This window comes from Tauraco erythrolophus, chromosome 1 (genome assembly GCF_009769465.1).
Source record: "Tauraco erythrolophus isolate bTauEry1 chromosome 1, bTauEry1.pri, whole genome shotgun sequence".
NCBI classification, from domain to species: Eukaryota; Metazoa; Chordata; class Aves; order Musophagiformes; family Musophagidae; genus Tauraco; species Tauraco erythrolophus.
In genome coordinates this window covers 39,437,805-39,509,893 of record NC_141465.1, presented here as the reverse complement: position 1 = coordinate 39,509,893, position 72,089 = coordinate 39,437,805, and the positions used below count along the sequence as shown (strand labels likewise).

At 41.9% G+C, this 72,089-nt stretch overlaps 1 protein-coding gene across 1 annotated transcript; it reads right to left on the bottom strand.

Moving 5' to 3' along the window:
* Nucleotides 1-13,576: 13,576 nt before the first annotated feature.
* On the bottom strand, nt 13,577-56,157 carry MED14 (mediator complex subunit 14). Its single transcript, XM_086618569.1, has 31 exons — nt 55,976-56,157; nt 54,039-54,065; nt 48,152-48,257; nt 47,255-47,428; nt 46,342-46,471; nt 44,483-44,611; nt 44,020-44,127; nt 43,016-43,148; nt 42,308-42,458; nt 35,817-35,928; nt 35,015-35,140; nt 34,057-34,135; nt 32,303-32,462; nt 31,718-31,912; nt 30,975-31,109; nt 30,509-30,585; nt 28,479-28,639; nt 27,372-27,518; nt 27,189-27,280; nt 25,862-26,014; nt 25,369-25,638; nt 23,906-24,061; nt 23,240-23,351; nt 22,360-22,491; nt 21,112-21,294; nt 20,205-20,440; nt 19,340-19,519; nt 19,047-19,154; nt 18,488-18,613; nt 17,681-17,870; nt 13,577-14,160 (listed from the first exon to the last, which is right to left on the bottom strand). The coding sequence occupies exons 1-31, from the start codon at nt 56,155-56,157 to the stop codon at nt 14,087-14,089; spliced, it is 4,344 nt and encodes a 1,447-aa protein (XP_086474695.1). The 3' UTR covers nt 13,577-14,086.
* Between the last annotated feature and the right edge of the window lie 15,932 nt (nt 56,158-72,089).

The following is a 72,089-nucleotide window of genomic DNA, read 5'->3' as shown; positions in this document are numbered from 1 at the left end:
GCTGGAAAATCAACTGGTACATATGGTGCCTGTCTATGACAGGCAGGAGATGGGTCTGCTGAAAGGCTGTCTAAAACCAGGAATTGATAGGCAGTGCTCTGAAACTGTAGATTCTGATAGATGTCTAAAATTATCAGGAATGCTTCTCTAGAATAGGTCAAAAAGACACCCTAAACTGCATCTGTACTCAAGAGTGGTTGCGGACAGCTTTTAAAATATAAATCCCATCCTTAAATAGGGACTTACCTTGCCAGTGTGCTGTTAGAGTTTAAAGAGATTCTTCTGTTGCTGAAGAATAGCTTCACGCTAAAGGACTCTGGCAATCAAATTTAGTAATGCCATCGATGTCACCCAACACTGCAAAAAATACACAGCTAAGTTCTTGGCATGAATACACATCATAAAATATGTAGAATGCTTCATAAGGGAAACAAAATTAATGGTTGCACCAAATGTTTTCATAAAGGCAGTCAAATTCCACTTTAATTATGCTCCAGTGCATGAATTTATGATGACAAATTTACATGCCTTTAATCTAGTGAGCATATGCTTTTCATTAGGCAACAGGGATAGAAGCAGTATGGCTAGGATAAATTTACAGTAATTTAGCTGTTAGCTTATAGCCAGCACTGTAAGGTCACTGACTTGAAAAACTTCAGTGCTGCCTACCTACTTACCTGCTCAACCCCCTTATTTTAAGTACTTCCTTAAAATGTCATGGTCAAAGTGCCCAAGGAATTCATTAAAAAAAGTCTGTTGCAATACCTGTGTAATCAATTACAGCATTTGGAACACAGCAGAGCTAAACGGGAGCCCTAACTACATCCTACGGTAGGTCATCAATCAAAATCTTGACTAATGTACAGCATCAGCTTGGAAAGAAAAAAACCTTCAGGTGAACAGATAGCTCTCAACTCCTAAGAATCTATTTCTGTCACTCTTCATCTCTGCTGCAACAGAAAAAGGAGGAAAAATATACATAAAACCAGCTGTACCAATTATTTTCCATCGACCTATCTCGAATGTTCCAGCTAGTTGACAGAGCCAAGAGGAGGCAGGCAGACTACACTGTCAGTGCTCACCACAGCTGAGCTGCCACCTCCACAGCTGCTGGAGCACCTCTAACTGGGGCAGCCAATCCCCCCGAGAAAGTCATCAGCTTTGCAAACGGGTGAGTTTCAGTATAACCTAAGCCACGTTGGTGAATGTGCAGCTCTTGCCTCTGGAGATCTTCAGGTTATCATATACATCCTTGGGAGCAGAGGGGCTCTGTTTCATGGCTGAATGGGGTCTTATTTCCGAGGGAAATAAGTCAGAGGAGCTCTGGATAACCTGAAAGGAAAACGTGCTAGAAAAAAGAAGGGCAATCAACCGTCAGTCATGCAGAGAAGCACATGGGGTGAGGAGATATAACTGGAAAAAGCAAAAACTAAGATAAGCACTCTTTCTATATTAATTGGTCTTGATCTCTTTTCTGCATGTGCATACACACACACAGAGTTATATTGGTCTTTACAAATGAAATGTTGGAAGAAGAGGCTTGCTACCCCTATTAAAAATATTACTGGAATAAAAGTGGAAATATTTTAAAGGAGAAAAGTATGCTCAATATTTTGTAAGAATGAGGATTTATAAACTCAGAAGGCCAACAGGAATACCTTGAATACATCTACCTAAAAAGATGTCCGGTGAAAACATCTGCAGGAAAACTGTGCCCGTACCACTAACATCCCAAAGGTGATGCTGACTACCAGAAACTAGCTTTGATGTGTATTACTTCTGGAGAAAAACAAAGTAAGTGTGCCAAAAATAAGCACAAGCGAATCAGGAAAATAAGCGTGCTGACACAAATAGCACCGTCGAAGCGTAACAGCCTCAGTGTCAACCTGCAGCGCAGTGGTCACTTTAATTTTGATTTGCCCCCTAACTACTGGTTTTTATCCAAAGGAATGGAAGAGTCAGTAATAAAGGGAATACAGAGGGAGTCATAGGGGCCAGGCACAAAACTGAAAGAAATTCTATCTCCTGCAGGCAGCTGCTGATGCTGCGGGACACATGCCAAGCCTGTGGTCGCCAGCCTCCTCCGTCCTCTTGCCTGACTTTAAGGGAGCCCACCAGAGGCACAAGCTGCCAGCAGCCCCCAACAACCCCCAGCCCACTGCCACTTCCTCACGCTTCCCCGTGACCCTGCTGAGAAGCAACTCATCCAAACTGCAGCAGAAAGCCTCAAATTTTAGAAAGTCATTTCAGGGCAGTGCTCCCTCAAAGTCTGTCTTCTCTGCTGTCTCAGGGCAGAGCTGGAGCCTCCAGTGCTTCTAGTGAGGAGCTAGCTGTTGGACAAAGCGCTGCATCCAGACATCGCTTGGGAAAGCAGCCTCTGACATGTTGCAACAGGAATCATGATCATCGTCATGAGACCAGCTTTCTTGTCTTGAATGGACAGTCTAGATTTACACACCACAACCAACCATTCTGCATTTTAGTTCCTCCTCTGCTCCCTTTTCTTTTTTTTTTTTTTTTTTCTCTGTTATCCCAGAGGTTCCCAGGAGTTCATCTACACAGGAATCACTTTTATTTCTTCTTTCCACTCCTTGTTTGGCCACTTCTACGCCACAGACCTGGTTCTTAACAAATTCCACAGCTGCTGAAATATTCAGATTGTTGGCAGTAGTAAAACAAGTCCCGGTTGCTATCATTTCCGGCACTGTGTAGGAGTCATTGGTTGCTGTAGCCTAAATTAACTATTTGGCAGAAGGGGAAAAAAAAATCTAAAAACCATAAGTCTTTAAATCCTATCGCCTGCCAAATTCCTTTATGAATTTCCCTGTAATGTGCAACGTAACCTTAGCTAGATAATAAATACATTTACTTTTTTTTTTTTTTTTTCCCCCTCCTCAAGTTCTTCTCCAGTCTCTGTTAAAATTTGGTTTTGGTCATGTTTCTACTTTTCAAAGCATTGTAGTCTCTGCCCTCCTTTCCTTCAAGAAGCTCTTTATAATCCGCATCTCTCGTAAGTGCTGGAGTAGCACAAATAGACAAAAATATTCTGATGGAACAAAGTATTACTACACAAAGTGTCTAATTCTCCTGATACCTGATGTGAAACTGTGTTACCTAGTCAGAAATAAACATTTCTGGTCTTAGACTCTCCCATGAACTGCAAAAAACAACGGTGGTTAAAATATTTCAAAAGCACAAACTGCGAATCAGTGTAGGAATCTAGAAAAGACCAAACTATACGAAACACCTGAAGCAGGTTACGGTGATGTCAGGTTATTTGACACCTCCCAGTGCTAAAAACCACTCAGGCTGCGACCGGTCAGCTTCTGGGACTTTTCCATCAGAAGAGTCAGCATTTTACCACACGCTGTTGTGAAAGTGGAGGCTTGCTAAGATGCATGATGTAGTGTGGAAGGTCCAGCTGTTTCTCAGCCCTTCGAAGTCGGACCAACTGCACAACTACACCACTGTGCCGCCGCAAATAATCAAAGGTACTGTTGCATTCTCCCTGCCAGAAGAATCTCAGCTGTCCTTGCCTCATCTTCAGCTGTGTCCCCCAGCACCTGCCCCAGGACAGCCTGAGCCCTCCTCAGCAGCTCCCCTCACGCCTGCATACGCAGGGAAGGTGGGCGCACGGCTGCTGAGGTCACCTGAGCTTCCTGCTTCTGCCATGCTTGTGAAAAAGGACTAAGGTAAAGTAACATTTAATAAACTGCCATCTGATGCTCATGGCCAAGAGAAAATAATTTTCTAAGATGCAGAGTTTTCTGTTACACTAGGGCATTGAAAAAGAAAATCAGTTTGCAGTGTCATTGTGCTGGGTTTATGTGGTGAGGTTTTGGTAGGGGGGGAGGGGCTGCAGAGATAGCCCCTGTAAGGACCTGTGAGAAGCTTCCCCAGCTCCCAAACCAGTTGGACTGGTGGAGCAAAGACCCACTCACAACTGGTGGAAGAGGACCCCACACTGGAGTGGGTGACTGCACCTGAAGGAGTTTGTAGAGGACTGTCTCTGTGGGAGAGGACCCCACACTGCTGGGAGTGACAGTGGAGCTGAGATGCATCTGCAGACTGTGGGAAGGGAGTTCACACTGGAGCAGTGCTTGCATCCTAAGGAGCTGTCACTCTGTGGGGAAAGCCCATGCTGGAGCAATCTGATCGATAAGGATTACATCCTGCTGGAAGAACTCATGTTGGAGAAGTCTGTGGACTGTCCCGTGAGGCGGGGGCCCAATAAAGCAGGGGAAGAGTGTGAGAAGTCCTCCCTCTGAGGAGGAAGGAGTGGCAGAAAGTATGTGACAAACTGACTTGCAACCCCCATTCCCTGTCCCCCTGCGCTGCTGGGGAGGAGGTAGAGCCAGGAAGAAGGGAGGGGTGGGGAAGGTGTTTTCAAAATCTGGCTCTGTTTCTCGTTATCCTCTCAGAAATAACTGTTAATAAATTAAATTCATTTGTCTCCAAGCTGAGTCCGTTTTAGCTGGGACCACGGTTGGTGGGTGATCCCTCCCTGTTCTTATCTCGACCCTCAGGCCTTTTGTTACACTTTTCTCTCCTCCACCTCACCGAGGGGAGGAGAGAGCGAGTGGCGGGTGGTGGCTTAGCTGCCGGCTGGGCTGAACCATGACACTTATAGTCAAGTTGTCCTAGAAAGCAGGGGGGCTGCCAGAGACACCAGCTCTGAGTGAGGAATGCGTTCTTCAACTTCACAAACCTGCTACTCTCACTACCCTGGCAAACTCCCACTATGAGGGCAAACTCCTACTACCAGGGGAATTCCTGGGAGCAGTGATAAGCTTACACAGTGCATGTGTGCTGGGGGGCAGCACTGGACCACATCTCTGTGCTCCATGAGGGTTCCAACAGAGAGACAAGAAAATTTGTGCCATGTCCAACACTGAAACACCAGAAGGATTTTTTGGTGCTGAGAGTACCAGGAAAGCAACTAAGTTTCCCTGTTGGAAACAAAGTTATGAAGAAAATCTGTGAAGTGAAACAAAGGTTCTCAGATTAAACACGATGGAATGCCAGATTTTGGCAATGGAGCACTGATGGTCAGGCTGGGGAGAGATGGAAGAAGGGGATCATGCACAAGGTGGACACTCTTGCTCAAAGAGGACAAGGAGAACAGAAGCAGAAAAGCCCTCCAAAACAAAAATCTTGGGTTAGAAATACTGAAAATATTCCATCTGAAAGGATACTTCTGTGTCCCTACTGAGAGACAGCTGAGCCAGATAGCAACTAACTGTGATATATTAAATGGTTAAAGGGAAAAATAATTATTTTCATTTTCTTATGGATCCAAGTATGTCTGAAGTAACCATGAGGTTAAAAGTACTCATATAAATTGAAAACCTACTACAAATTTTAGAAAAATATGTGGAACACAGAAAGCTAGGTTGGAGGATATTTTTCCCCAGAAAAGTCAACACTTCAATTAGAAGAACATTTCCACTGTCATAATGAGAATGCTGTTTTAAACAACAAGAAGAAAAAATCCAACCAAAAAAACTCCAATTGCTAGAGGTAAAATTAGATCTGTTCTATCAAATCATCTGTGACAATAGCAGAGTGGAGGAGGAGGAAATGCCACATTTGCTAAAAGCTTTATTTTAACTTCTGATCGGTGGTGGAAAACCAAGAGCTGTGCAGGGAGGGGGGCTGGAGGATGCCATTAACCAGATACTAGCAGAGACTTTTGAAAACAGAGTCTTATTTAGAGCAGGAGAATGGGGTTCTGACAGCATGGTTTTTGTAAGTGCATATCCAAAATTAAAGGTCAGAAATTACCAACATGGGCAGCGGGTCACAACTGAACCCCAGCTATTATTTGCTTTTTATTCCTAAGGCTCTCATGTCAGCTTCTGCCCAAAGACTTCAAGGTGCAAGAATGAGATAGAGGTATTACAGAGGAAAAAAAAAAAAAAGACCCAACTTCTCTGTCTGGAACATTATCAAAGCAGTCCAACACAACCAAATTTGGGACAACACTTTGTGGTCCAGCAGGTGAGGTCACCTAAATTAAGAGGAGCGTCTGTGTGTATGTGTATGTTAAGCATCTTCCTGCAGCTGGAAACTAAAGCGTTAAATACATCTTTCTTCCCACCTGGGTTCAAAGCTATATTTTAATTAAAAAAAAAAAAAAAGAAAAAAAGAATTCTTTCACACCATCAAAGCCTGAAAAAGGCTTTGTGCCGTCCTGGGTCCAGACCTGTTCTTGCAGAGAAAGGTCTCCACTGGCGCACTCCCGCGGGTGCCAGCCAGAAGCAGGCTCCTCGGGACACTTCTCGCTCAAGAGGACGACCTGAATTAATTCTCCACGGCTGGCCTGGTCCTGCACTGCTTGCATGATCTTCACTTTGTCCGCTTTAACCTGCGCTCTGCCAATCCCTGAACCTCACTAATCCCGCGTGTTTTAGTGTGTGGGGCACCCTGGCAAAGGTTTGAGATGGGACGGAGGGAGATGCTTCTACTTATTTATTTATTTATCTAAATGCCCGTGCAACCTAAATGGAGAGGAAAATTGAGAGAGTCAAAGAGAACCAGAGTAAGACTTTAATGCCTTTCCTTAGAAATGAAGGTATGAAAAGCACTGAAATAAAACAATGGTACAGGCTGGTCAGCCTCACTTGCTGTTTGTTGTTGTTGATTAGTACAATATGTTGCTGTATTCAGGTTTGCAAAAACACAGTGATGTTCATATTGAAAAAACCACACCCAAATAACAAAACCCAACCCCCAAATCCCAGTACAGTCCTCTCAGCTATCTCCACTGGAATAACAATTTGCATAAAAGATCAATTTTGTAATAATTCCGTTTAAAACATTTTAAGTGTTTAAAATTTTAAATTTCTTAACATTTCCTCATAGTGTTAAATCAAACTATGTAGACATAAATAAGCTGTCAAATAATTACATCTCCTCCAAAACCCAATAATGATAGGTTTGCTTTCCTATTTTTTAAACCCATTTTCTTGTATAAGCTTTGTTAACTTAAGTCTCTGTCCCACATGACATCCTTGTCTCTAAATTGGAGAGACATGGATTTGAAGGATGGGCCACTCAATGGATAAGAAATTGGCTGGATGGTTGCACTCAAGGAGTTGCGGTCGACAGTCGATGTCCAAGTGGAGACCAGTGATGAGTGGTGTTCCTCAAGGGTCGGTACTGGGACCAGTGCTGTTTAATATCTTTGTCAGCAACATGAACAACGGGATCGAGTGCACCCTCAGCAAGTTTGCTCACGACACCAAGCTGTGTGGTGTGGTTGACACGCTGGAGGGGAGGGGTGCCATCCAGAGGGCCCTTGACAGGCTGGAGAGGGGGGCCTGTGAGAACCTCATGAATTTCAACAAGGCCAAGTGCAAGGTCCTGCACGTGTGTCAGGGCAATCCCAAGCACAAGTACAGGCTGGGCAGAGAATGGATTGAGAGCAGCCCTGAGGAAAAGGACTTGAGGGTGTTGGTTGATGAGAAACTCAACATGAGCTGGCAATGTGCCCTTGTAGCCCAGAGAGCCAACTGTATCCTGGGCTGCATCAAAAGAAGCGTGGCCAGCAGGTCGAAGGAAGTAATTCTGCTCCTCTACTCTGCTTTTATGAGACCTGACCCAGAGTTCTGTGTCCAGCTCTTTGGCCCCCAACATAAGAAGGATACGGACCTGTAGGAACAATTCCAGAGGAGGGCCATGAAGATGATCCAAGGGTTGGAGCACCTCTCCTATGAAGACAGGCTGAGAGAGTTGAGATTGTTCAGCCTAGAGAAGAGAAGGCTCCAGGGCGATCTTATTGCAGCCTTCCAGTACTTCAAGGGAGCCTACAGGAAAGCTGGAGGGGGACTTTTTACAAGGGTGTGTAGTGATAGGACAAGGGGCAACGGCTTTAAACTGAAAGAGGGCAGATTTAGATTAGATATAAGGAAGAAATTCTTCACTCAGAGGGTGGTGAGGTACTGGAACAGGTTGCCCAGAGAAGTTGTGGATGTCCCACCCCTGGAAGTGTTCAAGGCCAGGTTGGACGAGTCTTTGAGCTACCTGATCTAGGGAAAGGTGTCCCTGCCCATGGCAGGGAGGTTGGAACTAGATAATCCTTAAGGACTCTTCCAACCCGAAGCATTCTATGATTCTATGAAGTCCTCCAGAGTCATAGTGTGATGGATGCAAAATCTTGACTGTAGGACAAAAAGCTCCAAGAAACTGTAGGATGGGAAAAACGGTTGAGCAAAATAAATTGTCTTTTGGCTAACTGAGAAGCCCTGCTGCTGGCAGAGGCAAGTAAGAAGTGTCTGAGAACACCGTGTAACTGCACCAAGGAGTGAGAGAGCAGCTCACAAATGCCAACAATGGAGGCAAAGGTGAATGCGTGAGGTGTTCTCTGCAAAGTTGGAAAGCTGGACTAGAACAAGAGAGTTGTGAGAAGATGGAGAACATTTCTGATCCCTTTTGGAAAGACTCGAAGTTTGTCACATGGCAACCTAAAAATCTGCCTTTGCTCATTGAGGCCTTCATCAGCAATTATTTTGTTTAAGGTCAAACACAGAATCCTAGAGAGCTATCTGCCTGCCGCTTTCCTAAAGTTAACGTCTCTAAAATGATAAACTGAGTTCAGTGGGCGAGTTGAAGTACCTTCTCAGGCAGTCTCTCCTGCTCTTCCAGATCTCTTGAAGTCTCTCTTTTACTAATTCCTGCTCTCTTTCATTTACTTGCATGACAACCAAGCACCCTCCTATCTCTTCTTCCAATCCCTCTCATAGATTTACCGCCTCCTGCACATGGACAACCCAACCCAATGACTGAAGCTGTTTGAGGCAAGAAGAGCAGAACAGAACAGGCAACTCCAGTCCAACAGAGTCATTCCTGCTCCTTTTCAGTTGCAGGGAGAGTGTCCCAGCACCTGGGCTGGGAAAACAACCATTGGGAAGGAGGGAAGCAGCCAGGGATAGTCCCTCTACCCAGCCCATCGTGGGTCCTCCACAGGATGCTGAACACCCCCGGGCCAGCCTGTGCCACACTCCTCCCTTTGACTCCCTAACTTTAAGATAGGTCTTTGAAAGAGATCTGTGGCTGGGTGAATTTTGTTGTTGTTGTTCTTGGGGGAGAATGAATCAAGATGCTTCTAAAATCATGATTTAACAGCTGCTGCCTGACTGTGGTCCTAACTCTGCTCAAAAGGGACTGGAGCACAGAAACAAAATGGAAAAGGCTATTTTTTTCCTTAGATGCTTATAAATATCACCTCATGCTCACAGCTTTCTGTGGCTGACATAATCTTTGCAGTGCACCACGAAGCTCAGAGCAGTGAGGATCTCCAAGAGCTTCACTCTCAGGGGATACTGAGCAAACTCATGAATTTAGGCAAAAGCACATAATTTTAAGATGGAGCCTGCCAAGTTTATAAACAGCATTTTACAGCGTGCTTGCCTGCAATAGATCTGGATTTGGAGACTCAGGAGGCCACTGCCAGCCCCGTATTTCTCACGAAATGCAAGACAAAACCCCTTATTTACCTTTTTTTATAGCTGTACGAGCAGTCAGACCTCTGGCACCTTCTGCAACACGCACGGTGAATCTTGGGTCTCCCTCCTGAACACCTTCAGCCAGGAGGAAGAAGAAACTCTCATTTCTGCAGAACGTATCAGTTCGTTGAGGCCTCCAGTCCCTCAAGGAGAAGATGAAGAGCAGCAGCAGTGCCACTGCAGGGCCATGACTGCTCTGCGCCCAGCACTGGCACTGCTGCCCACAAATACCTTGCACAATGTAGGGCTGCACAGTACTACATGTTATGAAAGAAAAGAGAAAACAGAATCATAGAATGGTGTCCTAGTTTTAGCTGGGACAGAGTTTTTTTTTTAACAGCTAGAAAAGCTCCATGTTTTGGTTATACTCAGAGGCTCACTCTGAGAAGAACGCTGATAACAAGCTGCCAAGGACTTTTCAGTGTGCCGGAGTGCAGAAGCACGGCAGGATAAGGGGGGAGCATAGATGGGACAAGGGGGACACGATTCCGCTTGTGATTTGTGTGGAACTTAAGACTGAGGGCCAAACTGGCCAATTAGTATTCCATATCATGCAGCGTCATGCCCAGTATAAAAGCGAGGGGCAGCCGGGAAGAAGGGCTTTTGCCGCTTTTGCTCTTTTGCGCTTGCTGTGTTTTTCGCTCTATTGCTTTTCTTTTTTTTTCTTTCCTCTCTCTCTTTCCCAGTACTCCCACTCTCGGAGTACTATCTCTCCCTCTCTGCCCCTCTCTATTTCAGGGCCTCGCGTTCGTCCGGGATTTGCAGTTTTCGGGACGAGACGGGCTTCGCATATGAGGGGGTGGTGAGCACCTACATTGTATTAAATCATCTGTATTAAATCACTCTTATCTCAACTCATGGGTTTCACGTTTATCCTTTAATTCTCTCCCTCATTCCTGGGGGTGGGGGAGGGGGAGTGACCGGCTGTGTGTGGGGGGGGGGGGCAGTTCAACCTAACCCACGACAAATGGTTTGGTTTGGAAGCAACCTTAAAGCTCATCTAGTGCCAACCTCCCTGCCACAGGCAGGGACATCTTCCACTACATCAGGTTGCTCAATGCCTCATCCAACCTGGCCTTGAACACTTCCAGGGATGGAGCATCTACAACCACCGGCAGCTCCCAGCCCTGTGCCAGGCTGGCTCCATTCCCACTTTGTGGAACTGACATTGCAGAGATCTGTGCCGAAAGCCCGGCAGGGCCCAGGCTGGCCTGCAGCCGCCCCCTCCCTCCCTCTGCTGCAAAATCAGCTTCAAAGGATGGCAGTGCTTTTCTCTGTCTCTTTTCAATGCAGCACTTAGGGTTTGCCCGCTGCTTGGCAAGCTTGCCAGCTGCTCTCAAAGCTGTATCCGTCACGGAGGAAACTGCCTCAAAACTGAAGATGCAAAAACAGCCACGCTGCCTGCTCAGGGAGCAGCCCCCACAGCAGCAGGCAGGGCGGCAGGACCCGGAGGGCGGTGGGCAGGTGCTGGGAGGCTGGTCCTGCCCTGTGGGACCCCTGCCCATGGAGCACCGGGCAGGGGGGGGATCTGCTGGTGGCAGCCAGGGGCTCAGCGCTGGGCTTCCCTGCCCAAACACACCACGTTATTGCAATGCAGAGGTGCAAGTGCTTCAAGATGATGTTTCCTAAGGGTAGGGTAGGACCCCTCATTTATTTTTGATTAGCTGCAGGGACCCTGAGAGGGATTAGACACCAGGGAGGTAGAAACATCCTGGGGCATGGCAGGGGAGAGGGAGGACACCCCTCACCTGGACCCGCTCTGCCCCGGGAGCTGCCACCCATGCAGAAGGATGTCAGCAAAACCTTTCCTCACCTCAGACCAGCCTACCAGCACGCCACTTTTTTGCAGTTTTTGACAAACTCCTGCTTTAGCCTCTGCTCTCCAAATAAAGCCTCAGGTGCAGCTGAAACTCTCTTGGCTCTGGCCTCCAAAATGGCCTTTTAAAAACACGTGTGATACTGGGGAATCATAGGAGGAGTAAAACCAGTCCAAGCCTAAATATCACACTTTTTCACCCCTGAGAGCTCTATTTCACACAATGCAAACTAGTTTTCCCCACAGCACTCACTGATGCCAGTTACCCTGGGCTGCGTGGAGCAGCTCTCCAGCAAAGGGTGAGGGGACGGTCCTGTTCTGAGCAGCTCGGCCTCTGGAGATCCCTACAAACTACATTTCTTGGGCAGGAATTCCAGCTATCCAGGCTTAAGCTGCTGTAGCTTTCTGCATCCCCACGCTGCTCTGCACAGCCTCCAACCAACAGAGTACAACCCTTCCTCACTCAGCATCTCTTATCTTTCGGAGCAGCAGCCAGACGTTTCCTGTAAAACCTGTTATCCGGGGTCATTTCCCAAAGTTAATTACCGCTCTGGAAAGACGTGAGGGGCTGGGAGTACATGGGGAGAGCGTCAGGAAACGAAGGGGCAGCATGGCAAAGGAGGCAAAGTCAAGCCTTAAAAACATTCCCCCAAAATTATGATCTACCCATTGAACGCTGAACCATCAGTGGCTGTTGGAGTGTCTCAGGAAAAGCCCTGAATATTTGAAGTCAATGTGATTTAACCCAAATAAGAAACTCTCAATTACATTGCTATTCCAGGGTCACACAGCAGTCGCAGCTTTGTAAATACAGTCTAGAAATTATGTAGGGTTAATACATTTTGATTACACATTAATTTTTTGAAATACATTCTTACCTTAAGAACACCTGAAATTCTGTGAGTACATAGAAAATCTGGGCCATGGGAACAACTACAACCACTTGAGCTAAAACAGCCAGTAAAGCACAACTTCTGAAATGACATCTTCGACAATTTCGTCATAAATCTGATTAAAATGATCCAAGTATTCTCCCAGTAGTCTGCTGTATCTGCTAATTTTTCATACGGAAGATTTTGCTTTAAAATACCCACTAACAAGAGTAACTTTCAATAGACGAAACTCGAGCACGTGCCTAGAGACAAACTACAGCTCTTGAAAGAAAGATAGCTTCTAGTTTTACAAAGCTTTGTTTTGTCCCAGCTACTTATTATCAGAACTTGCTTCCTGCAATTTTTGTAAATGCAGTTAAACATCTGCAGCTTCAAAGGCAACCTGCAGGACACTCAAATGTGTAAGAATAGCAAGTAATTTAAACTTAGTTTCAACCAAAAAACCCACCCCAAATCTCACCTTGATTCGGCTCCTTGTCTGAGTGTTTGCAGGGCTCAAAAAAGCCTCTCCATTTCTATATTAATAAAAGCTTTAACACGATCAATATTTTTTATCTGGAAAGCCACAAAGTCTATTGCTGCCATCTGGGATGGCTTTTTGGATAGTTAAAAAGTTGTCTGTTCCCATTTGACGCTGACTAACGTTGCTACGCCGGATCTGCGGATCAGTTCAGAGACGCTATTTCTCTCTGTACAATTTCTCTCACACTTGTTCCACAGGCAGGTTTATCAGAAACAATCTATGGGCACCACAGGATGGAGTCACTGCAGCATCTTTAGTGAAATAAATAGACAGTCAAATCACCGGTAACAATTAAAATCTACAAATAGTCCCAATGCGGCAGGTGGGTATAACATCTGGCTACCAAAAAACCAGACAGAACACATGAAAAACTAAACTTAAAACTGCACTTGTAAATACACACGGATATTTCTTTGAAAGGAACAAGTGTCACTGGTCAGTAAGAAATGCTTCCTTTCACCAGTAGTGTTTTCCCTGAGAATCTAATTATTTAGAATAAAGGCATAAAATGAAAAAAATGTGCTTTCTTCCACTGAACTTTGCTTTTGGGACATACAGATTTAGTTCCTTATGACTGTAAGAAATGAAGCACTGTTTTAAATAATTACTGATTATTTATACAACCAGGAAAATGAACAAACTCTGTTTTCATATGACTTTATGACTTGGAACTAATCAAACCCACAGAATAAACAAACACAGGGTCTTTGGGGGGGGAGGTGGTGTAGGGGGGGGGTGTGTGTGTGTGTGTACACAAGAGATCTGGCCAGGGACTATAGTGCAGAGGAATAAAATTTAAGATTATACAACATCCAGTGTAACGTTTTTTTAATTCAGTTTATTAAATATTGCTTTTTGGGGACATGTTTACAACAAGCCCAAATAAATTGTTTAAGGATTCAAAGCAGTCATATTAAAATACAGCTTCAATATAAAGTTTGTCACAGTTTTACAGTATTCAAAAATGACAGACCTGCCTTAAAAAAAGACTATTACACCAAAACATAAGAAAAACAGAAAAACAAACAAGTTTGGCATTTTCATAATCTTTATAGTATAAAACAGAATATTAAATCTATTACCAGCAAGCTGATACTTCAATCTATTACCTAGTCTGAAGTGTCTCCCGTTAAAACACACTATACAACAGCACTATACAAAAGTCGTGGTGATAATCATTTGATGAAAGTGCATCCCTGAAAGTTTGCCAGTTTATTATAGTTAGCTCTTAAAAAAAAAAAAGGTAAAATTAAAATGTCCTCTTTTAACTGAAGGCTTTACTATATATAATTTTTTTTTTTTTTTTTTTTTTGCTGTTTTGTCTCTTTCAGCCTTGTTTTAAAAGTGTCTAGGGACGCCCACCAGGGGGCAGCGTAAGATTAACCATCAAATCACGAACGGCTGCAAATATTGTGCATTCACCTGGAACAGGGAAAAAAGAGAGGTTAGCATCGCTCCCCGCTCCCCGCGCCGACTCCCACCGCGCCGCCAACACGGCTACGACCCCCGCAGCAGCAGGCAGGGGTGGGCCACACGCCACCACCGCCGCTCGGCAATCCCAGCTGCGCCTCCAAGGACTTTGGGATTCGTTCATGATTTGAACGGAAGTAGCTCCGGCTTTCCCAACAGGACCGCTCTCGTTGGTCATGGAATTGCCAAGCAGCGCTTAAGCTTCTAATTGCTTTTGAGTGTTGGGTCGGATCTCTACCAGAATTTAACGTACGCGGCCCTGCAGTCCGAATTTTTTCTGTACGTCATTAATTAAAAGCGCTACATCTTATAAAGAACAAAACCCCACTTGATCCCAAGTTCTGTTTGTATTGATGAAGAGCAGAAACGAAACATTTCAAAAGACTCAAGTCTGAAACAGCTGGAGGATGTTTTCTGTCCTAAGCCTAGTTTTGGAAATGTTTCTAATTCCAAGACTGGGCAAAAGTCAGAAATCTGCTTGTTTCAACCAAATTGCTCTGGCTCTACCCCTGCCATCTCAACTGCAAAATAAAATGCAGAGCAAATGGATCTTTGTTTCAAACAGCTGAGTTCTAATACAGAGAGGGGAAACCAGCCACAGCTGTCTCGAGTTTTGAATACCGGCATTTTTTGACAAAAACCACACACACATTCTGAAATAGCTTAAAAAAGTTAAAACCAACAGAATCAAAAGGGTTTAACTGAAATAACAGGAAGTGAAGCATTAGGTAGCTGTGACTTTCATCTACTGTTTCCTGGTAAGAGAACACAATTAATAGCCACTATCGTACCTTGGTCACTGTGGGCTGAATTTTTCCTGAATTTTTCAAGAAACATCAATTAGAAGACATTGAATTCTGTCGCTGAAGGAGCAACAGTGCGAGCAAAGAGATAAGAGCAGAGCCTGTTGGGATGCATTCATCCTAACTGCCAAACTTGGGATTCTCAAGGTTATTTTTGGCGAGTCATTATCACATCAAAGCTACAAGTCTGAGCTAAATACCAGCCACTGTATCACTGAAAATCAGACACTGAAAAATGCTTAGTCGTGAAATGCTTTAAGAAATATCACAGTCCCTTGAGCAACTTTTAAGGGTCACCTCCAGCATCTGTAGGGACTTTTCACTTCCTTACCAGATTGATGTCCACTACATAATGCAGATTGTAGACTTACAGCTCAGGTTTAACCTCGTTATTCCAGGGCATTGATTCCATCTCAGTTCATGTAACTATTTCCCCAAAATAATATATTTTTTCCCATAGAGGCATAGGTAAAGTGATCTCGGAAAGACAGCGTACTCACAATGAGTCAGCATTTTACTGTTAAACACAGAAGAATGTGTTTGTCCACAGATCTGAAAAGAAAACTCTTCCAGAAGAACTTACTTTTCAGGCACTACCATTTTATTAAAAGGAAAATTAAGCTGAATACAAAATACTTCCTCACAAGGGAGAAAGGTAAAAAAGATACAGCCAAAACGAGGCAACACTGATTACGGGTTACAATGAAAGTGCCAGTAATATCATACGTGCATGATGGGAAGCCCTGGTCCTTTCTGACTGAAACAGTGAAAAATTCGCTTAACCAAGCAAATTGCAATTAGTGCAGCAGAGGAGCTAACACAGGCAGGAAAATCCCGGCTACAGCACAATAGCATCAGAAGAGAAAGGATATGCACCTGGGATCTCCCATGAACTGCTGTTGTAAAAGAAGTCTCCCAACTATCTACTTTCATCTGTTGGCTCTCGTATCACCTTTCAATGGCAAAGAAAAGAAGGTATCTTGTTCTCTTTCATCAGATATAATAACGTGAGTTTTGACAGTAAGAACACAGGAAATTGCATTTCAAGTGTTTCAGGGAAGATCCTACTTTGGCTAGGCGGTGGTGGAAAAAAATAATTAAATAAAATCCATACAGACTCGTTCTTTCTTTTAGAAGTCAGAGGAAAGACTACTGGACATTTCCTCTGCTCCGCTAGCTACAGTCGTCTTTGCCTGAATAAGGTCCTGCATGGGGCCACAAGCTCTTTTTATATGCATTTTTTTCCTTGTCTGTGCTCTGCTCCCTGTACCACATCCCTAAACTACTTCAAAATTTGTGTGACACACAAAAATCGTCTATCCTGATCTATCTAACAATCATCAGAAGACATCTCACCTGGGATACTCAAAAGCAGCTTTGACAATTACTCCCTATGCTGCAGTATTTTGCAGAGAGTTTACCTTAAAACACAACTTAGTGCAATAACAAACAGCAAAACAAGTATCTACCCTTCCCCACGAGGGGAACTCAGTGGGGAAGCACCTTCCAAAAGAAACACCTGAAGTTTAGTTAACGTACCTTGAAATAAAAGTGCTATACAAACAACAGTTCTGTACCGCATACAGAACTTACAGGCAACCCCACATGGCCTCAAAGCTATTCTCTCTTCTGTTTACCTACACTATTACTATATGTTCAACAGAAAATGCATGTTAATTTAAATCTCATCACAATTTTCAGAAATGTAAGCAGATCCACACCAATTTAAGATAAACATTGCTCATGTTCTAGCAATCGAAATAAACCATCAAGCATAGTTAAAATTACTGTATAACAACGAGATGAATGATTATACAGAATAGAAGTAGAATTCATCCTCCAGATCCACAACTTCAATCTATTTACTGGGTTACTGGAAAAAAGCTTTGTTCTTCATCATGTAACTACAGCAGACCTGAAAGTTATTGTTCTTATGAGCCATCTGCGTATTAGGACCCCAAACCTCTGCTTACAGACCACATGCTGCCCAAAGAACCTGCTACGCTGTTCAACGTTTCAGATATTAAAAAAATGAATAAATAAAAAGCATGACAAACAAGAGGGAAAGCAAAGCACAACGTTGCTCACGGTGCACTACCTACGGGCCAATCAACATTCAGAACGACCTACTTAGCTCAGACACTTCACAGCACGTTTGGTGGGCAGAGCTGTATGCGCCTCTGTTAGTGTACACACTGACAAAGGAGTATACAATCACTACAATTACTTTTTAATCATTCACAGCACGCGGACAAGTTCTGAAAACTATTTTAACATCCCTTTATATTCTACTGTTAAGCTCAATAACTTCATAATTATCCATGAAAACTGACACTTGACCATAGCATATTTCTTATGACTCATTCTGGGCCCGCTTGTTAAAAAGTGTGACTCCTGCTATATAGCAGGAGTTGGGCCAACAAGAGGTGCATACTGTCACTCGGGCAGAACAGCGACATACAGCCTGAATCATCAGTGTAACCTTCTGCTGTGCTGCCAGTACTTGCTATTAAGTTATGTATTGCCTGTCACACAAGAAGTTTGCGATCACTAAAGGAGTATGATAGAAACCAAGAAGAATTCAGACTTAAGAGAGGTTTAGTTTTACACTGGAGATTTGTCACAGATGTCTGGGTGAAGAGAATATATCTACTGGACATGTACAGTACCTGGTCGTGGTGAATTCAGTTCAGCAAACCTCTTTAGAATATTGCTAACCATCATTGGAGCGGCAACAGAAGAGTTCTGCTGCCTGGGAATGTCAGCCTGTTGCGTTGTACCCGAAGCCATATCATAAATAATAGGGACAATAATACTAACAGCTTCCTGCGGAACTGTTGTTTTCTGTGTTAGCTGGAGCTGTGGGAAAAAACAAAAAGTGTGTTAAACTGAATGACTCTGTACTTCAGCGCAACTTCCGATACAGTTAAACACTCTAGGCCTAAAGACAGCGTGTACTTCCACCCCCTCAGTTTTCAAACATCAGTTCTGTAACAGAGAAGTTATCAATCAGGTGTAGGCTATTTTCTTCTCAAAAGCACCCTACAGTGAGCATTACCTCAGAGACTACACGGACAGAGATTTGTTCTAAACATCTGACTCCCACTATCCTTTCTCAGCACCACTAATGGTGTATCACTTAATCTAGCTGCTAAGTGCCTCAAAGAAGAACAAAACACACAGAGGTTGAGCATTCCAAGATACCCGCAGCCCAGAGGGAACTGAAGTTTATATATTGTCAATATCTCTCCAAGAACACAAAACATGAAGAGTTGCTGTGCTTTTATAGGAGGCAGAATAGGAATACTAACTGAACTCATTACAAAAGAGATGCATGAAAATCTGGGCTTCCAAATGGCACAACATTTTTAGCTATTACAGTTGTCAGATATAGCATGCTTATGTTTTGCTACTAACCCATGATGATTTCAAAGACATGCAGCCCACAAAATTTTAAAACAGATAACTCTACTTACAAAAAACAACATTTTGGATTTCAGCACAACAGCAGGTGTTCCTGGAGGCGCAATTGGCGGTGCACTGGGAGGAATTGTTAAACAAAACTGCACATTCCATTTCAGCTGACTTGCCTGATCAGGGAACTGTTTACAAAAAGCAGCACAGAGAAAGAACAGCAAAGGTCTCGTGTCAGTGACATACATGACTATGAACTAGGGAAGCATTAGAAAGTAGAGTGTGCCTCTGCAGCTAAACTTGCAGGTTTAGCATAAGTCAGAATACCTCTGAAAGAATTAAGCACAGGGTAAACAAGAACACGATCAGAAAGATTCCATCCAGCCTATGCATGTGCCTATTGTGCAGTAATGTGTCTGCAGTTTCTCAAAATCATCAGTTTAAAGGAGAAATTTTGGGAGTTTCCAGAAAGGCTAGTAGTAAAATGAAAACTTCTTTAACACTAAATAATCTATATATAAATTTAGAGTAATTTATGTGTTTACAGATGAAGATACAGCACCTTTGTTTTAAAAATATAATAACTGAAGTTGGGTGAACTAAATAGAATGGTTAACTTACCAGCTCAAGTTTCATGATGTGTACGCAGTCCCTGAGGATATGCGTTGGAGCCCCTAGTAATTTTGTGAAGGCTATTAGGGTGTTTGCTTTAAAAGGTGGTCCTGCAACCTAGAGAAAGACATTATTTAGATGACAGCTGTATCATTTAATATGGTAACCAGCATGCACAGCTGTTAATTTTATATCTTGCAGCCCTTACATATGCCAATGAAAGTCAGCAGTACCACTCAAAACACCTCTACAGATTAAAAGCAACGCAGAAAAATTTAAACATCAACAATTTGAGTACATACCCTTGTTTCAAAGAACTTCTCCAAAACTTGTAACTCCTCCGATTTCCATTGTCCTGTATTTTCCGGTGTTACTTTCAGTTGCAAGGTCTGGTTGGTTTTGGGATTGAGAGCAACCCTGCACTTCAGTGCCTCCGTCTTAAACATAATTACACCTGGTTCATTGGAGTTTATTAACTGTAGCTGCATAAAAACAAGTATCACATTCAATGAGTCATTCGTTAAATAGCATGAACACACACACACATTCACTCCCAAGACTGTAGTGACCAACCTGCCCTCTCTCCAGAAAGAAACACATGATATTTGTATACAGGCAAAATTGCCTTGAGAACGAAGCTTATGCAAGATTTGGCTTCGTTCTCTGTCACAGAATCAATGCCAAAGAAGTGAAAAGGCGCACAATGTCTGTCCCAAACCCTAAAGCAACATTCATGACTGAGAAGTTCAGTTATTGTCAACTAGTAACTAATTTCTGGGGCACTCCTGCTAAGTAGTGGCATTCACAGGAACCCTGTGGCTGTTCCAGTTAACTCCCAATGAACATGCTAAACTCACAGAAGCCAAGGCACTTGAAAGTCTGATCATAGTCTTTCTACCATATCAGTAATCAAATTTCACTGGATCTAACACAGCATTTCCACTTCCAATTTGCGAAGAAAAGATGTGGAGCTAAATGCTTTTTCTAAATTTTGACACTTTAGACAGCAAGACTCGGAAGTATATCACAAGTCCAACAGCAAATACTTATTATATTTGAAGCATTTCAGTTTGTGTCCAATTTGAAAGACACGGAGTACAGAAGCACAAAAAAGAACAGTTGTGAAGTCATACTCACAGATCAATATGAAAACAACCTAAGCCATACCGTTTCCTGTTGTATGATCCTCTGAAGATGCCTCCTCATAATAACTGATCCAAGGAATCGCTCGAGAGGAGAGCAAAGATAGCTGCCAGCTAGTCCTGGCACAAGCCCAGGGGTAGGAGAGGGCAACAGCAGAATATTCAAGGCACTGTGGGTGAGGATTGTAGGTATGGATGCAGCCCAAGAGCGCTGAGGTAGTTTACGAGGTGGAGGCATGCTAGTCGGCATTGCTTGGGAACCTATTGATACGGAAAAAGTACTTGCAGTAAGGAAGTGTTTAAGCTGAAATGTAAGCTATGTGTTCATTTTATTTGCTGTCACTAAATAAGCAACGAGTTCTCTGAGCCAAAGCTTAATCCTTATTTAAGAATTTGGCTGCCTACTGATAGACAACAGATAGACAAAGTCAAAGAACTACAAGTTTCGACCCTCCACTCATGCAAAGACTCTCAGTAACATTAAAATCCTATTCCCTTTTCCTGCAGCATGCCAGCAGATAGCAGGTTTGTACAACAAACTCAATGAGATGTAAAGATGGCTAAATCAGTCGTGCAAGAGCAGCATTACAACTCTGTGATGCGAAAAGTTAGTATTTGGGTAGGCAAATACGCCTATCATTGCTTTCATATTAGATAATTTTCTCGGTCGCAGAGCTCAATAGTTTAAGACTAGTTTCTGCAGTGCAACAAGAGGTATCAATCCTGCTGAAGTTTATGCTGTATGATTTAACTAGTCTTCCAATTTGTTATAGAAGATTTGAACTAAGACAGAATAAAGGCTTCATTTCCTTAGATATTTTACTGCACGAGGCCGGTGAGGACTGGCTGACAGACAAAACTACCAAAGAGAACAGAACTAGAAATGTTAAACATGAGTGTTTCACAGCCATAACACTGATAAAGAAGCCTACTTGTTCCAGCTCGTGGGGAATGAGAGGCATCTGGGACAGGTGAATGAAGGGAAGGGTTGGCTGGTGACATTCCAGGCATCCGTGCTGCTGGTGATGGACCAGAGACCTGGGGAGATCCTGGCCAGTTCCCTGCACGCTGACTGGGTGACATCATGGTGTATGGTGAGCTTGGGTCTAGAGTACCTACAGATGTTACAAGACCGTTGTTATTTTTTTAAAAAACGTACAAGGTTTTCTAATCTAGAAATCTAAAAAAGTCTTCCCAAAATTTGTAAAGCATGAAAATGTCTGCAAGCTTTTACACTACATTTTACAACCATACAGAAAACATAATGGGGCAGAGGGGGGAATCAAGGTACAGAATCAAGGGTTTTCTGGCTGTATTTCTTAAAGAGTAAAATAAAATTGAACATTAAGGCAAATCACCATGTTTAACATGTAACGGGGTCTAAACTAAAAAGAGCTCTTGACTATAGACTTGGACTTCTGCCACTCCTTAGCAAATGAAGGCCTCAGCTGGACTGTTCCTCATCTAACTCAGTATCTTGCAGTTATCTCTGCAAAAGTATCTTTGGTTTTGTATTCCGCTATAAAGACTGATGTGAACAAGCATCTTAAACTGTCTGTTGTATATTTATCTCACTTTATTCATCTTGACAGTTAAACTGGTGTGCTAAAACTACAGTCTGAGCTGTTAATTTATTGTGATCTATGGAATGGTTTCCAACACACTGTGATTACAACAAACAATTGTTTTGGCAGCTTTCCAAAAAAACTTAATAAAGGAAACAACCAAAAGGCATGTTGTTCGCATACAGGTATGTCAAACCAGCAAGACTGAAAACATTTTCAAATTTTAAGTATTTTAATTTCTAACCCGTTCCAGTTATTTTTCCAGGAAAAGTAAGCAGTGAAAATACATTAACTAATCTAATAAGAGACAATGCTCATTAAAAGCTGCAGCCATCGCTCTGCTATAAGATCACATGGAATTTCCCCACATTAGTAAGCAGGAAAGAGTGACTGATAGTTAATTTTTAAAACATTAGGAACACCTCAACATGCCATGCAGCTACTTTTGACTACTGTTAAGAGTTACATCTGCATGTATGAAAACAGCTACTTAAGCCAACTACAAACCACAAATTTTTCTTAATTAACTTAGGTCTGCTCTGGAAGACTTAATTTCAAAAAGCAAATGTGCTCTCTCTCTCTCACTATACATACACCTGCCAGTAAAGAACTCACCATGTGGGCTGGCAAAGTTAGCTGTTTGTCCTATTGTGATTCCAAGAGAGGAAGGTGAAGGAGTTGGACCAAAGGATGCTGGTGATGGTGCTCTTAAAGCTCCGCTAGGTGAGCTCGCGGCATGCAAATTTCCTAATCAAAGACATCACATCACTCAACATACACATTTCCCATTCTCCTGTTACCACTTTTTCTATCAATCAAACTGCTACAGCTATCTCCTTTTTATGGAGACAGTAAACAAGACTCATGAGAATTTTTTTTTGCATTCAAAGGCTTTATTTCATACATTCCCTTTTCTCCTTTAATTCTCTTCCCCATTCCCTGGGGGTGGGTGAGGGTGAGCGAGCGGCTGTGTGGAGTTTAGTTGCCGGCCAGCCTAAACCACGACAGTCTTATTTTCCAGATTGATTCACCACACAGAGGAAACTTTCCAAGATATTTGGCTTGAAGAACGGCATTTCCCCCCTGCCCAGCCCCTTCCCAGATTTCAATAATTTCAGCTGTTGTGTTGTAACAGCTGTGAGCAGAATGCAGAGCTTTTGTGATGAAAAGCTTTTCTGAAGAAACAGGTATTTAAATTAACAGATTCTAATCTGAGCAAGTTGCAAGCCCTATGAATGAGACAGTCCCAAATATTACACAGCTAAAGATGACAGCTTCACTGACTGTGTTGGGTTTTTTTTTAGCTTCAAAACATACTTTCCAAAACATGCATGGCAGGACTTTGCTTTGCTGTTTTTCCACAATATAAGGTGCATTCTCTTGGCTAACTTGGAGCTAAACACAGCTCAAACGACAGAAAAACCATGCATGCACAAAGAGCTCTGTGTCAATTTTTCCAGCACACGATTAGCAGGCAAACTCTCAGCCATCTTACCTGGTGACTGTGTGTGCATCATAGATGGAGATGGTGTCACCGTGTTGTGATAGGACGTGGGTGGTGAAGTAAGAGGATACGCTCCCGATGCTCCCGCCTGTTTTGCAAATGGCTGAAATTGTCAACACAGGACAGTGAAAATTTCTGATCGTTTTCTACTAAAACTGAAGTTAAGTATGTGCAGGAGAATACTAATAGTGCCCACCTATGAAACCTTATAGGTCCATCAACATAATTGTTTGATTCTCTGTATCACTTTGTTCAGTCCTCGCTATTTTTTTCAGTGACTCTTTGCAGTTTCTCCTCATGACCTAACTCTGCACCTCATTCCTTTTTATCTGCCACCTTATAACTGCGAAGCCTCCTGACTCTCCCTCCCATCTTTTATCTTAAACAGTTGTATTCCCTCCCTCAGTCTTTTGCTTTTAAGGTAGCAAGTCTCATGTGACCTTCCAAAGCTGCTGTTCATATGCTATGGGCTGTTTACACTGGAATGAAAAATGGCAAAATAAATTAATATGTTTTGCCTCAAGAGGAATTCCACAGTAGAGCAGTTTTATAGTCTCCCCCTTTCCGTTTTTTACTGCTAATCCTTTTAAACCTAAGTTCTTAGAAACCTACAGTTGTGGAAGGCAATAAACATTTCTTATTTTGCCTGGAGGTTACCTGTTGTTGTGGTTGCTGCGGTGGCTGCTGGGGTTGAAGCTGCGATATCAAAGAATCCATCATGTCTCCTCCAATAGGAGAAGGTGGGTTATCGTCTTCATTTACCGATCGTCTTCGTGCATCCTGATTGCTGTCAACAAACATGTTCAGGAATGTCTGTGGAAAAATCAGTTTTGTTAGCAGTTCCTCCATTTACATTTTATTACATAAATGAGCACAGTTATTTGCTAAGCTTTAATACTATCTTTATCAGCTACAGCATGTAAGAAACAGGCAGGTCTCTAGAACTAACTAGTAGTGGGCATTCATTGTATACAGTAAGAATAGTTTGCAAAACGTACCAATTCATAAACAGAGCTTCTCAGTGGATATTTAAGCTTAATTTCCTTCTTCTTTTTACAAAGGAGTCTTGCATTGCCACCAAACAAGAAACCTTGCTCATTAACAGGAAATATCTCTAGTTAATTGAAATGCTAACATTTTTCTTTTTTCCTTAAAAATAAGGTAAAGCCCACACCTGGAACTAGCTGTTCCAGAACAACTCATTAGTATCTGGAACGTACTAGGCTGTTGTATCACACCTACAACTGCCCTGTTTGGGTAAGAATGCCCAGGTTAACTCTTCCACAGCATTCTCTTGTACCCAGAGGAATTTGCCAGCCCTCTTGAATTACTTCCTCCTTTGCCGTCCCAGTTTCCTTCTCTTACACTTTTCCACTGGTATCTACAATTCTCTTCCTCTTCCCATTAGCGTTCCATTTAGAATTCGTGAAAGAGGTAGATGTTCAGGATCAGCTAAATGCAGTACCAGAGAATCAGTGTTCAGCTGCAATTGTCAGAAGGAAAAATTATCAAACTATCCTGTTTCACAATGGGTGCCACTTTCCAGTATTTCAGTATAACTAGCACTGGTACAAGCTGCCCTCAGCTAAGGTATTCTGTCAGATTGTGCAGAGATTCATTTTTCAGGAAGAGCAAACTAGCATTGTATTCGGAAGCAGAGCCACAGGCTCCTGCCACACACTGATGGAATCTGTTTTAAAGAGAAGTTTCTGTCTAGATTCATCTGACACGGGGCATTTCTTCATCTGCAACATATGAGCACTGTCCTGCCACACAACATAGTTTGTAAGGAGCAGTTGTTGTTAATCCTGGAGAACACATTTAGCCTGGTCACAAAACTTCAGCAAGTTTTAACAAAAAGACGCCTGAAGTAGCCTCTATGTTACCTTATTACATAGACAGGAAAAAAAACCCTGGAACTTCATGATAGTTTTCATAAAGGAAAGGTTTTAATTCAAACTAATTAACAAGTCTACTTATAAACCAGAAAATTCTGTGCTCAAAATTTTGGAAGGATCGCAGCTCTTCACAAAAAGTCACAAAACTCTTCACCTCAGATCCATACTTCAAGTTAGAAGCTCACTTGTTTACAAAATGCCAGAAAACAGAGAAACAGTCACCTTCAATCCAGGTGCAGGGTAAAAACCTTCAACTATTTTGCTGTTGTCAAAGAGACTGTACGCCCCATCACGTATCGCCACAACACCACGACTCCGGCAGTAGATGTCAATGCAGTACATATTCCTAAAAGCCAGCCTGATGTGCGTGGGTGACTGCGGCAGGATTGAGAAACACTGATAGGCAGTGTTGGTGCGTTGAGTCAGACCCAGCATGGGCACAGTTGGAAGTTTGTTGATGGCATTTAATGGAGCCTGAGTGTCAAACAAAACCTGAAAGAGAACAGATATTGAGAGACTGGGTAGCTTACCTTCAAGCAAAGGTCAGACAAAACGGGGCATAGGGGGGATATAATCTTCCCCAAGCCGCCTTCTGCCAATGAGATCCATAAACAATCGTAAGACACACACATGTAATTTTGAAGACAACAGTTTAATCAGAATTCAGCTCTTAATTATCTTGCTCTGTTCTTGAGAGTTGTTTTTAAAATGTTACCTGTAACAACTGCACCACATTTGGTGTTTTATTAAACATCTCCTGGAGCTGGTGCAGAATCGTGTTGTGACAGTTACTGCAACCTGAGTTTGGGCCAACAGTTCCCAGTGAAATATGGAACTTCTGGAGTATGGAGTTCCACTGAATGCTGATCTGCAACGTCAAGAACATAAAATGGTCTTGGAAACTAGAACAACTACAAGGTTATAACAAGAAAGCTGGTCTGCATTAATATTTTTTGCCAGTTTTCACCAAACCTCAACAGATTCCTCTTACCTTCCTTAAAAGTTGCTGAGGTTGTGGGGAAAAAAAAAAAAAAGCTCTGTTAGCTTTAACACCCATTTAGCTATCTGGATTGTTGGCAACCACAAAACTGAGGAATTATTTTAGCAAGTTAATCAAAAAGAAAAAAGCCTTTCCTGCCAAAGGTGAGACAGAGAAAATTAAACTCCAGAGATTCATGCTGTAGAGAACTGATTAATGAGTTACTGGAGGTGGACTGGTTTTCCCAGTCATATCACACAAAAACGAGAACTGGACATGCTAACATGTACGGAAGTGACATGCAAAATCCACACTGCTACTCTTGCTACTTATTAACTGTCCCAATAAAATGCACATAGAAATACTCTTAAAAATTCAGCTTAGAACATGAACACAAAACCCTTCCATGAAGTAAATTTCAAGTACATCATCTACTTTGCATCAGTTCCACACAAAAATATATTCTTAGTCTGTACTAAATGTTCACTTACTTCCTCCTCTACCTTGCATTTAAGGTAAGGGAGTGAGCAAGTACTCAGTCAGTTTTCAAAGTATTTAAGCTGTAAATTCAAATACTACCGAGTAAGCTAAAGTTCTGAACAAGGGAACAGCACTGCTACAAAATAACTAAGGACTATTTGAAAGCACAGAACTGCATTTAAAATTTTGTTAAAGAGTCCTTTATTCTGAGGCAGGATTAGGCACTCAGCTTACATATATCCATATATTCCAGCACAGCAGTGACTAGTAGCAACACTTACCGTCAGTTTGTCAGATAAAGGCTGCCACAACAGCTTTCATCAATCAGGAGCACACAACTGTCCCTCCCAGAATTTAAAGCATCTTACACAAATTCTCAAAAATTCTGAACATCTAGTAACCTAGCAAATTAGCAATCTGGCACCCTCTATTTCTTTTTTTTTTTTTTTTTTTCCTACATTCATCAATATTAATTCCACAATAATATAATACAAGGAAATATTTTGTAGCACAATTCTGAGACTCTAAGCCTACCCATACTGTTTTCAAACATACATTTTAAGTGGACTTAGGAGTTACTTACTGAGCTCCCCTTGGTAGTTCCATAACAAAGGATAAGTTTTCGGTAATTGTAGATACGAACTTCTGAAAAAATGTTTAAGTGGTTGGGTATGTCTTCGAAGAGAGGAGGGAAAAGAGTTACAGTGAGAAAACCATAGTAATCTGTAAACACATAATTTTAACAAAAAGGAGGTGATTTCTGTACCTGGTAAGGATCGTGCAAACTCCAGGACACATTCATACAGTCGAGCAATACTGTTCCAGTCATTAAGGAACATCTCAACAACTTTGCGACCTCCAACTGGTTCAGATAACTGGTTTTCATATGTCAGGTAAACATGTCGGGTTGGTCCTGTAGAGTTAGAAGATGGTAAATACTGATTAAATTAGTGATTCCTAAACTGTGGTTTACAGACTATGACTGAACTGTGGCAAGTGACCAGGAAGCATATTTAAATAATGAAAGTACATCAACTCAGCAGTCAAAGTTTGATTCAAGTTTCGACTGGGACAGTTAGCTTTTCTTTTTAGCAGCAAGAATAGCTCTGTGTTCTGGATTTAGTCTGAGATTTGTTATGAGAAGAATGCTGATAGCACACTGATGTTTATAGTTGGCACTGAGACCTCAAGGACCTTTCAGCTTCCCATGTTTTGCCAGTGTGCAGAAGCACAACAGGCTGGGGGGAGCATGGCTGGGGCAAAGGGCCCACAACTCCCCTTACGATTTGAACTTAGATTTAGGATTGAGGGCCAAACTGGCCAAAGGAGTATTCCATATCATGCTGCATCATGCTCAGCATATAGATGAGGGTTGATCAGGAAGTGGGGATCTCTCTTCTGAGAACTCTTGGTTTCTCGGACTTGTCCCCCTCTCTCTCTCTCCCCTCCTCTCCCTTTTTAGGCCTCTCGCTCGTCTGGGACTGTGGTGTCAGGACTTAGCTGTTTTGGGATCACTTGCCGGGACAGGATAGGTGTTGGTCACCGAGTGGTGAGCAATTACATTGAGCATCACTTGTTTGTATATATTATTATAATATTATATATACATATTTATATATTATTATTTTAATCACTATTACTTTGAATTTTTTATTATTAAATTGTTCTTATCTCAACCCACCAGTCTCCTTCCCTTTCCCCTTTAATTCTCTTCCGCACCCTGTGGGTGGGGTGAGGGAGGGTGAGAAAGCAGCTACATAGTGTTTGGTTACCCACTGGGTTAAACCACAACACACCAGAACATGAGAACTACTGGAACAGACAATGTAAAACACAAAAACAAAATTCACCAGTCTTCCTAAATAAAACTTACCTTGCTCCCTGGATGAAGTGCTATTAAGTGGACAGTTTGCAAATACCAGCTCAGCCACCCATGTGCGATTATTTCTACCTTGTAATCGGAAAGTGCAATCAAGAAGAGATCGGTCCAGAGCCTTCTGTGTTTCCTCGTTTACGCCTTTACAGGGGGGAATTCTATTAATGAAAAAAAAAAACGATTTCAGTTATATATAGTACAGTTTCAAAACTAAAAATACTACCTTCTAACATTTCCTGAAGGACTTCCAAGTCTCAACATGAAAGAATGAACAAATCAACAGCAAAGATAGCTGGACTGCACAGCGAGATATCCTACTCCTCTTCAAGGACTACAGTAAGTTTGTTACCAAAGCATTCTGAGTTAAGACCAATATTTTTATATGGATTCAACACCTGCAAATTACAAACTGTTAAGGGATCGGTTGAACTGCCCTGATCTGGTGAAAGAGCACACCAATATAAAGCTTTTATACAGAGAAACAAGCCAAAAAAGATGAAAATAATAAGTTCTGTGGCAACCTGAATTCATAAGTCAGTTCGCCTTCTAGAACAAGCTCACTCTAAATGCAACAAACAACCTGGCAGTTACCTTAGTACCCGCTAATTCATTCATATCTCAGTGTGAGAATTGATTAAACAAAGCTTAAGTAAAAACATGACAAAGTTTTTCAAATCCCTTGAGAGTCTATCCAGAAATTTCATGTACCACCCTTAACTTCAGCTCACAAGTTCTCAGTACTTTTCTGCTCATATGCAAAGTTAAAAAGGTAGGTCCTGATGTATGTAGAGACTGATGCCTTTATATCCCTGTACATTTCTGCAGCATAAAAGAAGTTAAGAAGGTTTTACTCTAGGAAGTGTCTCTGAGGTAGGGGTTTTTGATGTTTTAAACTGATATGATCTAGTTTACTTCATAACACAATACAAAGTTTAACTGGTGAAAAACTGGATGGACTGCCAGGTAGAAAGCGCTCTGCTCAACAGTTGCAGGTCCAATTAGCAGCTGGTTGTGGCTGGCATTCCTCAAGGTTAACACAGAAGTCAATACTATTTAACAGTATCAATAACCTATGTGATGCAAAGGAATAGCAAGTTTGCAGATGACACCAAATTGAAGGGAGCACTTAACATGCTACAGGACAGGGCTGCCATTCAGAGATACCTCAGTTGGCCCGAGGAATGAGTTAACAGGAACCTCATGAAGTTCAAGGAAAACAAATGCAAAGTCCTGCACTTGGGCCTGGATAACCTCAAGCAACAGCACAGAGTGGGGAGTGACTGGCTGCGTAGCAGCTCTGCAGAAAAAACTTGGGAGAGACTGAACAGGAGTCAGCAGCATGTCCTTGCAGCAATGACAGACTGCTGCATCCTGGGCTGTATTAGCCAGGCAATCAAGTGATGACTATCCTCTAGTCGGCACTTGAGATCGCTGTGCCCAGGGAGAACACAAAAATCCTTGGAGATTGGAAAATGCAACTCAGTAGTCCCGCTTTGAGCACAAGGATGGACCAGACAACCTCCACAGGTCCCTTCTACTCTTAAATTACTGTATGCTTCTCAGATAGTTTTCTACCATGCAATTGTCTTTTCTGGGATTCCTTGCATTCTGCTCTGCAGTATCACATAATGGTAATCATCAAATAACATATGGAGTATGTAGGCCTCTGATCTAAAATTGCAATTACATGTCCATGAATCATCACCATATCTTCCTTGGCATTGCCTGGATTTAAGGATTGTGGACTGTCAGACTGTTTTCAGAGCTTCCCAGTTTAGGCTAATGAAGGAAACAAATCATAGTTGGCTCTGTATCTACTCTTATTTTCCTCTTTCTCCAGCATTGCTTCACATGAAAGCACAAGACACACGATAATTAAAAAAGAAACAAACAAACAAACAAAAAAAAACAAAACAAAAGATCTCTCCCCACTCCAATATTTTTAGTGTTACTCTCCAAACAATCTTTTTTTTTCTCTCAAGTGTATGCACAGTAATAAAACGAAACACATGAGTGTATCCTCTTACTTTAATAAACGTATTGCATGGCTGAAGCCATCTCCTTCTACTTGTACTCCTTGGTGAGGAATGTCCATATTAGATAACTAGGAATGAACAAGAAAATTGTTATCTCAAGCAAAAAGTCTAGCAAAATAACTATAAGTTTTTCAAGGATTTTTTTTTCCCCTAAGGGTGACAGATGTTTCACATCCTCAAGCACTGGAAAGCCAAAAAACAGTCTGTGCAAATCTGGTATGAAGTTGTGTTCCACTCCCTCCCACAAGTGTCTCTCTCATCCTCTCATTTACCCTTTTCCCTCAACTTCTCAAGCTTTGCAGTGCCTGGTATTAGAGAACCAGCTCTAACAAGACTAGACTGACAGGGGAACTCCAAAGTGAACACATGACCACAAGTTTGTAGAATAGTTGCCTCTAGACAAGAGAATCAGGAATAGTAGAGGGGAAGAAGGAAACAAAATATTTTTAGTACATACCTCCATACGAAGCCCTATAAATGGCATATTTGTATCACACATGGCTACAATATGAGCTAGCACTTTATTGAAGGCACACATTTCTCCCGACCGTTTTGGTTTCTTAGGTTCTATGGAACATGGATCACCAGATAACTAGAATTAAAATAAAGACAAATGTACTTGCACATTTGGAGCAAACGTTTTGAAAATATGTCCGAGAATAATCTAATTCATCCACGTTTTAAATGAATCACACCCTGAGCACAAACTCCCGAAAGGTTCTGGTCCACTCCAGGACTGAAGCAATTCAGTTAAAGTAATTTTATAATCACCTCCTTCCTTAAACACTACTTACGTATCACTAAGCCACGTCAGTCTTACCCCAAGAAATAACTCTTATCAGGACCTGCAAGTCTTTCAAAGACTACATCTGGATGGCACAAAGCATAGTGTGCAGATACCAGTGCTCTGTGTATGCAAGCTACGCTAGCTACCTCAGCACAGTGCTCTGCCTTGGCTCTTCAGAACAGCTGAGAAGGCCCGGGATGAATTAAAAGACAACTGTTGCAAAATACTTCCTCAACACCTCCCTAGGGAAGTAGCCCAGAGAACCAAGCCACAATACAAGTAAGACATCAGCGATGTTCTGTTCTAATCTAAGCTAATCTAATTTTTGAAACAACCCTACTGGTATTGATGCTCAGAATATGTGTTTAGCTTTCACGCTTTGTAACTAGCCCCATGGCTTTTGAAGAACATACCTTGCGCTTGACACCACTTTTCATTTGTTTCCCGCTTTTTGTGTCTAGTACCAACTCTTCAATGTTTGGTTTGAACTGCTGTAGCAAAAGTGCAGTAGCAGGGCTGTCATCTCCTTCAGCATAGCTCACAGATAGAAAATGGTACTTGTACTCTAGTTCTGTGGGGTTGCCAGGAACATCAAACATCTCTACAACCTGTATTTAAACAAAACAACAAATTGAGAAGACCCTCAAGTTAAGAACATGTCTACATCAGCTCCTGTCCTCTCCCCCTCAAGGAAAAGACATTAGTCTTTTTCAAGACATCAACACTGCGGCTAGAAAAGGGATCCAAGAAAAGGGAGACTAAACTTTCAGGAAATATAAAGAGAATGGGAAAGTTGCTCAGTAATAAAGCTTTATGTTCTTTCCTCTCTATAAGCCTGACTGGTGAACAAACCCACTGAATGAGAGAAGAGAGACAGGAGAGCCAAGGGCTACATCAGTCACTTAGTTCCTAATGTTAGAGTTAACAGTATAACAAACAAACTGTCTGCTATATCCATGACTGGGAACAAAAGATAGAAGCGTTTTTCAGTTACTTACAATGTAGTACTGTGGAAGGCGAGTGAGTTTGATAAACAATTTGTGTTTGGAAAGGCTTCCCACTGGATGGCTAGCATAATTAGCTAGTTGAAGAGTTTCACTGCTCACTGTAGGCAGATGTTTTATAGACTGTTTGCAACGCTGCTGTCCAAGCCAGAACCTTGCAGTGAAATAAAGGTATTAGTACCCTGAGACTGTTTTACATTATTCTAGTATACTGCTGTTTAGAGCACTAGCGTCAAATTAAGAGTCAGTCATATTCTAAGACAATGTCTATCATTGCTGCACAAGTTATATACAGAAAATCAAACAGAAAAAACTGTGAGTATCTATTTTCTTATTGGTATCTTCACATACTGTCTTCAGCTTGACTAATGGACAGTTGTTAAGGTAAGAAGAAAAGCCCTGAAATTATTCGCTGAAGGAATAAATGAATGAATTTTTATACACCACAATATGAAATTACAATATAAAAAAAGAAGGGACAAATGAAAAAAAACATGCAGATTACAGTTACTTTACAACTAGGAATCTTCAATTATTTTTTGGTATATAAAAGAAAATCTTTGCTTCCATATGCTGGTAAACAATACAGTTAACAAGTCATCAAAGCTGGATGCCACTATGGATTATGTTATAAACAAACTCATTCACCTGGATAAGTTTGGACATGAAGAATTGCATGCAAGGCATCAACTTTATTCTAATGTTTGGAATTAAACTTCACCCTATTCCAACAGATTTTGGCTATAGTGGCAAGGTCAGAAAGCTTAGCTAGGATTGAAAAGGGCACAGAAATGTGTGACTTGGTTTTTCAGTCAAAACTTCCAGGGAAAACAGCAGCGGAGAGCATGGATACTCAGCAACTCTCCATCACGACACACCATGTTTATTCTCGTAGCTACATGTTGGATGTAGTTCTCCTAAAAGACATTTTGTGGGACTGCCTAGCTTCCTCAAAAACTGCAGCACTACCCAAGCCATTATCTCCAGTACATTATTTATAACAAAGGGAGGTTGATTAGTTTCTCCAGGGTGCCAGTGCTTCATGTGTTATCATGCTTCTTTTAGAAGCAAAATTTCTCAAATAGAGTTTTCACCCTGCAATTAGCTAAGAGTACTGGGAATTTCCAAAATGACAGAGCAGGTGGATCTTAGTTGTTATGCAGATGCAAACTGTGTTTGTATTATTTGCTACAACCTCTTATGGGAGCCAAATGTATCTTGTGCTTAAATCTCAGGACTTTATGGAAGGAAGATTAGAGGTTTAAACCAGCAAGGGCTGAAATGTTAGAAGATAAACAGGTATTATTTAAATCATTCTAGGCCACTTTCGGGTTTTTTCCTCAGCTTTGAGAGAAGGGAGATCGTTCTTGCTGAGAAACAAGCAGAGTTCAGCTGTGGAAACAGAGTGGAATAAAGGAGATAAAAAATGAACACGAACACAAAATGAGATCCTCAGGAATCAAGCGGTCTGCTAGTGAGTTCAAGTGAAAAGACTTCATGCAGAGTGTGCGCATAGTGATGCATGAGGCTACGTGTAAGGGGGCAGACTAAAGGAGGACTATGGAATCAACTCAAAGCAGAATTTCCTCCACCTGTTTAGAAGAGATGGCAAAGGTTGCTTAGAACAGTGAGAAAGTACATCCCCTACTGTGGTAAAACACAAAGCCATGCAAGTGTGATCATACAAAATACAAACATAGTGATTCATTCATTCTATGCAAACTGAGTTAATCATTCAAGTCACTTACTTGAGCTGCTGGAGCCAAGGAACGATACGCTTCATATCATCATTAACAGACTTTTCTATGTCATCAAGTGTCAGTTGATCTGCAATAACATTTGGTGAGTGAATGGTTTTAACACCTGCTCTTCAAACAAAATTTTGATCTTTTAATGAAAGTGGCTTATCTAATTTAACAAACAATTAATCACAGAATCATAGAACAGCCCAGGTTGGAAGGGACCTCAAAAGATCATCTGGTCAAACCTTTTGTGGGAAAAGGAGCCTAGATGAGATTGTCTAACACCCTGTCCAATTACATCTTGAAAACTTCCAGCGAGGGGGACTCCACCACATCCCAGGTGGGTTGTTCTAGTGATTGACTGTTTTCACTGTAAAAAATTTCTTTCTTATATTGAGATGAAACCTCTGCTGGTGCAACTTGTAACTGTTGTCCCCTGTCTTCTCCATGTGGCTCATTGTGAAGAGAGAGATTAAGATACACAATAGATCCATAATGCTTGTAAAACCACAGCAATATGTTATTAGGCAAATAAACGAAAAGAACCCACTTTCCTTCTTTTCTTAAGTAATCTGAAGTCTGAAGTTAAGACTTGAACAGTAACTCAAGATGTATAAGTTCACATAACACAATTCTCAATCAGGTCCATATGAGATGACCTCATCCATTAGCAGCACAACCCAGGAATCATGAGTCACAAAGAATATGCATTGCAATGATGCCTAACGTTTAGTTGTCCTCTTAAAATATACGTAACTGAACTGTGACTCTTAAGCACAAAGATTCACTTCTCCATTCCTCAAACTCAAAAACCTAGATGATAACCCAAGTGTGGTGTTGATCTGCATTATAGTTATTTACTTACAGAACTTCGCAGATTTGACAGAATTGTTCACATGAAATTACCTCATAATGCAGGATTGTTGCAAGATATTAAACACAACCTGGTTTTGCACCTACTTACCAACACCATATAGCATCAGTTGAAACATTCCAGAGTGGAGATCAACAAACACATGCAGGCACTCTGATCGACCACATGGTTCCAAAATTGGAATTACAAGAGTTGGAAGAGCCGTCTCAATGAATGCTAAACAAAAATGGATGTTAATAATTTGACACAAAATTCAAGCTCATCATATTAAAACTTAGCCCATTATAATCACAAAATCTGTTTGTTTTTACAGAAGCAGTCTTCCCTTGCACATTATTACACTGTTAACATAAAGGTATGTTATGTTATATAAGAACTTCCCTGTGAAAAGAGTGCTAGTAACAAACCAGTGAGAAAAGACAGACCAAATCTGAAGATTATTAATCCTTGAATATCTTTTAACTCACTGCTTCACAATTATAAACTCAATTCAAATTCCAATAGTTTCAACAACAGTTTAAGCAAAGTCCCATCCAAAGCTAGCTCAAGACAGTGAAGGATTTGCTTTGAATTCTGAACTTGTACAAGTTTTACAGTAGAACACTTTTAACCCTTCAATCCAGACTATAATGGTCTACCAGCTTTATCTATTATAATGCATTTAGAGTGTGGTTTAAGCCAGCTGGCCTGTATGAGTATTTTACGACCATTTTTACAACTATTAATGCAGAATAATTTAAAGCTAAGTCTTGTTCATTCTGAACACATCTCCCTTTATTTTTTCATATTTTTATTTAAATTAATGAAAATAAGAAATACCAAGTAAAAAGGAACCCATTCCTAGGCATAAACAAAAATTAACTTGAAAGAAACTTCAGTAGAAAACACATACAATTGTCATTAACATTGTAGTTCTTAAGAATGGCTTTCAGCTCCTGGAGTTTTTGATGAGATCTTGCATGGACGCTGTCTATTAGGAGTTTTTCTATTGATAGGTGGTCAATCTGTAAAAAAGGAATGTACTTGAGTAAATTCAAATTTTATGTGTAGAGTCTATGCATTAGCACACTGGAACAAAGCTACTTAAAACCATCACATCAAAAGAATTTGCTTAGAACTGTGGTGAATCGAATGAACTATTGAGTATTTGGATCACTATGAAATACAACAAACTAACCTAAGATTCTGTCTGTGCAGCAGGCAGTGGGAGGGTTTTTGAGAGAAGACTAGAAGAAAATGTAAAAGAAAAGAAGTTTCACAAACTATGCTATTACAACGCCCTGTGAAGACCTACAAACCACAAAATCCTCCAAAGCAACACTCTATTAGAATATGGTTGCCTCTACACAAACACATACGTAGCTGTAGCAAGAAATACTACACACTAGTTTTAGTCCTGCTAATGGGGTAACAAAGCAGTTAGTGTAGATGCAGTGGTTGACAGGGAATATGAGGAACCTCACTGAACCCAGGAGTATCTAGAGGCTTGTTGCACTGCCAGTACTGAAGCTTATGTCACCATTTATATTAACTAATGCTTACTTGTGTAACCTAAACTAAAGGATTTGCATTTATAGCCATTCATAGAATCATAGAATGGTTAGGGTTGGGAGGGACCTCAAAGATCATCTAGTTTCAATCTCCCTGCCATGGGCAGGGACACCCTCCGCTACACCAGGTTGCTTCAAGCCTCATCCAACCCGGCCTTGAACACTTCCAGAGATGGGGCATCCACAACTTCTCTGGGCAACCTGTTCCAGTGCTTCACCACTCTCATTGTAAAAAATTTCTTCCTTATATCTAATCTAAATCTGCCCTCTTTCAGTTTAAAGCCATTGCCCCTTGTCTTATCACTATATACCCTTGTTAAGACCCCCTCTCCAGCTTTCCTGGCTGCAAGTGTACATTGCCAGCTCATGTTGAGCTTCTCATCCACCAGCACTCCCAAGTCCTTTTCCTCAGGGCTGCTCTCAATCCATTCTCCGCCCAGCCTGTACTTGTGCTTGGGATTGCCCCGACCCACGTGCAGGATCTTGCACTTGGCCTTGTTGAACTTCATGAGGTTCTCACAGGCCCACCTCTCCAGCCTGTCAAGGTCCCTCCAGATGGCATCTCTTCCTTCCAGCGTGTCCACAACACCACACAGCTTGGCACCATCTGCAAACTTGCTGAGGGTGCACTCAATCCCACTGTCCATGTCACCGGCAAAGATGTTAAATAGCACTGGCCCCAGTACTGACCCCTGAGGAACACCACTCGTCACCAGCCTCCACTTGGACATCAAGCCGTTGACCACAACTCTTTGAGTGCGACCATCCAGCCAATTCCTTATCCACTGAGTGGTCCATCCATCAAAACCATGTCTTTCCAGTTTAGAGACAAGGATGTCGTGTGGGACAGTATCAAATGCTTTGGATAAGTCCAGGTAGACGATGTCGGTTGCTTTTCCCCTATCCATCAATGCTGTAACCTCATCATAGAAGGTCACCGAATTAGTCAGGCAGGATTTGCTCTTAGTGAAGCCATGTTAGCTGTCACCAATCACCTCCTTATTTTCCGTGTGCCTTAGCATAGTCGCCAGGAGGATCTGCTCCATGATCTTGCCGGGCACAGAGGTGAGACTGACTGGCCTGTAGTTCCCTGGGTCTTCTTTTTTCCCCTTTTTAAAGATGGGGGCTATGTTTCCCCTCTTCCAGTCATTGGGAACTTCACCAGATTGCCACGACTTCTGAAATATGATGGATAGTGGCTTAGCAACTTCATCCACCAGTTCCCTCAGGACCCGCGGATGCACCTCATCAGGTCCCATGGACTTGTGCACCTTCATATCGCAGTCATATTATTTACATATTTTGTATAAGCAAAGCTACAGATTACTGCAAAACCTTTTTCTAGTTAACCTCACGTTGCTTTGGAAACTGTTCAAGGTGAATTAAACCCAAATTCTGTTCTAGCATGAGAGAGAAATAGAGAAGACATTTACACCAGAACAAAATTATATAGAATTTCAGTACATGCCTTCATATATACCAGAATGACTGTCTGTCCTGGTTTTGGCTGCGATAGGGTTAGTCTTCTTAGTAGCTAGAATAGTGCTGTGCTTTGGATTTAGTATGAGGAGAATGTTGATAACACACTGATGCTTTTAGTTGCTGCTAAGAAATCAAGGACTTTTTAACTTTCCATGCTTTGCTAGCGTGCAGGTGCACAAGGAGCTGGGAGGGAACATAGCCACAGCAACTGATCCAAATTGGCCAATGGGATATTCCATATCACGGAACGTTCTAGTCAATATATAAATGAGGGTTGGCCAAGAAGTGCTCTCTCTGTCTTCTGGGATTATAGTTTTGGGAAGTGCTCTCTTCCAGGATCGCTAGCCAGCGACGGGCTGGGCATTGGTCAGCAAATGGTAAGCAACTGCCCTGTGCATCATTTGTTTGTATATTCTATTATTATTAATTTTATTTCAATTACTAAACTATTCTTATCTCAATCCATGAGTCTCCTCACCTTTACCTCTCCGATTCTCTGCCCTGTTCCCTTGGCGGGGGGGAGGGTGAGCAAGCAGCTTCATGTTTAGTTGATGGCCAGGTTAAAACCACGACACCTTCCTCTAAAGACTAGTGTTCCAAAACAAGGCCTTAAAAATCAAATGTTTATCCATTCACAAAAGCATTTCAACTGAGCAGGTGCTATGAGTGAAACCTTCCTCACAAACAAGTGACTACAGGTTCTATAGCTACATCCAATTTTCAGTAGGTTAATGTATAATAACCTGCTTAGACAAACATATTTGTCCATGCCACTGTTTTATATAATATCTTAAATAAACAGAAACATAGTGTACTATCTACGTCATTCAGCTGAGATCATTTTTCAAACACTGGAAGAGCAGTGCATATACCATAGCAGACAAATATTCTAAGTTCTGAGCAAGTAGTTATAAAGAGAGTCAGCATTAACTTCGATAAATCTCAAATTTACAGTGGCCTCATATCTTAATCTACAGTCTGTAGACCTGATTCAGTGAGCTTAGATTGCATCAGCTCTCATGGAACTTCAACAGATGTTCTAGACAAAGCACCTTTTCCTGGATTTAGGCATAAATACAGTTTCTTCACTACATTAACTGTATATTTAGTAGCCTAAATATGTTAATTTAGGCTATTGAATGGGTCAATTTAGCATGTATTTACTATACTAATAGTAGAATTTCTACTCCAGAAATAGAGTAGAAGGCTACTGCGCTCCACTAAGTTTCCCACATTCCTCTCTTGCCCAAACATATGAAGTCACAGAATCACAGAATGTTAGGGATTGAAATGGACCTCAAAGGATCATCTAGTCCAATCCCCCTGCTGGAGCAGGACCACCTAGATCAGATCACACAAGAACACGTCCAGGCGGGTTTTGAACATCTCCAGAGAAGGAGACTCCACAACCTCTCCGGGCAGCCTGTTCCAGTGTTCTGTTACCCTTACTGGGAAGAAGTTCTTCCTCATATTTAAGCGGAACCTCCTGTGTTCCAGCTTATATCCACTGACATTCACCATATAGCGATGTATCTGTCAAACCTGTTAAACAAGATGAGCCAAGAGGCTCAAACACAAATTACGTACAGTAGGTGAAGGCTATCATCAGTAGAAGATTCTGTAAGACAGGTGAAGAATCCAAGCTGGAGAGTTTTTCCCTGTGGAAAAACTATACTGAAAGTTTGAAAACTACGCTATTTAGTGCAGTTTATTAACTCTCTTAAAAAAAACAAACACTGTAAGAAATAATGACAAACACACATAGAATCATAGAATCATAGAATCATAGAATCGTTAGGGCTGGAAGGGACCTTCAAAGGTCATCTAGTCCAACCCCCCTGCAAGGAACAGGGATATCTCCAACTAGATCAGGTTGCTCAGGGCCTCATCCAACCGGGCCTTGAACGTCTCCAGGGATGGAGCATCCACCACCTCTCTGGGCAACCTGTTCCAGTGTTCTACAACTCTCATGGTAAAAAATTTTTTCCTAATATCCAACCTGAATCTACCTCCCTCTATTTTAAAACCATTACCCCTTGTCCTATCACAACTGGCCCTCCTGAACAGCCTCTCCCCATCTTTCTTGTAGGCCCCCTTGAGGTACTGGAAGACCGCTATAAGGTCACCCCGGAGCCTCCTCTTCTCCAGGCTGAAGAGCCCCAACTCTTTCAGCCTGTCCTCATAGGAAAGGTGCTCCAGCCCTCTTATCATCTTCGTGGCCCTCCTCTGGACCCTCTCCAACTGGTCCATGTCCTTCTTATGTTGGGGACTCCAGAACTGGACGCAATACTCCAAGTGAGGTCTCACGAGGGCAGAGTAGAGGGGGAGAATCACCTCCCTTGACCTGCTGGCCACGCTCCTCTTGATGCAGCCCAGGATGCGGTTGGCCTTCTGGGCCGCAAGAGCACATTGCCGGCTCATATTGAGCTTCTCGTCCACCAGTACTCCCAAGTCCTTCTCCTCAGGGCTGCTCACGATCCATTCTCTGCCCAGTCTGTATTTGTGCCTGGGATTGCCATGACCCAGATGTAGGACCTTGCACTTGGCCTGGTTAAACTTCATGAGGTTGGTACGGGCCCACCTCTCCAGCCTGTCGAGGTCCCTCTGGATGGCATCCCTCCCTTCCAGCGTGTCGACGGCACCACACAGCTTGGTGTCATCGGCGAACTTGCTGAGGGTGCACTCCATGCCACTGTCCACGTCACCGACAAAGATGTTGAAGAGGGCTGGGCCCAACACGGACCCCTGAGGGACGCCACTCGTGACCGGTCTCCACATGGACATCGAGCCGTTGACCACTACTCTCTGAGTACGGCCATTGAGCCAATTCCTTATCCACCGAGTGGTCCATCCATCAAACCCATGCCTCTCTAGTTTAGAGAGAAGAATGTCGTGCGGGACAGTGTCAAAAGCTTTGCACAAGTCCAGGTAGATGACATCCGTTGGTCGACCCTTGTCCACCGATGTTGTCACCCCATCATAAAAGGCCACCAAGTTGGTCAGGCACGATCTGCCTTTGGTGAAGCCATGTTGGCTGTCACCCACCACCTCCTTGCTCTCCATGTGCCTTAGCATGGTTTCCAGGAGAATCTGCTCCATGACCTTGCCAGGCACAGAGGTGAGGCTGACCGGCCTGTAGTTGCCCGGGTTCTCCTTGTTCCCCTTTTTAAAAATGGGGGTTATGTTCCCTCTCTTCCAGTCATCGGGGACCTCGCCAGACCGCCACGACTTCTCAAATACAATGGCCAGTGGCTTGGCAACTTCATCCGCCAGTTCCTTCAGGACCCGCGGATGGATCTCATCAGGTCCCATGGACTTGTGCACCTTCAAGTTCCTCAGATGTTCCCGAACCTGCTCTTCAAGTACAGTGGGCGGTGGTTCATCCTCACAGTCCCTGCTAGTTCTTTCCACAGCTTGGGTGGTAAGACAAGAGGCTTTATCAGTGAAGACTGAGGCAAAAAATTCATTGAGTACCTCAGCCTTCTCTATGTCGCGGGTGACCAGAGCACCAGTATCCTTCCGGAGGGGGCCTACATTCTCCTTGGACTTCCTTTTGTCCCCTACATACCTATAGAAGCATTTCTTATTGCTTCATAGTGAGACTTGCTGAGGAACTTACAGAAGACTTACTATAAAATCTAGAATACAGTTTCTCATAGATTATTAACCAAGATCTACAATTATCACCAGTGAAGCCTCATCCAAGTAGGAAGTTGACTGCAGTTACTTGTTTTGGATCATTTCAACAATCCCACCTTTAACATATGGGAATTTGAAAAATACAAAGCAACATTCAAATAGGCCACATGACAATCTGGTTAGCAATACTGTAAAACCAAGGTTCACCTAACACTTGTAACAGGCAAACTACATTAGCTATTTTGCATAAGATTTCCAAATCATAATGTAAGATTTTTCTAAAGTGAATAGCACTACTGGGTAGTAAACTCAAGTGACGTGGGGAAGCTGATTTTCAGAGGAAGTTTACACAGCATCTCCGAGAGAGGGAAGGGAAGAACTGGCTCTCTATAAAGCATTGCAAGCCAAACACTAAACATAATTGAACCTTTGCTATTGTTTCCCCCTAGCCTCAGTGTTCTGTCTCATAAGTGGTGTACATAATGCACTTTAGGGTGGGTGCAATTTTTAAGATGAAGCCAAGGCCAACAATTTGTAACAACAATTTTAGGTCCCAACATAAACACGCCACAATCTAGAGTAACTGTTGACTAGAAATCTTATAGTCTATTTATTTAAAGAGTTGTTTCTAAGTGAAATAAACTGACAATGCAAAGCATTTTTAAGTTTTTGATTTACAAAACTAGATGCCTACTGCAAAGCAAACCTTTACCTTCATGGCTCTTTCCATCAGTTTGGAATCACAGGCTGGCAGTGGAGGCTCATGAGATATTTGTAATGGTTTTGAGACATCAGCCTCATCAATCTTAATAGTGACCTTATGAACAGACGCGGTTCCCGTTTTCCTGCCAAGCACCTGTTGACTTAAAATAAAGAGAATAATTAAACCATGTAACTAGAATGGCGGAAAACATGCTTTTCAGTAGCTAATCCTTGATTCTGAGAGTTCTGCTTAAAAATAAGACTATGTCAGCTGAACTGAAAAAAAGCATTTGTTTCAGTTTACATTTTAATGCAGAACTGTTGGTAAACCATAACTACATAAAGAAGTTTTAGATAGCTGCAAATTGAACACAGAATTGGAAGTCCATTTGGATTTCTTTTTAAAATTTTATCTAGTGCAAGTCAAGCAATAAATACAGTTAAAGACTGAAAAAAAATTGTCTAATTCATTTATTGAGTTAGATATCCACATAAATATGAGCAATTTATGACTGAATCCATTGTTCTGTACATTAACGTACATCCTTCACTTCTCTGCAAGTCAAGCAACATGTTTAGGTACTTAATTACAAGAATTTAGGAGTGTCACATCAAAAAGACAGTACAATTCTGAAAATTCTGGCTCAAGCTTAATAAACGAAACCCCTCCTATTATTTCATTTATTGTTTGCTAACAGCCCTTTTAAAATTAACTTACTTCCAAACAGAGAGTGAGAGACATTTCCCTGCATGATATCGCTCCACTTGCACAAGGTCACCCCAGCGCTCTCGAATCAGCATTAGTGTTTGTGAATGCAAGACTTCCAACTGAAGTGCTAAGCAGAAGGAGTCTAATGAACGGAGTTAAGAAAATATAAGACCTCCAAAGAGCCTGTACACTACATAAATCCATTTCTGTACACTACATAAATCCATTTGTCACAAAAGTCAGACAAGATGCTGTCTGAAAACACACTAATGTACTAATACAGAGATAAAGACATTTAAACAGCATCAAATATTTTTCAAAGTTTTTTTTTTTCTTTTTTTTTTTAAACTCTTATCTAGGGCAGAGTGTTAGGCCAGCATCACAATAGCTTTGTTTTACAGATTTTTTAACTCTGATCATCTTTTAGGGAGAAGAAGATTACTAACAAAGAAATTCAATTCACCCTACAGTTACCACTAACCCCATCTTCCATGGTCACCCTAAAATAACATAATTCTATTTGTTTCTGCAGGAATTGTTTCACTGAAAACCATTTCACATTGTCAAGCAATTTGCCCTTTGCACATAGAAAGTTACTGCACTACTTCCTGCACACACTATATCCCAATTTACTATTCACACAGGTGCAATACAGTTAACACACCATCATCACCTTCCTGCAGTTCTGGGTGGTAAGAATTGCCAGCTCCCATACCTTTCAAGTCAGCACTGTGTTCTATCTCTGAAATTGAAAAATGCAGCCAGCTGCTGCTGCACTGACTTACCACACAACCTGCTGTCTTGAGTAACTCACCTTTACCTTTGCCAAGTATGTAAAATCAAATTTTACATGGTGGCATTTGACAATCACAGTTTCCAAGGCCATAATTTTTACTCTGTGTCCAGATGTTTCTCCCTAGCTTAACAGGGAATCCATCTTTCTTTCCCTCCAGCTACTAGAAGAACAAGGCCATGTTACACAACTCATTCAGAAGCAACTTTCAGAAGGATACGCAGACAGCTGTACATGTCCTGAAGTGGCTTTTCATCAGCAAACAGCCGTGACTGGACCAACTGATGGATGAAGTTGATCTGCATGCTGTGAACCAAGGCTCGACCATCTTTTGTGAATTCAAAATAATTCACATTAGACATCAGGAAAATAGGTACTTAAAATACTTAAATAAAACAATAAATTAAAAGGGGAAAAAGATACAACTGTACCGACTGATTTCCATACCAGAATTTCTAACAAAATCCTTGGTTTACCATGGAAATTTTGGTCTACTACACTGTCATAGTCTACCGTTGTTAAGGTATCAAAAGCATACAGAGCAAGATGAAAACAGGACAAGTATACACAGCTTCATTATCTTAAATTGTGATATGCAAAAGACCCTGTATAAACCAGACCTATACAGCATCAGAGATGAACATCATGTTAAAAAGAAAGTGTAAATGTTTGATTTTTTTTACCACCAGTTTCCTTGTCTTCAACTAAAATTTCCAGTTTGAGAAGGCGCCAGGGGATGTCAGGGTCATCACCCATCACTGTCAAGGTGGCCTCAAACTCACCCTCAACTCGGAACTTCACACGGCCATTGGCTAAGGAAGAAAAAAAATGTTTTTTTTTCACTCAGTCTCCTAAGATGCCTCAAAATATGAGTGTGGTAGCCCCTGGCACTCACAATGGATTACTTTCCTATAGTTTCTGCTCTGCTGCATATGTTTCTGTGCAACTCTGAAGACCTCACAGTTGCTTCTGCAGCAGAACCAGTGTCAACAAGCAGCATGGACAGACATCTCAAACTGTCCTGAACAGCAGTACTTTAGTTAAAAATAACTGGTTAGCACTTGTGCTACTATAATACGAAGCAACACTGAGCTGCCTAACAGCCTGACAAGTTACAAAAAGAAGAGGTCTAGCTTAATTTTTCCAATCCTTTGCTATATCCATAATGAACGCTTTAAACAATGTTCAAAAGAAGTTCAGAGTGCAATCTCAGCCCAGGCTGAAATCTAGTCCTGAAAACATATCTCGCTGCAAACCATTTATTTAACATCAAAATATTTTAACTCTATTTCCACGTGAGGAAGATAACCTTTTGCATAATTCGTATGTATGCACACAAGCAAAGATTATGTACACTATTTATCTAATTGACATAATTATCCTCACACCTTTGTGAACATTGCTATCAGTTTCAAGAACCGGGAACAAAGACTGTCAAAATTATATGAGCAAGGTCATAAAGAGACGAGTGGCAGAGCAACAATTTAGTACAAGTCCTAACTATAAACTGTGGGTCAACTTTCCTCTCAATCCCTTAAAATACACCACATACCTTTACAATTATAGACATACAGAAATATTCCTACAGAAATTTTAACCCTTTTAACTCACAAAGTTTCATTTTCAAAAGCATCCCAGACGTGCTCTTAAAACAAACCAGACTCCAAACAGAAACTAATAGTCATTCAAATGTTTAGTGAACTGAAAAATCTGAAGAGCTGAGACATATATCCATTTACACTTCCGTTAGACAAAAATGGCTCTAACACAGATATTGCAATCATTCACACAGGGACCAGTGAAAACTAAGATTTTTCAGAAACATCTTCAATCTAGGTCTGTGGGGTATGGTTTACACATGGCTAATCTTGTCTTAAAAACATGGACTAGGTCCATTCCAGTCCTGTTCTCTGTGATTCTGCAATGACCTAGTCCAGTTTATAGCCATCTATCCTGCAAAAAAGGCTGTCTTAATGTCTACCACTACTTGGGCTAAATGAAAACAGAGATCTGAGAACAGATTAAGAGATCTGGCACTGCAGCAAGCCACAGAACAAAAGGCATGCATAAACATGAACAGATTCTGTGCATGAAGATGAATATCAAAACAGGTTTTAAAAAGCAACATTAGAGTGACTTGTTTAAGCTAAAGTTCAAATAATTTCTCCGGAAAGATCTAACAGTTTAGTTAAACTGCATTTTATAATTAAATTAAGGTTAAGCAGTTACATTGTTAGGCCTAAGACTCTTTCATAACCTGTTTGCTGAAAGAGCAAGACAATGTCTGCAACCTTTTGCCATTACTTGCACAGGATTTCTTCTTGAAAGTAAGTAATATTTCAGCAATATTATCAGTGCCCTCATTTTTCAGAAGGAGAAAAGACATTTTGATGTCATACAGAGACAGGATCCCAGTCTTAATAGATTAGGCATGCCTAATAGTCTCACTTGAACTATTTTTTAGCTTTGTTTTAGCACTAAAGTAAAAATTTTAAAGCAGTCTGCAGTAATGTATTCTTCAAAAAGTAATTCCAGTTCTTACCAACTGTAAGATTTGCCAGTTGTGGCGGGAGATCTGTAGTCACTAGTCGATGTCGAAGAATCTGGTTTAGCTGATGAAGTGTGGTTTGCTTCTCACTCTTTGTTATTGGGTCAGGTGGGATTATTTTGTCCTGTTAAAATAAACATGAACAAGCCTTCGTATCCCAAACATGCATAATACATTGACAGTAGGAACAGTGAAAACTAACTAGACTAGAAGTCTGAAAATATAAACACTACAGGCCATTACATGAGTGAAGTTCTATATCTTACATTCAGATTTGTTTTCTAGTTGATTACATTTTACCTGAGACTGACCACTGAATAAAATTGCTCAACTTGGATCAATTAAATCCTAATTAGGGCCTTACATCAGGCTAAACTTGTTTTTAAATACTAAGATTTGAAAGCCAATCCTTATCTGTAGCTATAGACATAAGTCACAGGTACTACTGTTTATATTACTTCACAAAATCCTGTTATTCTGCGTTTTATCAGTAAGAAAAGGCAGCAACATTAGAGCTTTAAGTATTTCAGTACATTTCCAAATATAGGCAAAATCTCTAAGGACAAAAGACGTCAGTTAGTATCTCCTTTTCACACTTCCACTTTTCTAGGATGGTGGCTTAGCACGTGCAAATACTTAAAGAACCAAGGAAGAAGAGCTGCTACTATACTCACCCTAGAGCAGAACTAGTTTAAATGAAGAAAATGTTTTACTGGGAAAAGCATAGCTTGTTCAAATAGGAAGCGCTCTGCAGGAGAAACCGACACTACAGAGACTTGGCACTAGGCCTGTATTAAACTACAGCTTCATTTGCACGCAGACAATTAGTTTCATTAACATGCATTTGATACTGTACCGGGGATTTCCACCCTCCCCCCCCCGCCAGACATACAGTAGCATTATTTACCCTGATGCAGGTAGGCAGGCGCGGGTATGATCCAGTTGTCAAAACATCGATAGCGTATGGGATGGCAAAACTAGGTAGACGAGCGTGAACCAAAGCATCTCTAGCTAGCGATGCCAGACGATCAGCAGTGTCCACAAACAGAATGGCTTGCTGATCTAAGAAACTTGATATCATCTGTAGAGGACAAGGCAGGGCAGGGGGTGGGAGGGTGTAAGAAAAAAGAGAAAAAAAAAAAAATATATATATGTCCCAAAACCGCAGGAATCAAAGCCCCTTTACGTTCAGTTCATTTAGTGCACGACTGAGATGATTTTATCTGTCACTTCCAATTCAAGTAATCCCATCTATAAAACAAAGGAAGAAGTGAATATTCTGACCATTTCTTACATTCATATGCAAGGACACACTTTAAATCTTCGTGCCATTTCTGATGCTGTGGAGGATCTGTAAAGCCTCACAGCTCTTTATTTGTTGATTGCTACTGGAATGCAACCATACTTGTTTGTAATCACTCGGGGCTTTTTTTTTTTTTTTTTTTCTCTCCAATATTCTGGACTTTCTTCTTATTTAACCAAGGGCAGGATGAAAGTGATAATAAGAGCTAACACACCGAGATCACCATCTTCCCTGTCCTATCACCTAACCCCAAAGCACTCCTGAAACTATGTGCAGACAAGTCTTTAATTTTTTGCCACCAATGAGTTTTTGGGAACATGAACTGTTAAAAGACAAGATTATACAATTTCCAAACAGGAAGAATTAGTTATAATTTAATATTCAATTGCCTATGAAATAGGCTTTTTTTTTTAACTTCTATAGTAAGGAGAAGTTTAGTTAGATACCAAAATCCCATATCATTTAGAGATTATTTCATATCAAACTCTGTTGCTAACTTACCGCACATTTTTCCACTTTTCCAGCATTATTAGCCCATTTGACTAAGGCTAACAAACGAACAAACAGTTGACGAGTGCGACTTGCAAACTGCACTATTTCTATTTTTCTGGAAAAAAAACAAACGTACATTAAGCCAGTGCTCAGATATATAATTAAGCTGCAATTTAACTCTGTGTCAATAAAAAAAGCTGTAAAGATAACTCCTAATTGTGTTAATGGAAGCATCACTAATGTATGGCTTGTTTGATTAGAACATGGGAAAAAACAATAGCTTACTGTTCTGAACACTTAAATGCTAACAAGTACATGGATTCTAACTAACCAAGACTGTCTGGGAAAACAAAAAAGCATGCTCACATGAATTAATCACTGATTTTAAAAGAAACAATTCCGTAGTGAACTCAATTGAATTATCTCTATATCTTTTAAAGGATTTCCCCAGGGCTTATGATTAAGTTTAAAGTAGACAAGGCAATGTACCTAAGGGTTACGGGACCCGGCAGTAACATTACACTGACACTAAAAATAAATAAACAAATAAATAAATAGACACTAAACAAAATATCTCTCTAGTAATTTTAAGACATCTTTACACAGTATCTTACCATATGCTACCATTTTGCCAGAAAAAGGGGTGGTGGTGGGGAAGATCACAAAAAAAAACCCCACCCTTTTACTTTCCTCTCCATTCCTGCCTTGCAAAGAAGTTGGGATAAGGAGAAATTACTGATAGCTAATATCCCTCCCACCGTGATTTGTATGAGACAGTCAAAATGAGGCAGTGTATGTTTGCATTTCTTAAGAGTTATTTTTTGTAAAAGAGAACGTAATAGAGGCACATCCAGATTCTCCCCCTTCATTACAAATCTACATTGTAGATGCATTAGACAAGACACGCAGATCTACAATGCCACACACTCTGAAATACCATTTCATCTCCTGTTTATAGACGTTTTCCTACCTTTCTACACATTCAATTCACTAATTTCACCATGGTTTTCTAGTTACTTTGGAAAAAAAAAAAAAACAAACAACAACAAATCCAAGATGCTTTCTGGATATGGTTTTCTAAAGTAACAAAAGCATTTGGACAAAAAGAACATTGATGGGAGCAACAGATATTCACCTCTACCAAACAGAAGCTGCACCTCCTGATCCTAATTTGTAAACCACATAATATAGACTGAGCCTGTTTCTGCTGAAAGTGTTGGTGTAATGAGGTTGGCTCTTTAGTGCAATACACAAAGCATAATCTGCTTGTAGTAGATGAACACTTAGGCCAGCAGCATGACTAATACCATCTGGTCCAGTTTCTCGCATTACACACTACAAACCTCATCCAAGAACTTGGGCATTAAGCCAGTAACTTCTCTGCGTTCTGCAGCATGTTTTAGAATGTTATTCAGCCTGTTACTAAGACTGCAAGTGGTGGACAAGCCGCCCTATGTAGACACTACTCAAACAATAACTACACTATGAAAACAAGATGCTGAGAATTTTGAAAGATTCGGAAAAACTTTATGGATTTCAAAGATGTCTACAGTGAGACTTTAGAAAGCCAGTAATCTCTCAGACAAATTCCATATAAAAGTTGCTAAAATCTAGCAGCTATGTCAATCAAACTTCTGTGGTCAAAACAGCATGATAGCAAGAAAAATTCAAACTGATGTTCTGTGATCGAAATCAAAGGTAGACAAATCTCTCCCTCAGATCCCCAAAAAACATTAAAAAAGCACAACAATTTATTAATGAAAATTATTGATGAAACTAGACGCAGTATTCAAGTAACTGTTCTATTAAGACCACATGTATGAAGTTACAGAAGACCTGTTACTTCTACTTGACAGAATCCTGCTTCCAGAACCACCACCGTCATCCCTGAATGACAACTGCGTTGGGAATTCCCATCCACTTCTCTACCAAGAACTCAAAGTCTTTCAATTTTGCTGTGTTCCTTTGTCCTTCATTATAGATATAGGATCTTACGCAAGGCTGCATAAAAAACTTTATCCAAGGAAGGTGAAACTTAAGGAAAGAGTACGTTTACAAGGCCTGTAAAAGTAAAACAAAGCACATTAAAAAGCTTTCTAATGACCATGGTACTCAGCGTTCTTTACCTTGGTCTTTACTGGTAAGTTCTGATCTCGGGGGTTTCAGTTCCTTCAGACTAGTGACTGAGTCTGAGGGAGTGAAGCACTAGCTACAGTAGAAGAATATCAAGTTAAGGACCACTTAAGCAAGCTTGACATACAAAAGTCCACTGGAGTGGATGGGATGCATTCAAGGGAGCTGACCTATGCCACTGTAAAGTTGCTCTCTGTCATTTTCAAAAGGCCGTAGTGATCAAAGGTCTTGATGACTGGAAAAAGGCAAACATCATACCCTTCTTCAAGGTCAAGAAGGATCTAGGGAATAGGCCTGTTGGCCTAAGCTCAGTTAAGAAGAAAATTCATAGAACAAATCTTTCAGGGGGTATGTCCAGGTAAATAATGAACATGAAAGTCACCTGGGAACAGCCAGCACAGATTTGCCAAGGGCAAACCACCGCTGATCACACAATTGCATTCTACAGGATGAACAGCTCTGTGATCAAAGAGAGAACAGAAGATGCATTTACATTGACTTTTGCACAGCTTTCGACAAAATCTCCCACAGTATCCTTGTAGCCAAGCTGGTGAGATACGGCATAGTAAGTGGACTACAAGGTACTTGAAAAACCAGCTGCCCTGCCAGGAATAAAAGGCTGTGACTGGCTACTAGTTGAATTTCTTTAACGCTGGTTACTGGTGGTGTTCCTTAAAGGTCAATACTGGGGCCAATACAATTTAACACCTCCATCAACAACCTGCACGATATGAAGGAATACTCTCTTTGGAAGTTTGCAGGTGATGCCAAACTAGTGGGAGCAAACAGAGAGACCTCAGCTAGCTGGAAAAACCAGTTGACAAGAACCTCATGAAGTTCAGCAAAACCACATGCAAAGTCCTGCATGTGGCACCAAACAATCTTGCGCAGTAGCACAGGCTGGGTACTAAGCAGCAGCTGGGCAGCAGCTCTGCAGAAGTGGACCTGGAGGTCCTGGTGGAGACGTGAACAGGCATCAGCAATGTGCCTTTGCAACAATGACAGGCTGCATTAGCACTGGTCAAGGAAGGGGATTATTCACCTTGAGTCAGCATTTGTGAGACTGCATCTGAAGCACTATGTCCAGTTCCACACTCCCTAGCCAAGAAAGATACTGCTGAACAGAAGTGGGTTAGGGGCTGGAACACACGACATACGAGGATGGGCTGAGGAAGCTGTGTTTGCTTATGCTTAATAAGAGAAGGCTATGGTGAGATCCTACTGCCGTCTTCAAATATCTAAAGGGGTGTTATGGAGAAGATGGAACCAGACTCTTCTCAAAAGTGTAAAAGGCTGAGGGATAGCAGCTAGAAACTGAAACAGTAAAGAACTAGTAACACATTAGGAAAACAAACAAAGAAACACACAGAGAAGCAGTCAAAGGCTGAAGTAGGTTGCCCAAAAAGGTTGCAGGGTTCCCATCCTCGAAGATACTTAAAACTCAAGTGGATACAATCGTGAGCAACCTGAACCAACTTTGAAACCCTTTCACTTCAAGCAGAGGGTTGGACTAGGTATCTCCAAAGTACCACTCCAACCAAAATTATCATCCATGTCTACTAAAGGAGTGAAATAACAGTCATTTTGTCATTAGAAAAGAATGGAACTCAATGTTTAAAAAAAATTAGGTGTCTGATTGCACTGTTGGTAAGTCATGAATAACATGTTTTTACAAGAGTTCTGATTTTTTTTTAATCTTGTGTAGATAACAGTGTTTGCTGCAACTTTGAGAATTAACAGTCTTGTTCACTAAATACTACAAAACCAGTAGGAAAACTGCCTGTTTTTAGGAAAACAGTACGCTTATGTAGCTCTTGGAAGTATTTTAACAGTATTTATCTTTTAAATGCTTCTCAGCAGGAACTGTTCATTCAGGAATGCAGGTGTAAGGTTTTACCTTCCATTTCCCCGCAACAGAAGACAGAGCCTTGCAAAGTCATTGTAATCCAAGTTCCAGTTAAATCTTATACAGCCATTACTGTATTTAGATAAAAGTTTCCCACATATTACACTTGACTGGAGGATAAAAAGGAAAAGATGAAGAACATTGAGGAAAAAAAAAGGTCTCCTCTATCAAGAAGCAAGCACCTGGATTTCCCCCAGAACTCAGCACTATTCATTTCACACCACAGTACTAATGTTTTTTTAATCCAATCCCTTCTTTCTTGTTGCAAAAGCGATACATTCCTGTCACTGATAACTAATAAATGACGCTTCACCAAGAAAAGTTCTATTACACTACGATGCATAATTTCCTATCAGTTTTTCTTACCATGAGATCTTTTAGTTAGGCACTATAGTAATGAACATAGATTTTATGTGAACTTAGATTTTATGTGAAGGGATAATATCCTCGCATCTTCACCGAAGTATGTATGTCATGTCACCAGGCTAGCTTCAAGAAACAGAGCTCAAAGCCCAACTATTGCTGCCATTGTAGCTCTCAAAAGTTAGGAGAAGACGAATAATCTGGATAATTAAACCACCTTCCTTACAGATTTCCTCCAAGAGCTGGAAAGTCACCTCATCAAGAAGAGTTGTACGTCAAAATTAACAAGGATGTGAACGTTGAATTTCAAGACAATTTCAATTGCAGGACATTCTTTGTAACCATTGAAAGATGTCTTGTTTTCTTTTATGTGTAATTCATTAGGACTTAAGATGTTCCTCCAGACCTGTGTGCCTCACAAAGGAGATTCCAGGTTTACCAAGAAATGCTAAACATCTAGATGGGAGAAGTCCCCCCACCCGTACAAGGGAGCTCTGGACCTAAGTTGAACATAATTTCCTCAGCAAATAAAAGTGATAATTAAAAAAAAATCAAAACAAAACAAAACACCAACATAACCCAGGCTGTTTATCTTCATAAAATATTATACATACAGAAAAGAGGCACAAGCAATCATCCAAGGTTATGATTCCCTAAAAATTGGATTAATTCCACAACGTGTTATGAGAGTTTTGGAAGACTTGAGATAACTGAATTAGTAATCATCCTGGTATACAGAATTTTTTATTAACATTCTTAGGAATATCATAGCTGCTATATGTCTGCAAAGAAAATGAGGTCAATTAGCATGTCAACATAAGTAACAAAGGAAACAATTTTTGACAACTTCCATAAAATTTATTCAAAGAAACAAAAAAGCAAATGAAGTTCTTTCATCTTGGGGGGTGAGGAAAAAAAAAAAGACCTGCTCTGGTCTCTTATATTTGTTTTCTAATAATTTTTGCACTTCGAAAACACATAGAACAGAAGTAGAAAACAATGCTCACGATAAGAAAGATCCAGTAACATGGGAAAAGCAGAAAAAGGTTTTAACCTTGTTTTAATTGTTGAACTGCTTCTTCTGAACAAAAAGTTTCTTTATCACACTAACTAGAATTTATTTGGGTTCCCCAGTTCCCTCCCACATCAGCTTTACTGTCACTTCATTGCTTCAAGATTCATGAACAGAAAAACACCCTTAACAGAGCTCATCTACTAGAACAGCAACAGTATATTACTGAACAGTGCAACAACAACAACAAAAAAGGCAAAATCACAACAAAACAAAAAAAAGACAAAAACTAATATTGTCATTGATGCTGAGAAAAATCTTGAAACTATGTAGTGACAGCAAGACAGACAGGCTTATTTTCTTGCATAAAATCTAAAATTAGGAGAAAAACATTTTATTTAAACAGTTCTATATTAATCTTAACATTCTAAACAAAGTTCTGTATTTTAACATGCATTACAGACTGTCTTACTGTAACTCACCTTTCCATATCAGTCTTTCTTGGTAACCTATATTAAAAAGGAAAAGAAAAGAGTGTATTATACATTGTTCTATGACATTTCAAACTACTAGAAATTTTGCTACTATCCTTCAACTGAGTACAAGAAGAACTTCTACAGACCTATAAAGAGCTTTTCAAAATTTCTACAGTTGCAAATGTTTCCTAAATATAATGAAATTACACATTTGATAAAGGAATTTGCTTGACAGCTCTAGAAAGCAGCCTAGTTAAGGGGAAATAAAATCAGGTGTATAATAGCACCACAGGGAACCTGCCAATACCCTGTACCAAGTAAGCTGGAACTGGTCAAATTAATTTAAAAGGCTGATGAAGGGTGTTGAAATCCCAAGGCTTCTGCTAATCTAGTGAGCCATGTAGTATCACTGCCTGTGCTGTGCAATTGATGACTCTCAATAAGCAACTCTCACTACAGTTAATTAACTCATAGTAGCAATCCTAGAACATCTGCAGCAGATGTTAAAATTGGCTGTTTCCTGACTTGCTTGAAATGAGTTTCTCTTACCTTTCTGATCAACCCAGAAGTGGAGGAATGCCATACTCCAGAACTTTATCAACGACCTGTGTGACAGATACTACTGCAGAGAGGGGATTGTATTTCTGTAATGTTGTACAGGTACCACAGGCATCTCATTTTAAAAGCTGGGAGTTTTTTTTATTTATTCTAGGACTAGGCTGGTGCTAATAAAAGAATGAGAAATCATTTTGCTGGAGGGAAGGAGGAGAATACTTTGCAGCTGGGCTTTCTACTAGCCAAATCCATACTTTATGAGGAAATACAGTGGAAAAACCCCAAACATCTCTCACTGCTTTTGGAGAGGGCATCACATAGTTTATAAACTACCTAGTGAATCAAAGTGCCCAAAGCATTCTTCATGTGTTGTTCACACCACTCATTTTATTTTGTACCTTAATGATGTACTTAAGTCAAAAGGACCTGTTCTACACCTTAAAACAAGAATAAAAGACATCACAGGCACATGCTTCTACAAGAACGAATACAGTATCAATTACTGTCTACACATATCATAAACATAGAGCAAAGACTTCCTGACTTGGCGTTTTGGAAGTTCTTCCAAAGCAAGCTAAAATTCTAAAATTCCTCATCCTTTCCAGAGTTTGAACACTCTTAACCCCAAGTCAAGCAAAACTCTGCTTGCATACTTAGTAGATATGGTATTTTACAAGAATTATACCTATTTTTTTCTATTTGTTTTGCATGTCACTTCTTAAAACACACAGGCTCCCCACAAGAACCTCTACGGTTAAAAAAGCTAAAAGAGAAACAGGTTTATTCAGAGTCCAAATGCTTTCATTAAAGTTTTTCTTGGCCCAAAAACATTTATTTGTTTTGCCACTTCAAACGCAACATCAGCACAACAGACTGGAAAGTAAATGTAAATAACTTACTTTCTTTCCCCAAAATAATCAAACGGTATTTTAAGAAGTACAGAGGTAACTCAAGGAGTTGCAGCATCTTAAAACACCTCAGTGTCACGTGTTTTGGTTTCGTGTACTTTGTTATCGGTACAACCACTACGGTTGGGGTTTTTGACAGTAACTTGGGGGCAAACTGTAGCATCTGCACTCCGCTGCTCTGCACTCCTCACAATAATTTTCCCTCTTTGTGACAGATCTCCCGACAGCTCTCACCAGGCCCCTGATGAACACACCCCGGTGCAGAGACAAACCTGCACGAACAGGGCATTTCCCCGGGGTAGGGGAGAAGGGGAAAGAGCAACCGCCTCCCCCGTCTACAGCCGCGGCCGGGGTCCGGGACAGACCCCTGGCGAGGGAGGCCTCCTCACCCTCCCGGGATGCTGGGTGGCGGCACTGCCAGCCCCAGCAGCCGGGCAGGGAGAGGTGCGGGAGCGGGTCGGGGGAACTCGGGGCACTCACAGGTCGGCCAGCACGGTGAGCTCGGCGTAGGTCCGGTGCAGAAGGAAGTCGATGAGGGTGCTGAGCCGGTAGCCGGGGCTGGCGGCGGCTGTCACGGCGCCGGGGGCCGGCGGGGCCGGGGCTGACGCGGGGCCCCCACCGGCCGGCACCAGCTGGTTGCTTTCCAGCTGCACCGGCGCCATGGCGGCGGCGGCGGCAGCGGCGGCAGCAGCAGCGCCTCAATCCCGGGCAGGAACCGCCCGGCAACCTGTGGAGGCCGGCGCTCCCGGCGGCACCGGCCCGACTAGCCCCGCACGGAGCGAGCGGGGAGGCCAGCGGCGGGGGCGCGCCCCGGCGCTGGGACGGGCGGCGGCGGCACCGAGGGAGCCCCGCAGCACTCAGAGGCCGCTCGGCCCGGGGGCCGCCGCCATGTTGGGGGCACGGAACCGGAAGCGAACAGCTGAGACGGCCCGGAAAGAGAACCTTTCCGGGAAAGCCTAACTCGGCGCGGGGGGAGCGGGCGGAGGGAGCTGGGGCCGCCCTCGAGCTTGAGCGGGCGGGGCTGGCAGGTGGCGGCGGCGGCGGCGGGCGCGCGCGCGCGCCGCCCGCGGAGCCCTGGGGGCGGGGCGCCGCCGCCCGAGGGCTGGCGCGTGGGGCCGGGCGGCGGGCGGGAGCGGGAGCCGCGGCGGGCTGGCGCGTCGCCCGTCCCGGCACACCTCTCCTGAGGCTCCCCGGGTGGGGCGGGAGGGTGGCCGGTGCCGGCGGGCCCGGCTTAGAGCGTCGTGCGCCGGTTTGGTGGCGGGGAGGCTGGAGGGGCCGAGCCCGGCGGCTTCGTCGTGGGGCGCGGCGCGGGGGGAGGCGCGGCCGGGAGGGGAAATGGCGCCGCGCTCGGGAACTCTCGGGAGAAGGGCTGGAGTCGGCTGCCTTCCCTGGAGTGCTTCCCGGCAGCGCCGCGACTGAAACATTCGTAAAAGATAACGGGGGGGGGGGCGGAAAACAGGGATAGCTCTGCCGTTGTATCTGGCCGCGTTCATGAAGTACGGGGTGGAGGAGAACCAGATTCCAGGTTTAGCGTCTCGGAGAGTTTTTGGTGCGGTTCTTCAGGCTGTCAAGGAAGCAGCGGTCTGTGTTGGGCGCTGCGTTGGCTGATCCCTTTCTGATGACTTGGGAAATGTGAAGCGTTTGTGAAGGGCGCAACGCGATGCCGGGTAATCGAGACCAGAGGGAGGCAGCTACACATCCTCCTTTAAAGGCGCTGGCAAAGCTCGGAAAAGGAGCGATGAGCAGCAGAGTGGTCGGTGGGATCTCGTGATAAACAGGGAACTACGGGAACTTCTGCCTGTTTCTGTCTTACAGATTAACTGTCACTTCTGAAGGGAAAGGGGGAAAGAGAAGGTCGGTAAACAATTGCAGATGGATTTTTTTGTGTACTGGTTACTACAGTGATCTGTGTAAGGAAAGGAACAGTATATATCCTGGGTGTTTTGTGTCGTGATTCACTCAAGTGTAAAATCATAAATTATTGCCTTACGTTTACAAAGAAATCCCCAAAATAGGCACGTTGTAGGCAATAAATATCCAAACTTCTCAAAGTTTAATGAAAAAAACCAAAACCCTACTTGTTTTGTATTAAATGTAGGCTTTTAAAAACCTCTTTTGCTCATCTCTTTCCAAGGGGAAAGTAAGCAAGAAAATAAAAAGCAAGAAGCATTTTTTTTTTCAACATGAGAAACGTGCAATCAATGGTTTAATTGGAGGAAAAAAAAAAAAAAAGGACACATCTATACCAGCAGCAAGAATAGTCAGTTATATTCCTATGGGAGCGCGTTTCTTGCTCCAGGTTAAAAGCCAGTTGCCAACTGACAAGGAGCAGCTTGGCTGGCAGGCAAGCTCTCCCATAACCTCCGGTGGAGCGTAAAACGGTGTATTGAGCGAGATGGACTGTTAACTCCATGCTGGCACGGCAGCTCCAGCGTCGCTCTACAGGCTGCCAGCCGATGATGCCTCAGCTCTAAGGAGAGAAGAGACACTGCCTGTAGCGGGGTGCTGAGCCTCTCCCATCTGGGTAGGAAGGGGCAGGATTGCTACAGCTGTCAGCCGTGCCAGCCTGCAGCTTTGCAGGCTGCTTCAGTGGCTCTGAGATGAACTTGTGAGCCTTAGAGCTGTGGGTGTTTGCTGATAGCAGTTTGGGATTTTTTTTTATGACCAATATCATTAAAATGTCTTTAGACCTAAGTTTTGCATTTGTTTCTTTCTTCTTTTTTTTTTTAATGTTAATAGAGAATTTTTTCACTAAAGGTGAAAGAAGTATCTACTTTGCACTGTTTAAAGAATGAATCTATAAGGGAGGGATGGAACGACAAATACTCTCTGGATGATATTTTGCTACAAACAAGTTATTCATTTAGTGTATTGTAAGTTCTTGCCTCCCCATTGCAAAGAGGCTTTTTTCCAAATGTATGAAAATAACTTTTTTTCCTTTATAAGCATGGAGGAATGCTGTGTACCCGTTTTATGGAATGCCATGTACCCGTTTTATGGCCAACTAGTTGCACTGTTGAAAATACTGACTTACATGCACTGGAAGGCGATTAGGCTATCTATGGGGACTATAACTTAGAAATACAGGCTTTAAAATTTTTATTTTCCCTTCTTCCCATCTCCTCTTCCAATTTAGTCCATAATAAAATTCTGATTGATTTCAGCAGCACAGGCTCAGACTTGGTTGACGAAAAGGCAGGTGGGAAGTGGTTGTGACGCAATGTGACTTTGCCCTTGTTAGAGCTGTGCTTTCTTGGAGAAGCTCTGGTCCTGGTGAATTTTTCAGCCTTGGCTGGGGAAGGGGGAGATGTATATCCTCCACTTGTCTGCCTTTCTCCACTTCTCTTGGAGAGGAGAGGTTAATCAAAGCTGCGGCAGAGACCATGCTGAGCTCTCCCCTCACGTGGCTGCATAGGAAACAAGCTCTTGATACGGTTTTCACAGAAAGGAGGAGGAGCCGCAGAGAAATTTCAGAAGCTCAAGGCTTAGACTTGTGTGCACACAGTAATCATGCTGTTGGGAGACTTGGCAAGATTAGCTGTTTCAGCAGTAAGCTGGAGATGAATATTAGGAGTTCAAAAATCAGGTGACTGTAAAAAGAATTGTATATGTTTGCTGCTTCTTGTTGCCTCTCTGAGGTTGACAGCGCTGCCACTCTTTGAGACAAGCACTTCTAAGAAGGATGAGCGTTCTGTCTAAATTCAAAACCCCAGCTTGCAGGAATTGGAAATAGGTTTCAGAAGTCTATTGGGGTGGCAAAGGCAAAACTACAGGAGGGAGAAAGCTGGAGCAGTGGGGTTGCTGGAAAGAGTAACAGGACTTCTAGGGGAGAGAGGATTCCCTGCACCATACTTTCACATGGACCTGATGAATGGCACAGTTGTTAAGTAGACTATAGATAACCCCTGTGTAATGTATCTGTGTAATGTATCATTCTCCCAAAGGGTGGTGAACAAAGTTGGGTTTTTCAAGCTATAGAAGAGGATGATCAAGCTTCAGTTCTGATTGGGGCTGTTGCTTCCTGCAATCTTAGAGATCCTGAATTTCTTAATGTTTAAGTGCATGGATGAAAAATGGTAGATCTGATTGTAGACTGCCATTGTGGACTGCAAGTCAGGCCTGCAGTCATTATATAGGCAAATTTTGGTGCACGTAGATAACGAAATGTTTTAAATTAATACTTCAAGGTAAATTGCACTCTCTAAATGCAATTCTCCAAAAAACAAAGTGGGCTCCAGGTACAATACAACGGTGCATTTCAGGAGAATAGTCAAGCAGAAGTAATGAATGATGCTGAAACGTAATCCAAATTGTATTCTTTTGTACAGTAGTGTGTGTCACTAAATTATATGCCCTGGGAGAGTCATTGTGAGTTGCAGAATTTTGCAGTTTGCGAGAGTAAAAGGATAATTGGATTTTATTTGATAGGTGCGGTTTATTTTTCTGTTTATAGTTGATCAACTATAGTTGATCTGGTTTTGTACTGCCTAGTTACTGGGATTATGATATTTTATCAAAACTTCTGAATCTGCTGTTGAGCACTTTTTAAAAGTAGTGACATTTTAACAATCTTGAGATGACTGTTGCGCTTTCCTGTTGCCTCTTTGCTAAAAGGTAGGCAGCGCCCATTTGTGGGGCAGAGAAAGATGGCTGTGTTTGTGTGGGTTTTTCAGGCTACTTACATACAGATTTCTGCTGTATTTTCATTTGTGTTCATTCTCTTAATTCAGCAGTTTTCAATCTTCTGCAATTTAGAGCCGATGACAAATTTTGAAGTAGTAATGTGAACAGGCCTGGTAAGTCTCTTGCATGCAGTTGGCTCTCGCCTCAGGCTTTCTTGCAGACAGGCAGTACTTCACGTGCACGTGCAGTGCGGCATTGGGGCTCCTGTCCAGCTGAGTGACCTGATGTGCAGGGCATGGCTGGCCCATATATTTAGCTTGATGACCAGCTCTACCTGGCTCATCTCATCGTGGAGCGTGGGCAGGGTCTTAGAGCTGCAGGCGAACTGGGGAAGTGCCTGGCAGGAGGATCTGGTAGGCACGCAGGGGAATCGGGGTGATACCCTTGTGGGGGGCTGCCCAGCACTGTAGCCTGTCTCCAGCCATCAGCCTGGCCAGCTCCTGCTGAGTGCATCATGCCTTCCCCTGTGTGACAGGTGTCCGTCAGGTTGCACAAGCAGCGTGGTAGGCTACTGCGTTAGGACTGTACTGCTGTTGTAATGCACTGCTTAGCCTGCCTTAAAGGATGTTTGTGCTCAAGAAAGGCTTGGGCATTCCCAGCCCAGGAGTACTGCCAAATCTTTCCAGTGCAGGCGACGCTGAGGAATCAGAGCATCAGCTTCTCCTTCCAACATTATTATTGATGTGCTTTGTGACTCCAGGCAAGCCAGGGAGGGTTGGAACTATGTGATCTTTTAAGGTCCCTTCCAAACTGGACCATTCTATGATTCTATGATTTCTTCTCCATGCCTCAGCTTCCCCACTTGTGAAATAGCCACGGTGGTAACTGCACCCCTCTGTACATGAATATTTATCCAAGCATGCAGCCAAATAAATTAAATTTGCTCCTCTTTGGGAGGCTAGAAGCCTAACTTCAGATAGGGATTTGTTGGTTGATCAAAACCTGTTGATATTTAGCCATGGAGCTAACAGTGTTATAGAACTAATGGGAAGGACAGCAGATGACTTTCTATTTCCAGAGAAGTTAAACATTTACTGTTCTTTGGAGCTGTGGGCCAAACATTCAGTGGGAGAGACCAAACCGTATCACAGTCTACGAGACGTCCTCCTATCTGTCCCGTGTTTGTGCATTTTAGAGCTTGGTCATTCTATTTCTCTGTCAGCCTTTTTTTATCAGAGAACTGTTTAATCACACAGGCACCTCCTGGACTTGGCATATAAGCATTCTTTTAATAATAACAAAACGTAGCACTTAAATATAGTGCAAAGATTTCTTGTTAATCGTCTGATTTATAAAGTGTTGCAACATTTAGCAATGTTATATCTAAATGCCTATATAAATTATGAGTAATAAGAGTTTGATATCTTTCATCCTCGTCAGAAGACATCAGAGAATCAGATATGGTGTGGGAGAGTTCCCACACATAATATCACTTATTGAAATGCTGCATATTATGAACTTACAAAGCTTCAGCCTTGTATTCGATAAAAGTTAAGGTGCGTATTTAAATTCTAAAAAGATATCATGCATCACTATACATCAAAGACATACCAACAGCCAAAAAGTAGTTGGACTTTTCCATCGTAGCACTTGCATGAACATAAGACTTCTTCTGTGATGTTACGAGAGAAGTGCAGTGGAAAAATATCAGTGACCTTTTAATCACAAATTATTTTATGGCCTGTATCTTTATTAGTGATAACATTATTTGTTGACAATTCAGTACTTCATGACACAAATCCCTGGTTTGTGAATTGTACAGGGCATTGTACCTGCAGTAGAGCATTCTTTGCAAAAGTGTATCTGTGTGTATGTGTGTTAGAGGAAGCGGGTTCGTAGCTGGTTACTGGACAAGTGCTCTGCTTTTTTTCTGTTTATTAAAAGGGCTACAAAGGGAACAAATTATAAAAAACAAGTTATAAAATTATAAGTTATGTCTCTTTTTTTTTAATCTACTTTGTCCATAGGAGTTTGACAACTATTTTCTGGAATGGTAGAAAACATACAGTAAGAGATTGAGAGTTCACTCTCAGTCACTTACGGTTTGTGAGACTGTGCCACTGTGAGACAGAGAATCTCTTGTGCAGTGTGTAGTAAAGTACACTACAGTTCTCATTATACGTTGTGAACAACTTAAGAAAAGAAACATTCTCCAAGTCATAAAATAGAATCTTTGATTTTATTTGAACTTACAGAAGTCCCCTTTCTTAAAAAATAATCCATTTTGCATTATTATAAATGCTGAACATAGCTCTATTAGTCTGAGCTTCTTTTTGGGCTTCTTTACTAACAATGTTGATATCCACTGTAAATTTTAAATTGGTTTGTCTTTGTCAGACTGGAACTAAAGCTAGCTGAAGGCCCTACCATCCTCAAAAGAGTGTATTTTCATTATTATTGTAATTAAGTTAATTACAACTCAATTTACTTTTTCAGCCATACAAGCTGCATTTTTTTCTGTGGGTGAAAAAACACTTTGTTCACAAGTAATTCTGAAATAGGAGCAAAACAGTAACATCCTTTCTGGACCCTGCATCTTTGTAAAGCTAACAAAGGAGAGAGAACCCTTGATGTAGCGCATGGCAGCGAAGTGATGAATTGCACTGTTCAATCATTGACTTGAACAACATGACAATACCATCCATAACCTGTGATTTCTCCTTGTCTTAACAGTCCCTGAGTGTTACTCACAGAATTTGAAAAAATACATGTATGCTGGAAAAATACAAAGTGAGCGCTTATTTCAACATTAAAGTACTTCTGGCCAAAAGGATTTATCTCTGCAAACACCTAAAGAGATGGAGAGAATATCAGGGAAGTAGATCTGATTAGTCATACCCAGTGGGAGAAGGACTGCAGCTGTGAAGTATTCTGTCCTAAACTTAGAAGTAGACAGCTCGATTGTATTTAACTGCTGCTGGCTAATGCATTCAGACAGTGCAAACTCTCACGCTCTTCTAAAGACAAGAGTGGGTACCAGAACACGCTTAATTGCAAATGCTTTGTAGATCTGCAGCTGTGGTCAGATAATGTTTAAATGCTCACCCTCGCTCTCAGAAGTAAAGACACACAAAACTATGTCTGAGCTGCCATTTTCCACCCAGACTTTGGATGTGAAGAGAGTTTTCGGAGTTTCTGGGCTAAGATGCTATTCAAGAAGTTTCCTTCTTGCACAGCTTCCAGAGTGAGCTTTTTTTTTTTTTTCCAGAAAGGATAAACCAGCGTTTTTTTGTAGCAATTAGGAGAAACCTAAACTCCATCTATGTCACAAAGCTCTGAGATGTCAGCTTTGGCAGAAGGGGCTGCTGGATTGAGTTTGGCCCAGGGGACTGAAGAGCTGATTACACATTTAGTTGTGTGACTGCAAACTTGGTTGACTGTTAGTGAACTCCAGCAACTTCTCATTGTCCATTAAACTGGAAAGAAAAGAACAATGAAAAGGCAGAATGTTACACCTGTACCAATGCAGGAATACCAGTCCTCTGGTGAGTTAGGATGTTTTGCTTATGGACAAGAGGAGAAGATTGCTCTCAGATGCCATAGGAGGATGCACACAGGAAGCAATTTGGTGAGTGCCAGTTTTGAAAGATCAGACAATGTACGTTGAAGGTGGAATCACCTCTGTGCAAGGATCCTAGTTCTCCTGGAAATGCAAACTTCTTAGACCTAACTAAATACTGCCTGTTGTGCCACAGGGTTATGCAGCGCTTCATGTGGGGTTGGACAGCACCTGGTGGAACAGTTTAGAGACTTTTGTGGGGCACAGACCACATCCCGAGATGTGCATATAGCCCACAATTCATGCAACTTATGGTTTAGTTTAGAAGAAGGTGGTTCCCAGCACCGCTGATTGCAAAGGTAATTGGCAGCCTGTGGCTTCTTGTAGTGCTGTCCAAGTCTGCATACTGCTAAAAATTGTTACCTTTCTGCACAGCTCTAGAAGACACAGTAGAAACTCAGTAAATCCTAGCAACATTTTATTTTAAGTTGAGATTCAGCTGGGAAAGCTGTAGCTCCTCCTTTGTGTTTTTTTTGTTTGTTTGTTTGTTTTTAGGAAATGATCTGATCCTGGAAATGGGCACTTCTTGTGAAAATGCCTTCTCAACAGAAAATACAGCACTATACAATGGTGCTGTAGCACACAGTGAATAAATCACATGGGGAAATGATGGAGCTTCACCTCTACGTCACTTATTAAAATTGTTTCCTTCAGGCTTGAGAGTATGATTGGGAAGAAGAGCCATAGCAAAGCTGTCTCTCTCCCTCTAGTGCCTACAGAGCCAGACTTTTCAGAGTGACAGCTCAAAGTAAGACTGAAAGGGATGCAAAAAAAATACACGGTGTCTTTCTGCAATGTATTTAGGACAAGCAAAAGCACATTCACAGCTAATTTTAAGCAGCCTTCAGAATGCAGTGTAACACCTTATTAACTCAGTTGTACTTAATCCTTGCATTCTGGTATTTTTAGAAGCCCTCATGCAATTCAGCAGTACTTTCAGCCCTTATCTCCTTTGTAATGGATGGCACCACTCTATTTCTCATTTTAATTTAGAATTCGTTGTCTGACAATAGGCCTTGCTCACACACAAAAGTTATACTGATTTAACTAAATTAATTTGGAAATGGAATTAGTTAAAAATGCACACTCTTCCTTCTCGTTGCACTAATGTGGCCTTCTTTATTTGGCTGAAGAGCATCCTTTGTTGCAGCCTAGGTTGAACTGGTAAAGGCAGGCCTGCCGTCACCGCTCGCCCCTCTCTGATCCTCTGCAACATGATGAGAGTTTGGTCTAGTTGAACCTCTTGCAATCTGAAACTGTAGGAGGGTAAAGTCACCTTCATAGATTTAGGGCTCTTTGCCAGAGGGCTACCTCCCTTGACCAGTTCTTTTAGTGCAAGTACCAGATCACAGCAATTTGAATGGCTGGAGTTTGAGGCTTTTGAAGACAGCGCCTCTTCCTTCGGTGGCTTATTATTTTTTGATCACATGGGAACTCAGGGTACAGCTGTATCAAGTGTAAACAGGCTTATTTTGTCTGTGCCTAGTTTTATCCTGATCCAGTATTTCCCAGCCAGGAGGCTTAAGTTAGCTTTGGGCTGCCTCTAGTGAGCTGCAAATGAAAACAAAGTCCTCTAAACCATGGTTTTTCTCTGTTATGTATTATCTAATCAGGGCTCTCCGGAACAGCCTTTGGAAACCTGTTCTCTACACAAGCATGCAAACTAGACTTAGCGGGTTGTTTGTGTTAAGGCTGCTCTGGAGCAGCTAGAAACTTAGAGATCTTTTCGATTTTTTTCCTAAATGTATAATGCTCTTTCTTACAGAGACATACACAAAAAACCCTCTTTCTCTTTAGCATCTTACAGAGCACTAGTCAGAGGTAGAGTACATAAAATATCCATGCAGCAAGAGGTAAGAATTTAGAACAAGAGACAGTAATGCCCCACTGAACATTTCCTGGAGGAAAACAAGGAATGCAAACCAAAATCAATTCCTCTTCCTTTGGCTTGCTAGAATGTAGATAAAAAGAAAACTCACATTTCTAGGAATGGGTTTATGTACCTGGGAAAGCTGCTGGGAAATCAGTAAGCACATGTACTTAAAACATGATTGTTCTGTGCCTTTCCCTGTATGGATCCTTTCATTTCGTATGAGGAGTGTCCTTTTGCAGTTTAGCTTAATCTGTTTCTAAAAGGTGAAAGAAAAGAGACCACATGGTCCTCTAGTGCAGAATATCTGCTGCAGAATATCTGGTCAGACCCATTTATCTTTCCAGAGAAGTTCTAGATTAGTTGCAGTTAATGCAGTCAGAAAAGAGCAATAAATCATTATGCATGAGGTATTTGTCAGTCTAAAATGTGACAAGAAAACAACAAAAACTTTGCCAGAGAATGCTGAGTCTGAGTCTTCATCTGAAGCCCTCCCTTCATTTTACCCCAAAATTTGTCTGTTAGAGAGATTCACAACTTATGTTCGTATTATATCACTGCTTTGTTTGTAACATCCCATTATATGAGGAAATTGTTTCTAGGGCTTCACTGTCCTGGTAAATTGTATACCCACCTCTTGGGGAGGGAGGCAAAAGGACAAGTGAATGACACAGCAAGTGTTTATCAATTGTAAGTATTTTAGATGGGTGTCTGAGTATGGGAGAACTTTGACTCTTCACGTGCTCTGAACTGCATCTAATCTTGATGCCCAAAGGACCTGATGTGAGTAGAGCTCCTGTGCACATACAGACACGAGTAGTGGAAGTGTGTGTCTGTGTACGTAGTACATAGCGGCAGAGAAGGCTGAACCTGACCAGGGCCATTATTCTCTGCTATGATAAGAATCATAAATCACGATATTCAGAAAGTGCAGAAGAAGTAGCAAAGAGCATTGAAGATGGGTGCTGTCATTCTTCCCTCCCTGCCTTCCCCTGCCCAAATAGGGAAAGCCTGTCTTCTAGCCCAGAACAATTTCATCCAGTAGTCTGTTCAGTCCTTCCCTTCAGAGTACTGCTTCATGTTCAAACACAAAACTCTCAAACTATCCTGAAGTGATTAACTCCCCTAAGCTGAGCAACCTGCAAATATTTCTCCCATCTGGCTCCAGCATCTCAAAACGTTGGGCAGCCTTCCCTGTTCTCCTAATTTTTAAAGGAGTCATCTGAGCCCCTTCTCTTAATGACTGATAATCTACAACTCAGAAGTAACCTTTCTTAAAATGGGTCTATCTCTGAACAGATGTGGTTTGCCTTAACACCTGCAGTGCTGCAACAGGAAACCAACTTGCTACAGAACCAGACTCACTGTTTACAGTAGTCCTGGACCATGGGTAGAAACTTGTGACGAATTTTGACTCAGAAAAAAAAATATGTTAGTCATAGGAAAAAGAGAGAAAGTAAGAGAAGTGAAGAAACCGTAGGAAGCCAGAGAAAGCCATACTGCTTTTAAATGTGATTGGTAACTTCTCATGACTGGTGGGAATGAGAGCTAACTAGGACACTGATGAGGTCACTGGAGGACTCTAGTTTAAGGAGTCTTACAACAAGGTGCTTTTTATGGAACCTATTGTTGGGACAGGCAACTACTGCTTTAATATGTGTGGTTCAGACTATATCCTTCTGCATGCATTCTGAATGTAAAAAGTTACAATGAAGATAGGAAGTGAATGTATTTCTGCCTAACCCATGAAGAGAGGCTGAGTGCCTCGCTGAAATGAAGTATCTTCCACAAATTTTGTAATCAGAAGAGAGATTACATTTCGAGGGACTCAAAGGTCTCCGCTTAGTATGTAATCTTGCACCCTTTGGAGTGTGCACTCTGCATGTGCTTCCGTCATAGCCTGAGCATGAAGGGCTGGGGCAGAGCACGTAATTTCTTACTGTTGTGGGAGAAGCAGAAATGACAAAGCATTTTCAGTACATTGCTAGGAGAACGCTGAGATGCCACGTGTACATTCAAAACCTACTCTCCTAAACAGAGAGAGGACTTGCTATTTCTGTAATTGCTGGTTCGGTGTTTGTGTCCTCAGCCCAGAAGAAAGGGAGCTCTACTCCTGTTAGGTAAGGGAGGATGGTGGTATCAGTAGGGACAAACTACTAAACCAAGATGAAGGGCATAGGGAGAAGTCCACTTCGTTTTGGAAGAACAATGGGAATTGGTTGTGCTTATTACCCAAAAAGTCTTGCTTTTAGTCTCTTCTTTTTTATTTTTTTCTTTGTGTAATCTGTACTTCACAGATTTACAGAGTCTAAGATTATCTCGACCTCCTGTGTATCACAGACCCTTCAGCTTCACTGAATTAACCCTGTTGCTGAGCATAACGTGTTCAATGAGGTATACCTTGTCTTTGATACAGCGTATCTTGAAGAAAATGTCTGGTCTTGTTCTGAAGATATGAAAAGATAGAGCAGTCAAGGTTTCATTTCAGAGAGGAATCGCTTTCACAGTTTGACAACTGCGCTGCTCTTAGCTCCATTTACACGCTCCTCCACTAGACTACGTAATGGGGCAGGTCATAGTTGATACTTAGTGTTGCTGTAACATCTCAAGAGACAGATTTTCCTAGAGGTATAGAGTGCTGTGCTTGAACAGGTTCTCTATAACACTCTCATGCTATGAATTGTGGTAGAACATGCCAGCTGAGCATAGAAGGGAAATAAAATGAAGTATAAATTCATTACTGCATAGCTGGAACAGTGAGGATAAATTCCCTCTAGTTCCAGGCGTCTGTATTATATTCCCAACAAGGGGTACTGTTAGTGGAGACAAACTGAGCTCTTTTGATCGCCTTCTGCTGTGAAAAGGGTCAGTCCTCCTTGCTCTTCACACTCCCTCCTACATGATCCTGACTCACCCTTGGGCTGACTTTCATATTCGCTGAGCTGATCCAGCTCATTAACCCATCAGAAAACTGTACCTATTTTACTTCTCTGGATTTATTTTCTGCTAGTTCAGTGAGCTGAATCAGCTCAGTGCGGGGTCAGGTGAGTGTCGAAAGTGCTGTAAGAAAGCATGAGTGGGCAACATAGAGGTGGAATTAGGGGAAGGAAGAGGAAAAAGACAGGAAAAAGCATGCAAGGTGAAGGAACAAGAGCTCTTCTTTCAACGATAGAAAGCCTTAAAATCAGCTAATCTCACCTTGTCTGATCACATCTTTAGGAAGGTAATTTCCTTAGAGTTCCTGTGGAGTCAATGTAGAAAAGGGAGTTTCTTTAGAGGGTGGTTAAAAAGGAAATAAAGGGAAGTAATTTAATTTAGACGCATAGGTTAGGCAATGTAAATAGGCCTGCTCTTTACTGCAAAGACCCCTGTGGATTAAAGCTTTAAAACACAGTTAATGACTAAATGACTAAATGCCTGGAAAACCAAAATGCTTTAAACGCAGAAGTAGTCTTCTGAGAGCTCTAAAAGGCCTCAAGTACAATCAGGTAGATGATGTAAGTCCTGGGAGCAGAGCGTGAGCACCAGGTAAATCGGCTGTGTGAAATCGGTGTCGAGCAAAGGTTGGTGAAGCTGATATCACTTGGAATTTGCTCAGGCTCTGCTGGAGGAGAAAATCGGGAACGATCCTCCAGTGTACATCTTGTTTTCAGCAGAGTAGAGTTTCCCCTGCCATTCCCTGTGTGCTGCCAGCGCTCTCCCTAACTTTGTTTCTCTCTTGCTCTTTTCACTTCCGCCATTATTTGTAAAACTACTACTGAAAATGACCTACATAAATAAATAAATTGAATGAATAAATTATGAGGGAGAGAATGAATGTGTGAGTGGGTGTAGGTGGATGACACAGAGAACCAGGCTGGTAGAAGCAGCAGGAGCTATCAGTTCATTTGCTGTCAGCGACAGAGCCCCAGGGAGGGTAAGGACATTAAGTACCTGGTTGTGCAAGGTGCCGAGTGCCTTCATCTTCTGTCATTTTTGGAGATAATTGAAAGCATTTCCATACCTTGCCATTGGAGGCTTCAGGGAAGGAAGAAGAGGGCAGCAGCCTAAACCTGTGATTTTCAGTTTGTTTGTTTGTTTGTTTTTCAGTTTGCAGATCCCTAAGGATTTCTCCCCTGTAACAAATCTTTTCATAATTACCTTTCATAGAGCCTTCTAAAATAATCAATGGACCCTCAGGGGCCTGTGCAACTGAGTTGCTGGATTTCAGATAATGCAACATGGGAGAAACTTCCCTCTTGCAAGAGCAAGGCTGAAAGTGTAATTTCAGAGTTGCTATTGGTTGTATCCTCTCAGGTACAACCTCTTCTCCATGGAAGACACTAGCCATTTTGTTAATCAAATAGCTGAGCCACTGGCACCTTGCCGTGCCACCGAACCCTTGGATGTTTTCTGTACGAGAGCGTGAGGTGAACTCCGCAGTGCAGAAGGGATGCGATGCTCCCTTGAGATTTGCCACATCTTGCCCCAGAGATGAAATGCGTTCACTGTGCTGCGTTGTAGAGCTACACATGATGGCAGCTTTGCCCTTCAGGATGAGCCATATGCAGCTGGAATTCAACTGGTTGCAGAAAGATATTTGCGTTATTAGATGGATAAATATAGGGGGAAAAAAAAGTGATTTAATTAATCAGTGGCGTTTGCAGTAAGTACTTAGTTATCCAGACACTGCAACAGTCCTTTTTTTTTTTTTCTGAAGTAGTTTAAATCTTTGTATGATATTTCTAGAGTATAAGATTGTATTATTGTACTTGGTAGATTGAGCAGCTTTTAAAGAGTGCTTGGAGGTGTGTGCCCATATCTGTGTATTTTGTTTGCATACAATTTCCTCTTGCCTTTTCTTACTCTGTGGCTCTACGGCACTCTTCGTAGGAGTCTAGGTATCCCTCACAAGTGGTAAATTATAGGGATAGAGCTAAAGAAATTGTATTGAATTTTCCTTCAAAACAAATGTAGCTTGTTCGTGATCACTTCTAACAGATCAGTTGTTGCCCCGACACAAGCTTATTCTTTACTGTTGTCCATTGGAGCTGTTGTGGGTGATCCAAATGACACACTGTGCAGCCAGCTCTTAGGTAGATTATCCACTACTCTGGAGAGCACTGGAAAGGAAAATAGAATTTTTCAATTTTTTGCAGTATTCAGGGTAGCAGTAGAGGAGAGAATAGGATATAAAGGATGAAGTATTGTTGGTTGCAGGCTGTGCCTGTGAGATGTGATGTTCTGAGTCGATTTTCACTTTAACCTTGGCAATTGTATATGCAGGAATAAGGAATTACAATAATAAAGCTTGGAAATCATAAATAGTTATAACTCTGGTCAAGTGCAAATCCCTTACATGGTAAGAAAGGGGCACGGTCTGCCTATCAGTCACAGGTAGAACAGTCTCTACAGATTGCTCTGCAGTGAGTGCTCTTAATCAAACCTTTATTCAGCTGCGAGATGCTGTTAACATATAAAGTAGGCCGGGTCATCATCTGACTGTTGCTGACAGCCAGTCCAGTGACTGAGTCTAGTGTTTGCTGCAGATGCATGGTTAGGTCCCGGGTTACCTAAGTTAATGCAAGAAGAAGGAGGAGAGAATTAAGAGGAAAATCTGGGCAGCTGCACCAGAAACCTCATAAGCATGAAACCAGGAGCCTCCAGCATGATTTGTGAATGTCACTGCCAAGTCAAAGGACATCACCCTCCACTCCTGCAGAAAATACTGCTTTCTGTGGGACCTGATGGCTCAACATCACCTACGTACCGCGTGGGCTTGCTTTGTGACAGAGTGACCGAAGGGGCTGTGCAGCAGCATGGCCGGCCCTACCAAGTGGTTTTGAGCCTGTGACTGTGGGCCATGGACAGTACTTACACAGAAGCTGTGCTCCTTGCTGCCTTGGATGTTCTACCACTTTTCTGTATTTTTCCTTGCCTTGGACGTCTTCTGTTCGTCCTCACCGCATAATGTCTTGAAGCAATGGAAGAGGAAGTGAGTCTTGGCCATAGGCTGATATGGGCAGCAGTAAAAATGCTGCCGTGTTAGAGATTATGTGCGTTGTCTTCGATTTGATCACTCCTTCAGGTGTCTGAAAACAACAGAAAAAAAAAAAGTATCTACATGACACAGAACCCTGTGTCCCATTTTCAGAGAGAACTGGGCCATACAGGTACTTAGGGCCTCACTGAAGTGGGCCAGATCTTACAGAATATTTAGGGGGGAGGCAAAACACCATGTTTAGTGGGATTTCTAGAAGGATTTAATTACTTAAGATTCACATTGATTTAAGAGTAGGTGCCTAATGATGTAAGCACTTTATAACAAGTGTGATTTGTATGTATACATGTCTAAATATTTGGTTTTGTATGGCCCTTAGTAACTCTGAAAATAAGGCTTACTGTCCAGCTCCATTCCAGAAACGGGTACAGTTATGTAAATGTCGGACTGCCTCTCAGCAGGGGTTATTAAGTCTGGTGCCTCATAGAGCTAACTCAGACAT

What these genes read in the sequence shown, in the direction of transcription:
- MED14 (XM_086618569.1), bottom strand. Translation starts at nt 56,157, where the DNA reads ATGGCGCCGGTGCAGCTGGAAAGCAACCAGCTGGTGCCGGCCGGTGGG. An exon ending in AAAGTGGTGTCAAGCGCAAG is followed by an intron (nt 31,110 to 31,717) that starts GTATGTTCTTCA and finishes TTTTAATTCTAG; the next exon opens with TTATCTGGTGATCCATGTTC. An exon ending in AATCCAAAATGTTGTTTTTT is followed by an intron (nt 17,871 to 18,487) that starts GTAAGTAGAGTT and finishes TTTTTCCCACAG; the next exon opens with CTCCAGCTAACACAGAAAAC.